The 72,089-nt window shown below is 39.2% G+C and overlaps 1 protein-coding gene and 1 pseudogene across 1 annotated transcript; one reads left to right on the top strand and one right to left on the bottom strand.

Moving 5' to 3' along the window:
* The first annotated feature begins 18,013 nt into the window (after positions 1 to 18,013).
* On the top strand, positions 18,014 to 34,764 carry Zbed2 (zinc finger BED-type containing 2). Its single transcript, XM_042676863.1, is given in 5 exon segments — positions 18,014 to 18,149; positions 18,267 to 18,332; positions 18,335 to 18,441; positions 18,444 to 18,554; positions 34,674 to 34,764. Coding segments are annotated over 5 exon segments (423 nt in total). The 3' UTR covers positions 34,677 to 34,764.
* Positions 34,765 to 35,116: 352 nt separating this feature from the next.
* Positions 35,117 to 35,604, bottom strand: LOC122105638 (annotated as a pseudogene).
* Positions 35,605 to 72,089: the final 36,485 nt, after the last annotated feature.

Below are 72,089 nucleotides of genomic sequence, written 5' to 3'. Positions count from 1 at the left end.
AGTTTCTTCCTCTGATCTTTTTTTTTTTTTTTTTTTTAATGGCATCACAGCAAGGTGCCAGTGGCTCACTGTAATCCTAGCAACTCTGGCAGTTGAGATCTGAGTATGGAGTTTCAAAACAGCCTGGGAAGGAAAGCTTATGACAGTCTTATCTCCAATAAATTAACCAGCAAAAAGGCAAAATTGGTGATGTGGCTCAAGTGGTAGAATACCAGCCTTAAGCAGAAAAAGCTTGAGGGGTAAGTTCCTGGGATTCAAGCCCCGGTACTGGCACAAAAAAGAGGAAACTACATAATTGATAAAAGATAAAAGGAAATTTTAGAGTGTTATCAAGGTCCTGCACACCTGACCTCTGCTGTGGGGACAGGAAGAAATTCCTTAGCTTTGGACCAAGTGAAGTGTGGTTTCAAGAGAATCACTTGGAACTGTTGGATTGTGTGTCTATATTTTTGTATAGTAAGGATTACTGCCTGACAGCCTAAAGAGGTAAATGTAGGCTTCCAAGGTTGGCTAGCATTACTGATGGGCATAGAGAAGAGAAAGGGAAACACCAAAAGAGAGAAACACTTCCCATAGAGAGGAAGCCAAGGGTATATATATATTTCCCAGACAAAACAGGACACTAAGAAAATCAAGGCCTTCTGCTTCAACAGTACCTGAAGGAGCTGAACTGCAGGGAGAAGTTCAGGGATTGCTGGGAGGTTGGGGGACAGAGGTGGGGGGGGTAGGCTGAAGACTAGAAGGTAGGTATGGCCTATACCAGGAAGACAACAGCCATTAGTAATAGGAGGAGATTTCTGAAAAATCTGTCCAAATATACATGAGATGGAAATGGTCCCTTTATTCCTTCAGCCAGAGTCATCTATGTCAGGTTATAACCAGGCTGTCAAGGGAGGTCTTTACTTACCACTCCCTTATTCAAAGAGGGACCCAAGACAGTAAGGAAGAGAGAAGGGGCTGGAGCCTTGCCAGAGAATCAGAAAGATGCCTCCAAATTGCATCCCTAACTTCCACAGACATAAAACACATAGCTTAACACATTCCAGGCTTATGAAGCCGAGACAGAATCATTCTTGTGTGTGAGTGGGAGAGGAGAGAAGTTCTGGACTGAATTAACTTTTGTAAGTTTTATGACATTACATTTGACAAGACTTTTTAATTATTGACATAAGTCTGTTCTTGTGGCTGAAATGGACCAGAAAACATTTATTATATGAAAATTTCCCTCCAAAGCAAGCAATTTGTCTGAAATCTCTTTCTGAGAAGAAATTATTCAATAGGGCTCATTTGAGTAAAGAATGGTGAAGTAAAAAAATAATCTTTTGCTATGTGGTCTAACTTATTTAACCAACCAAGTATGAAGGTCAAAGTGATTTGCAAGTTCAGTTAGTTTAGTCAGGTTTAGTCAGGATGAGTTATTTCAGACTTTGCCTTGTTTTTGTATACAATTGAACCTGAAGAATTAATTTGCTTTTTCAAATACCAGTGTTTCATTTGGCTTTCCAATATATCACTAAGGCATCTACCAGTGGAGCATACATTTAGACCTATCTTCCTGGGCTGAAGAACATATGGCAATTGCTCTATCAGTCCATATACAATGTGTAGAACCTTTAAAACCAGTGGTGATATTAACTAAAAATTTGCACTTAAGAGAATAAAAAGCCATCAGCTACATCTAAACACATTCAAATCAGCCCTAGCTGACACAGCAGTCAGGGTGGGGTGAACACAGATCTTTATCCTAGCAGGAAGGACACATGTGGCAGAAAGTCCTAGTCTTGTCATGAAAGCTTTTCACGTGGGAGGCTGAGCATTTGGGACAGACACTCAGACAATGACTGAATAAGTAAGAGGGATGTTCACCATGTGATCTTGATCTAAGGAGGGTTTCTAGACTCACCTGGAGGACAATGGCAGTAAGCAGGACAGAGCTCATCGTATATGTGATACGTTTTTTAGACCCAAAACTTACTAAATAAATGGATAGAAATGGATAGGTCATTGGAGAGCTTTTCCTCAGAGATACCTCATTCAAATAGAGAGGACTGATTAACATGTACCCCCAAACCAACTGATTATCAAAAAAGTCATCCTGACTTTCAGGGTGGTGGCTCTGAAGAGAGAGAGAGAGAGAGAGACAGACAGACAGACAGACAGACAGACAGAGACAGAGAGACAGAGACAGAGAGACAGAGAGAGACAGAGAGAGATAGTGAGAGAGAGAATCATTTAACAATCTTTAACATGTGTTCCAGATGAAAGTTACTGATAAACAGAGTGAACACAATTTCTTAGGACTCAAATGAGAGTATTAGAGTTTTGTATGTATTCAAATCCATAGTAAAAATTATATGAAAGTAGTGTGGAAACTATATTGGAATAGTGTGTAAGGTAGTGAATAGAAGAGGGTCCTTTCCTCTGATTTATTTCTTACAAAGGAAATGTTAGTGCCACACTCTTGGAAGTTGCATTTCTCAGGAAACACTAGTCTAGAGAAGGGGAAGGTTAATGCCGGCATCACTGTCATGTTTGACCTTTCCACAGGAGCTAGGACAGCTTCAAACACGAAGGGAGTTACTCAGTGTCTAATGACACTGATTGAGCACGAACCATTGCTGTCAGAGGCAGCTGGCCTCACAGGCTAAAATCTGACAGTCTAGGTCCCATGTAGACTGTTCCATCTTCTGCACTGAATGTGGATAAGGTATTTAACCTCTTTGTCTTCATCTATATAGTAAGGTTAATGATAGTATCTATGTCATTGTGTTGTTGTACTGGTTTAGAACAATTCAAGGCACACTGGATATTCATATAAATATTAATGTGACTGCTTGGCACTATAACACAGTCATAGCAGTGGGGAAAATATGTTACATAGTTGCTAGGAAAACACTGCAAAGCCCTTGTCAGAAAATATTCTAAAAGCCTTTTGTTTAATTCCTATATTTAGGCAGAGCTTCCCGGTGAGTCTTGGTTCACGCTATCATCTGATGAAATCCGTAAATCCACATCAGTTGGTCTTCTTGCTCCCTTTGCTGGCCTCTGTTACTTTCCAAACATAGCTTCCATTTCCTTGCCACAGTAGCTGCTTGTTGAGATTCAGATCACAGCCACAATCCATACCTAATTAATTGAAGCCCATCTTCCCCTGATTTTGCTTCATCTAGTCTCCGCTGCAGCAGAAGCCCAGCACTCATCTCCATTCCTCCTGCTTATCTTCTCTTGTCTTTCTTCCATTTGACTCATCATTTTTTCCAGACCTCTTATGCAGGTTTCCTGTTTCCACTGCCCTGCCTAGCCCTCTCTGACAGTTTTTGTTTTTCTTCTTGTAGCTTTTGGTGCTGGGAATCAAACCCAGAGATTTGTATGTGCTCTGCCACAGGACCACACACTCAGTCCTATCTATTATCTTTTGTTTTTTGAAGATTTTCATACTCACTTATGCATGATAAAGGTAGGAACTATTAGAAAACAACTGATTTTTCCTGCTGGCACTAAAAGACAGGCCTAGCACGAGCAGCACGTGGGAGAGGAGTTGCTGTCATGATCCAATCACCAGTGTTCTCACTGCTTTGCAGTATCTCTCTGGGATCCTCTCTTACCTTTAAAACACAGTGTTCTGACCTACTGCTGCTCTGGTTTGTTTGCTACTAGTCTCATTCAATAACAAGTCTCACAGATTGGTTGTCTGTCATTACTGATGCTTATTTGTACACCCCATCTAGATTTGTCGTATCCCCTCTTCAGTTCCTTCCTTTATTCTGTGACCCCTAGGTATGACCTTCTGCTTGCTCCCAAATCACTTGTGATTACCTAGGGAAGAGGACTAGAGTCAAAAGGCCCTGGCACTTGTGTCCAGAAGTAAAGGGCCAGAGAATGAGCCAGCAGCTAAGTTACTGAAGAGGGCTTAATGTAAAAATCAATGACAGCTGGTCTGAAAGTTAGGTACAGACATAAAAATAGAAGGCAAAGCCAAAGAGTCAGTGGCTTAGTGGGCTGAGAAATGGAGAGCAAGACAAGAGTCAGGCTGGATGATAAACTCTGTGCAGTAGGGGGCTCTGCCGGCCTTGTTCATCCTCTATCCCGCATCAAGACCCCTGGTATATAGCAAGCACTCGATAGTCATTTACGGAGTGAATAAATGTCTTGGACGAGAGCCATGAGCTGGACTGTTGGAACTAGTTCATAGCCAGTGAACTGGAAGGCACAGAGCTCTCTCTCCAGAGGGCAATGGGAGCTGTGGACTTGCACAGCTCCTGCCCCACCCTCATTGTGTCAGCAATCAAGCTCCAGACGGGCTTGTCGAATCTAGTCACTGAGCTTGTCAAACTCCCGTCTCTCCCTAAACAGTGCTGAAAAGGCAGCAGGGGACGCAGCAAGCTCTAATTGGCTCCGGTTGACTTGAGCAAGGCTTCCCTCGGTAATGCTTGCCGTTTGTTATGTTATAAAGTTCTCTCCCACAGTTAACAGAATATTGCTTCCGTGACCTTCCCTATTTTTTTTGTAAAGTCCTTTCCTTGAATAAAAAAGAATGACAATAATATGTTTGCAGGCAAATATGTAGCTGTTGTAATTATGACTGATTATATAGCTCATTACATCTTAGAATTTGGAGTGAAGCCAAGGCTTTTTGAAGTTGATTCACCTGACGAGTTCCTGCCAACAGATTCTGAGGCAGCAAGGTACCCTGTGACTTGACAGGTCATCGAGACTAAATATGGAGCTTTCAATCACAATTCAGCGATGAGGGCCAGAAGATAGGTTTTATTTAGATATAACCAGCTATTCATTTAACATGGGTTTTTGGACATGAAAAAGTCAGAAAATTATTCCAAGCTAGATTTGGTTTTATAAAGTGAGATACTCTTATTACACTTGAGTCTTGAGCAAAAACAGTTCTCTGGGGTAACTCTGGAAGTTTGTGATGTTATAAGATGATCTTCTATGGTTGAACGATATTACCTCAAAGATTTTGGAACTATCTATAAATATTGCTTCTCTCACCTTGGCACAATTGACATTCTGGTCTAGATAATTCCTTGTTTGGAGGGCTTTTCTGGCCGGTGTGGTACAGTGGCAGCAGTCTCAGTCTCTGCCCACTGGATGCCACTAGCACCTTTCCATCCTCATCATGACAACTCAAAATGTCTCTAGACACTGCCAAATGTCCCCTGATTGGGGACATTATCTGATTCAGAACTATGACCTAAAAGGTTCTTGTGTCTATATGTGGTAGTACCTAATTTTAAGAATGTCTTTTTTTTTTATAATGTTGCACGTATATTTTCTTTAAAAAATTTTTTTAACAGAACTTTTATAAAGTACATACAGATTAGTATAGCAGTATCTAAACATTGTTTATAAATATATATATGTATTGAGGCATATTTATTGTAAATAATATTGTTATTTCATTATTATTATTGCACTAAGGATGGAACTAGGAAAAAAAGAATGTCTTTGAGTCTCTAGAAACTTCTCAATTCCATCACCTTAGAGTGATAGTAGATTAGGTAATATTTTTTTTAATGTTGCTTACAGATAGATTTACATTTACTGTGCCTTCTTCCCCTCCTTAATGGCAGACCAATATTAGAATGTAGCCTCCTTACACACGACCAGATTTTCTCTTGCTTTGAATTTCCTCACAGAAAATTTTCCCACAGTAGGAAAGGTGGGTGGTTGGTCTTACCTAAGTACTAATGTGTGCTGATTAACATCACAGAAGCTTCAGCTGGAAAGAATCCCTGCTTTCAATCAGTACAAGCTAAACACTCCAAGGTCATATCTCCTCCTGTTTTGGACATCACTGAAAGACAGTCTTTCAGCATCTAGAAAGAAGGGTTCCCACTAAATAGTACTGTAAGATCTGCCCTGGGCCATGCAGGCCCTGTGCAGACACCTCCCTACCTCTTGGCTAAGTCTCCACCCAGTACCTGCATTACCTAGGTAACTGGCACACCTGGAAACAGTCACCTTCCCCTCCTGCTAGGTCATATCCTGGGCTGCCCGTGATCACGCCTCCCCTCTGACCACTGGAGGGTCGCAGGCCTTGAGGTCACATCCGAATCCAGTGTGGCCACACCTTTCCCCCACCTGGCCACGCCTCTTCCTTTCCCGGCCTAGGAAAGTCCTGGCCCAGAGGCGGGTAACCCTTTTGGGCCACGCTCTACACCCTGAGGTGGGGTAGGACAACAGTTCGGTAAATAAACTTCTAACTTCTTTTCCTGCCTGAAAACTGCGTTGTGATCTTTTCATCCGCTACCTAATGAAACCTACTTATTTAAAACTCCTTATAACTATGAGCTAAGAAAATATTTGATGAATGAACGATTTCACTTATTTAAAAAAATGACCAATGGCTCTTGCTATAGCTTCTAAAGGATAGTATTTAGAGTCATTACACTGGGGCTTAAGGCTTTTTTTATTTTTATTTTCTAAGCATTATCCTTCCTTCTCTTATACCTTATACCAGGAATATAGGTGGGAGAGGAGGAGGAGAAGTAGAAAGAGGAAGAGGAATAAAATAAGGAGGAGGAAAAGGAGAAGGAGGAGGAGAAGGATATGGATGGAAAGGAGGAAAGAAAAGAGGAAGAGGAAGAAGATGAGGAAAAGGAGGAAAGGGTGAAGATGATGATGATGAGGAGGAGAAGCAGAAGCAAAAGAATTATAAAATGAGAAAAAAATCAGATGAAGTGAAACTTTTGCTGGGTGATTTGCAGCATTTCTCACCTGCCATCTTTCTCATTTCCTGAGAGGTGTCTACTTCTGACAGTGCCTGCAGGCGCTGTGTGAAAGGCTACCAACTAAAGGAATTGTTTGTTCCTCCAGATTCGTTTTGTTTTATTCCATTTTCAGTTCTCATTTTCAGCGAAAATGGATAGTTTTAATTAAATAAGAAATGAAAGTCATATTTCCTATTCTACATACACTTTTCTTTTTATTAGAGAAAGTCATCATGGTGCTGGGTGATACACATAGGCCACAGTCATATTGATTTATGACTGTTGGCATCAGGGCTAGTGCCTACGAGTCACTGCCATTTCTCTACCACTGTGCCAGTAGCCTCTGCTGTGAGTGTCACCATTGGCTCTGTAAGCCACCTTGGTAAACAAATGTGAACCCAAGCAAATTTAAAATATAAAAGAATCTAACTACCTTTGGCCCACTGGATCCTTATCTGCCACCAATCTTTGAAACTGTCTCCTGAGAGCATAGTTGTGAAGGGAGACTGTCAATTTGTTAAGCTATTTAATAATAAACACAGGATTTAAATTCTCTTCCTGAATATTTGTCGGCCTCAATTTTCCCAAGACTTCAAGGGAGGAAGTTTGAAAGGGATGTTAACTTTTTGAAGTCACAAGCACAGTACTTAGTCTCAAAGGTCAAAGCTAGGAAAAAAAAGACATGAATCATTCAAGTTGTGGGATTTTTTTTTTTCCCTAGAGCCACCTGCTTGGTTAAAGGAATAACAACATGTGGAAATTAAAAAAAGAGTGGAAACACTTGTAGGAAACACATTATTGGGCGGTGAAGGATGGATACCCAGGTAGACTCTGCAATACTGAGAAGAAGCTCTTTGGGGACATCCATTGGCCCTGAAAGGATCCGAGAGCTACTTCTAATGGACCAAGTATTGCAGCAGAAAGATAAAGTATTGATTTAGTTCCTACAAAAACTTTCATTTATTCATTACCTAACAAATCAATATTGAGAGCTTGTTATGGGCAAGGCGATGAGGTCAAGAATGAGAACAGTTTGGGGGCTGCCATATAAGCTACACAGCGCAGAAAAGAATCAGCCAGGCTCTGTGTTAAGGACTACCATAATGAAAGGCAGGGTGCTCTAGGAATGTGAGAGCACCCATCAGGAGGGCTGACTAAGCTTTCTAGAGAAAGCGACATTGAACCAAGACATGGGAAAACCATGACTGAGATGAATGTTTTGATGGATTTAAAAAGTAACCAGTTTACAAAACTTACAGAGTCACAACAAGTTTATCAAGGTTAGAAGGAATGGCATGGCCAATTAATTAGATATCGTATCAATGAATTTAAGCCTTATAATATTGTTTGCCTCTTTCTAAAGTTATAGCATTGGACATACAATGCTGGGATTTGAACTCAGGGCCTTGTGCTTTTGGGGCAAGTACTCTAGAGTCATACTCCTAGTCCTTTTTGTTTCAGTTATTTTTCAGATAAGTGTTTACATCCCTCTTCTTTCCCCCAGGGCCATCCTAGACTACTGGTGCTTCGGTCTACACTTCTCAGATAGCTGAGATCACAAGGGTGAACCACCCTGCTCACTTGTTTATGCAGATGAAAGTCTTACAAATACCATGCTTGCGCTGGCTCAAACTGTGATACTCTTTATTTTTGTTGCCTAATTAGCTAGAATTTTTGACTTGAGCCACCACACTAAGTTGACATACACTTATTTTCTACAACTTGTCCTTATATATGTGTGCGGGGGGAGGGGGGTTGTGGAAATAGAGACTAGGATATGTTTTTTCACTTATATTTTACATTAATTTAAATTCCATCCACCAGCATTAAAAGTTTCCTTGAAGGTCTAAAGCAGTTTACAAATGCTAGAATGATTAATTGACTTGAGAAACATATAGGTTTTATATATATATATATATATATATATAATTTTTGATACTGAAGGATTTAAAAAATTATTATTAAGTAGTTGTACAAAGAAGTTGTGATTCCCTGGGTCAGGTTATGAATATAATGCATATGGATCAATGTCACCCTTTCCTTTGTTTTTCCCATTTCCCTGCTCCAATCTCTGAGCTGCCTCAGTCAGATAGTTCAATTTGACATAATGTACATTGAATACCATGACTGTACTTGTTTGTCTTCTCCCCCTCCCCCCATGATGTGCACTCCTATTGCCCTCTAGGATTTTTTCCTCGATACAATGCCATTGGATACATGGTCACACAACTCATGTGTTATGTCAATTACTTGAATACTTGATTACAAATTAAACAACTGGTTCAACTTACTTTAAGAGGCTAGCATACTTTATTTAAGTACTTCACTTGATAACAATAATATCAATAAACAATAATACCAATAATGTGTTTTTGTAGACATACCTATCCTTTATCCTTATTGTAGATTACATTGTTGCTGTTGGTTATAGTCAGCGTTCACTGGCTCTGATTGTACCCTGCAAATCTCTTATGCTACTAATTCCTCAGAGGGTGGAGGGCAGTTATGTGGAGAGAGTATTAGGTTAACAAAATGACCATTTTTAATCAAAATTACTTCTTTTCTTACATCCCAAATCTTATATATATGTATATGTATACATATATGTACACATTTACACACAGACAGATAGACATACACACATATCACCACCACTACTTATCAACTATCAGCTCTCCACCCTATTCCAGAACTCTTGATCTCCACAGTTCCAGTTGGAATTCCAGTTAATAAACAAAGTCTTCGTCTAGCCTGCTCACAGCCAAGACATTGCCAACCCTGGAGTGACATTTGTATTCAATTTTTAGATAAAAACCAAACCAAACATCTCCCCCTTCAGACAAACAAACTCCACAAAACTCAACTCTTGAAAAAATGCAAAAAAAATTGAAAAAGGATGACAGGGCTACACCTTTAGGCAATTTGAAGTGTAATTGGCAGGCATATTTTCTTCCACATCTTAACTAGCATCAATTAGTTGTACAAGGGGCTTAGTGAATATCTATATATGCATACAATGTACCATGATCAGCCTTACCCCCTCCATCCTCCATTGCTCTCTCATCATCCTCTCCCATCCTGAACCAATCTCACGAGCTTCGTTGTTCCATTTTCACACATGGACATAAAGTTCTTTGGCCACATTCACCCCTTCTTCATCCTCTGTCTGACCACTAGTCTAATCTGCCCCTTAGGATTTTTTGCATGTATACTAATTGTTCAAAGGAATTTTCTGCACATGCATATACAGTATTTTAATCAGATTGACCTCTTTTTCTTACTCTCAATGTCTTCAACTTTACAAAACCCTCTTATTCAACTTATTCCAATAAATTTTATTGTTTACCTTCAGTCACAGGTGTAATGTATTTCAGTTGGTGGTTTTATTTGTCTTGTTTATAGTTACTGTTGAATCATGGGTCTTCATGCTCAGATAGCTGCCTCCAGAGGCACGAGATCCATTTCTACCTGGACTCCTCCCCTTTTCTGAGCTAGAATAAGCGTCGTGAGCACTTGACCTTTCAGGGAGCTGGGTATAGTCAGAGAAGGAAGCACTTCAGAAAGTGGATAGCTCTTATTCTGCGACATTATGACTCTTGTCTGGGAACAAAAGGAAATACATATTTTCCCCTTTCTTGAACCAAGTCTCTTTCCTTCTCAGTAGTATCAGCATTTCTCCCTTGTGCTGAGATGATAGATTTTTCTTCTGTGTTTTCATCTCTGTATTCTGTCAACAATAATAGCTTGGTAAAGGAAGGGCTTTTGCAGCAGGCATCAGAAGTTTATTTCTGAGTTCATAAAGCAGTAGTGCAGTAGTGCTACCAAGACAGAAAACATGTTTGGAAGGATTTAAGAACTTGTTGCATAGTTATTGAGCTATTGTGATCCTCTGCTAGGACTATCGTAGACATATACTAATTATTACAAATGAGGGAAACAATGGAGCCCATATTTCTTTGGGTCTGGCTTACTTCACTTTATATGACATTTTCCAAGCCTTTCCATTTCCTTATTAATAGAGAGATGTCATTCTTTCTGATGGAAGCATAGAATTCCATTGTGTATATATAATACATTGTCTTGATCCATTCATCTACAGAGGGGCATCCTTCTGTCTTGTATATAAGTTTATCTGATCTGGGGAAGGGAAGGCGAATCACAGAAACAGTGGGACAAAGTAGGGACCAATGCATCAGCAATACTCACTGAACATTATGTTGGAACTTTACAACTTGGGAGGAAGGTAGTCAGGGTAGAGGGTAACACTGTCTGAAAAGAAAGGTACTCAATACCTTATTTATGTAACTGTATCCACTCTGTATATCACTTCTACAATAAAAAAGAACTCATTGCAGGCAAGCAGGATATAAGGATGATAGTGCCTTACAGAGCTTCCACTGCGCCTCCTAACTCCACAGTCATTTGCATCTCAATGGGAGCTATAATTTTAAGAAACTGAACTCTTCACGATTTATTGTTTTTAATACCTGATCATAAAAGCTAAAAACTCATTTGGCAATTTAAAATTAACCACCTGCTAAGAGCCTAAAAATTACATAAGATCAAGGGCTGCTCTATAAAATTAGAATTATGGTGTGTTTCAAGAATCAGAATCAGTTTTTCCTTATTAGCTTAAAAGCATTCATTGTTTTCTGATCTTGAAAGCAAGCACTGCGTTTTCGGGTATCAGAGTGTAGGATTGTGAGATGCCTTTCATTTTAAGGTCATGTCCTTAGATTCTGGCAACTTTATATTAAAAATTATTAATTTCATATTATTCCAAGAGGTCAACCCTACTTAATGTCCAGGGAATTAGGTCAAGTTGAGTATGACTGTTTTAGTGTAAATCTGTAAATTTATAATGATTGATTCATTGTTTAGATTTTATGGGATGATGGTACTGTTCTAGCATCAGAATGGTACCCACTCCTGGCTGATGGATGGGTTTGTGTAAAGATATATGATTCTTTCATCCAAGAATCCCAAGTCCCAAACCACTATAGCGTGAAGCATTTGGGAAGTACTCAAGATGCAAACTGTGTCCTTGGAACGAAGGAAAACTCTTCCATACATAAGTTGTTCTGTGTTTTGATGAGTATGTTATAGACTACAGGATTTCTAAAAATAGGATAATGTTTGAAGAGGTTAATAGTGACATAGACTGGGTAGTAAATACTCTGCTTAGTGAAATTTCATAATCATGACAGTTTTCTGTTTTCTTGTTTGTGCCAGTCCTGGGGTTTGAACTCAGGGTCTGGGCACTTTCCTTGAGATTCTTTTTTTTTTTTTTGGGTCCGGTCGTGGGGCCTGAACTCTGGGCCTGGGCGCTGTCCCTCAGCTCTTCAGCTCAAGGCTAGCGCTCTACCACTTGAGCTACAGCACCACTTCCGGCTTTTTTCTTTTTGCTTATGTGGTGATGAGGAATCGAACCCAGGGCCTCAGGCATGCAAGGCAAGCACTCTATCACTGAGCCACATCCCCAGCCCCTCCTTGAGATTCTTTTGCTCAAGGCTGGCACTCTACCATTTGAGCCACAGCTCCATTTCCTGACCTTTGGTAATTTATTGGAGACAAGAGTCTCATGAACTTTCTTGCCTGGGATGACTTTTTTTTTTTTTTTTGTCAGTCGTGGGGCTTGAACTCTGGGCCTGAGCACTGTCCCTCAGCTCTTCAGCTCAAGGCTAGCACTCTACTACTTGAGCTACAGTGCCACTTCCACTTTTCTGGTGGTTCATTGTAGATAAGAGTTTCATGAACTTTCTTGCCAGGGCTGGCTTTGAACCAGGATCCTCAGATCTCAGCCTCCTGAGTAACTAGGATTACAGGCATGAGCCACCAGTGCCCGGCCCGGGATGACTTTGAACAATGATCTTCAGATCTCAGCCTCCTGAGTAGCTAGGATTACAGGCATGAACCACTAGTGCCTGGCTCAAATAGTTATTTGTTTTTTCCCTTTGGTCTGAGATGGGACTGGAACTAAAACTCATTATCTGGCACATTCCACTCATTGGCAGGTGATCTACCACCTAAACCGTACCTCCAACCCCTCATGCCAGTTTTCAAGTCATGAAAGTCTTTTAGGTGTAGATATTGAGCTTGAAACTGCGTATTAAAATCATCAATATACAGTACCTATCCTTAAGGAAATCAATAAATGGTGTTTATTATATTGCATGCAGAATTCCACCATTCATAAATATTCAAGTTATATGTACTGCAAATAATTGTGTTTATATGACTTAGAAAGACCCTTAAAATCTTTAGATCTTTTAAGTCTCTGTCAATCCATCCATATTGTAGTAATTTCCTTCATTGGTAAATTAACGTTACTAGTTAATTAAGAGTTATGATAAGTAGAACTGCAACTTTTTTCCTTCTGTCAGAAATTCTTTAGGAAAGCAGGTATTATCCACTTTCATTCAGCTTGAAGAAATTCTTTTTCAAAAATTATTTTTGGTTAGGTATAGAGGTTTACACCTGTAGCCCCAGCTACTCAGAAGTTAGAAATCTGAGAGATCATAGTTTAAAGCTAGCCTGGACAAAAAGTTAAGAAGATACCATCTCAATGAAAAGAAATTATCTGTGAAATAACCTATTTCCATCTAGATTGAGTTTGACCCAGGGAAGTCTTGGCTACAAAGCAAGAATATACATCAGCAACCAGTAAATTTTGAAATGGCCTCAGCCAAGATTCTACTTTGGGCTTCCCACCTCTGAGCTATTTTGTGCATTTACTGGTTTGTTCCTGATCTGAGAAAGAAAACGTGTATCTGGCTGTCCCTCCAACAGAGTGTGCCAGAGTAGCTCCCATGGGACTTGGAAGGACTCCTTGCTTTAAGATATAGCAGAGAATGCATAATGTGTTGAATGTTGTATCCAGGGACTTTTCTTGAAAAGATCTGCAGATTCATAAGCTTTGCCATTTCAGTACCTATGAGTCATCTTTAGAAACCATTTAACCTCCACTTTTTGTAAAACCCTCAAATACTGTGTATAGTAGTGGGACATTGAACTAAACCACCAACCACCAGATGTCACATCTCTCTGGACATCTGGAAGAATTTTAGTGGTAGTTTTGAAGTTATTACTTGCTGAAATAAGTAGCTAATGTTGTTGGGTGCGGATGGGATTCTGATCTCTCACCTGCCCTCTTGTCTGTGAGCATATTGGGCACCTCAAATATGAGTGCCTTGCTTATTCATGTAATAGGAGAATATGTTTATAATAACTTGTAACAGATATTTTCAAAATTGCACTAGGTTATTATTGAAGGTGAATTATTTTTTTCTATTATCTATTTGACAATCCTAAAGATTAAACTCAGGACCTCACACTTGCTTTACTACTTGAGCTATGCCCCCAGTGAGGGTGCAGTTGTTTTTTTTTTTGTCAATTGTGGGACTTGAACTCAGGGCCTGGGTGCTGTCCCTGAGCTCTTTTGCTCACGGCTAGCACTCTACCACCTTGATCCATTGCTCCACTTCCTGTTTTTGAGTGGTTAATTGGAGATCAGAGTCTCAGGGGAACTTTTTGCCCAGGCTGGCTTCAAACCACAATCCTCAGACAAACTTCTGAGCAGCTAGGATTACAGGTGTGAGGCACTGAAGCTTGGCAATGGTATACTATTTTTTAAGTAACACTAATGAACAAAATCAACAAACTATTTATCAGTTGGTACCTACCACCATTCATCTACATGAACTTTTAATCAATTAAGATAGGTAATATAGCGTGAGTTCTGTGATATTGTTCAGATATTGTCAAGAAGATGTTGAATTTAGAGGAAAAAGTGACTCAGGAGAAGGTCTGCTCTCCAAGCAGGGAAGCTAAGATTTTTCTGGCATATGCTGTCATGGTTACCACCTATGAAACATGTTGCTTTGTGCTCTCTTTGTCTCGGTGTGTGTTGTTTTTAATCCTTCTGGTGAAGACATTGCTTGTGAAGAAGCCAGTTACTTTATATCTACCTCCTCTAGTGCCACACTCCCAATCCTGCCCAAAAGCCTCACAAAGCAGAAAGCATTAGCAATTATTTAATTTAATTTATTTATTTTTGTTGGTCATGGGGCCTGAACTCTGAGCCTGCGCGCTGTCCCTGAGCACTTCAGCTCAAGGCTAGCACTCTACCACTGGAACCACAGTGACACTTCTGGTTTTCTGAGGGGTTTATTGGAGATAAGAGTCTCATGGACTTTCCTGCCCGGGCTGGCTTTGAACCACGATCCTCAGATCTCAGCTTCCTGAGTAGCTAGAATTCCAAGCCTGAGCCACTGGTGCCTGGCTAGCAAATAATTTTAAGCAGTGGTATTAGGCAAACTGAATAGACTATATTGAAATGATAAAATATATCAGGTGCCAGTGGTTCATACCTATGAACCAAACTGTTCAGGAATCTGAGATCCAGGGGATCATGGTTTGAAGCCAGTCAGGACAGAACTTGTTTTTCCAGATAATGAGGACCCAGGCACGTGGCAGAGATGTAGAGATTATGAAATTTTAGGGACAAGAACATAGCTTAGAATAAGGCCCTGGTTCCATCCCTAGGACTGCAAAACCCAAAAAGAAATGATGTCATTTTCTTTTCTAAAAAATGCAAAGTAAAGCAAAACCATGTCTTCGTGTATATACAGTCTTATTAAATAAAGAAAAATAATTCAGTTCATTTAATCCAATAAGGTATCAAAAGCTGGTTTTTATATTCTGTTAGTTGGTCCAGAAAGGAATATAGGGCTTAGGAAATGAACTTTTTATTTTATTTTATTTTATTTTTGTGAACATACTGTACAGAGGGGTTACAATTACATGGGCAGGATAATGCGTACATTTCTTATCAAGCATTGCAGCCTTCTCCTTTGTTTACCCTTCACATCCCTTCCCAGCCTCCCCCCGCCACCCCTGCATGAACTTTTTTTTTAAGTTGGTAAAGTCACATTCAGTGCCTTTAACCATTTTCGTGATTCATTTCTTGTAACTCCAGGTAGCTCACTAAAAGATGATTTATCTTGTCTACATTGATATAGCATCTTTCCCAAGGGGCTTTTCATTTTCATCCTTGTGAAAACCTTTAGCATCTTAGTCTAAGAGGGAAACGATTTCAAAACATTCTCTGCATTTGTTTGCAAATTCATTTTATGTGGAATCTTTCCTCCACTTTGTTTCAGATGCACTGGAGCCTTCACTTTTTGTCTTCACATAGCTCGTTCTGTGACATTTCCCGCTTCCTCTATAGTTATTTCTTTTTTTGCTTCCATTGACACCTTCTTTAAAATGTTCCTGTCTCTTTTTGGTTCCCAAACTTAAATATACATATGTATGTGTGTGAGTATATCTATATGCATAAGTGGTGATCAACCCTTTATTTTTGAGAAGTAGGAGCCAAAATAGCATTTCAACTTTTCCAACTCTAGTTACATAATTAAAAAAAACATTCCATAATCATTTTCTCACTTTGCCAGGTTTCTTTGCACTTGCGGGGTTTTCTTTTGGCTTACTCGTCTCCTCTATTTGGCTACTCTATTAGCTTCATTTACAATGGCCAGTGATGTCAAAACAAAAGTCAACATCCTTGGTCTGACAACTGGGCAGAATACTTGACATCACAGGCAGTGTTGAAACATGACTTTGGGGGGATTTTTTTTTTTTTGGTCCAGTCATGAGGCTTGAACTCTGGGCCTGGGTGCTGTCTCTCAGCTCTTCAGCTCAAGGCTAGTGCTCTACCACTTGAGTCACAGCGCCACTTCTGGCTTTTTTCTTTTTTGCTTATGTGGTGCTGAAGAATTGAACCCAGGGCCTCATGCATGTAAGGCAAGCGCTCTACCACTAAGCCACCTTCCCAGCCCCAGGGGGGATTTTTTTGTCCATATTCCACCCTTACTTGTTGCCTTACATTCCTTCCTTCTTTCCTTCCTTCCTTCCTTCCTTCCCTCCTTCCTCCCTCCCTCCTTCCCTTTCTCTCTCTCTCTCTCTCTCTCTCTTTCTTTCTTTTTTCTTTCTTTCATTTCTTTCTTTCTTTTTTGAGAGGCTCCATCTGTTCATGGGGAAATACACCTGAGGCTTGACCTTCTGTTTTGCCATATAGCTTTTGCCAGAAACATCTTTATTTTGCTGGTAGAGGGGACAAGAGCAAAGGTTTGCATTTGTGTTTAAGTGCTGCAGAAAAACTTTATAGGCCCACATCCACGCATCCACTTGGACATAGTATTCTGGAAGTGGGAGGAGACTGGAACTGGAGGAGTCTGCCTTCCTTGCCTGTAAGTACCTCCTTGTGGTTAGCAGGGGAATTTCCTAGCTGGTTAAGGCTGCAAAATTTGCTAAATAAATCTTTTATCCATGTAAGAAAATGATCCAAGAAAGGAGAGAGAAAGCAGGCTGTTTTTACAATATGATGTAAATCCCCATTTATCTACCTTTAAAATAGGGTAAAAAAGTTAGACATCAGGAAGATTTTATTGGCTGTTGCCTATCGGCGATTGTGCCAGGCAAGTCAGAGTGTGACAGGCTGCATGTAAAGGACAAGCAGGCAATCTGGCATCTGTGAAGGGCGCTTCACCCCTTCTATGCATGCCAACACCTCCTGCTGCAAGCAGCTGCTCCTGCTGCTTAGATTTCTTACCATCCTAGCCTTAGAGAGACCTGTTTTGAGACAAACTGACCTCACATCAAGATCTTAATTGTCCAGATCTTAGCAGGCTTTGTAGCCTCCGGACTGCTTATTGCAAGAGCTTTTAGCAAACAAGAATATCTCTCCCACTAGCATCCTTGTGCTTGCTTTTATCTGCTCAGAACAACTCAGTGAGCCTCCAGCCTGAGGGTCCTGAACAGCCTGAACCCTGAGGCTATTCCTTCTGCCTCCAAAATTGATTTATAACCAGGAGCACACAAGCAGGGGGAATAGACAGGAAAGGAATCAAGAGGAAATTTCACATTTTTGATACCAGAAAATACTTGTTATGGACCCTTCCACTGAAGGGTCTGTAATTGTTAGATAGGGAATAGTTTTGCTGTAGGAAATAATATATTTGCCTTCGCGGGCTAATCACTAAGTATCTGGGGCATGGAAGGAATATATTCATAAGCCGTTTTGGTGGCTCTGAATTGTCCTAACTCTCCAGTGAAGCAGAAAGGTAAAGACATCACACCATGGGGGTGTTGCCACCCTTTCTCCATTACTATAAATCTTCAAGACTTATTGCAATCTCTCTCAACTGTACATGCACCTTGTGACTCAACTAAATCACGTTATACACTTCCAGGAGCAACCTCAGGACAGCTGAAGAGGAGACACAATGAGGCGGCCAGAAGATAAAGAGAAGAGAATCAGCATACAGGTGAAAGGAGACTTAAAGATGGAAGAGGAGACCACGGAGGCTGCTGCATATCTGAGTGCTCCACCCGCATGCAAGCCCACAATAAGGGAACCCAGTAAGAATATTTTCACTTGATCCCTACTCATGCTGGTACCACCCCATCCAACATACCACCTACTGCCTTTGTGTCAGGAAGGTAAGGCATGACTTAGGAAGTCAATGTGGGTAGTAGGCCCCATGGAAGCCCTGAAAACCATGCACAAAGTGGAGCTGGAGAAGAGTAGCCATGAGTGGGGCCAGTACCCATGAGCCCCTGGGCAGCTGCTCCTGCTTGTGTGGAGGGAAATTGGGGTAGACACCTGGGGACTGGGGCATGCACCCTGGCTTTGTGGGCTCAGCCAGAGGAAAAAAGAAAGTTCTCAGGAGGGAGAGGGCAGTGGGATGGCTGAAGAGAGCTGTGCAGAGGAGGGAGCAAGTCCTGGCTGAGGCAGAGAGAGCTATGCTGGAGATGAAGTGGAAGGTGAGGGCTGAGAAGGAGGCAGGCCAGCTTCGTGAGAAAGACCTGCCTTCTGCGATGGATCCCTTCCATTTTGTTTCAATTGTGCTTGGGAGAATCTATTTTGAAAATACCAACGTAGCCATTTTAGATGCAACCATTGTACTCCCAAACTGACAGGTTGAATTGCAACCGTTTTGTAAAACTACTTAAGGGTTTTAAGCAAAACAAGAAATCCATCCAAAGAGCTAGTCTTAGAATGTCTGAATGGACATGTCCCAGTGCTTATCTACAGCCTTATTGTTTGCTGACCATAAGCTAAATCTTCATAATGTACTAGCCAAAAATAAAGGGCATTCTGCCACTGTGGGTCTGTGAATTGTTTTAGGGCCAGATATACCAGCCTGTAAGCTTTATTAGCATTTGGTTTTTGGTGGAGTAGGTTCTGAGGGTTGAGACTGCACAGGGTGCTAGAATGTTCACCTTCAGAGATTCCAGTGTAACCAGCATTTACCCTGTATCCCAGTGGTGAGCTGAGATCTGGATATAAAGCTAGTGCTGAGTGGTCAAAGAAGGTCAAAGAAGTTTTAGTTAGAGTTGTCTGGATCCTTTGGATATATCACTTTCTTTTAGGTCTCAAAATTTATATCTGCTCACAGTAAAGCTGTTGCTTAGTCAGTATGCTGTGAGTTTTTCAACAATTTAATGCTTAAACAAATGAATGTGCAAATTACCACAGAAGGAAAAAACAAGTCAGATTTTTCAACTCTCTTGGGTTAAGTATTAAGGATTCAGAATATAAAATTTTATTCACAGATACTGTAAAATGGAATGTAATTTCATTTTTCAGGCCTATTAAGGGAGAAGAAGTTAAGGGGAAGAAAAAGACGATGAAGAGGCAGGGATAAGTAAGAAAAATAAAGAACAAATATAAAAGAAAAAAGAAACAAAAGAAAACAGAGAAAAAGTATGAGGATGATGAAGAGAGTTTTCTAGAAAATGTCACTACAGAAAAAGAAAACAAGGTCATGATTTGTTGGATGAGAAAAGGCCAGATAATATTTTCCTAAGATTAGGAGATGATTTTTTTTTTTTTTTGCTAGTCCTGGGGCTTGAACTCAGGGTTTAGGCACTGTCTTTGAGTTTCTTTTGCTCAAGGCTAGCACTCTACCACTTGAGCTACCGCTTCCAGCTTTTTCTGTTTATGTGGTACTGAGGAGTTGAACCCAGGGCTTCATGCATGATAGGCAAACTAAGCCACATTCCCAGCCCCAGGAGATCAATTTGAATGAGCTGAGTTGGTTATCCATTGCTCTGTGTGTGTGTGTTTTTTGTTTGCATTTAATTGTTCATGGATGGATACTTTACCCAAAAGAGAGCCTAACAGTTCCTATAGAAGAAAGAGTTTTCTGGGTTGCTAAAGATATGATTAAAATATGAATCTGGGAATCAGATCACATCAAACTGGATAGTACTGTGGTCCTGGTTCTGAAGGTGTCTTTTGTGTGAGAAAATGGCTCTAGCAGCTTTTTTTCTTTTCTTTCTTCATGAGTGGGGAATGAGAACATTGTAGGAGTAGGCTAGAGGAGACAAGAGGAAATAGAGGGAGTGCTACTTCCCTTCCCCGATCGCTCAAGTACTCTCTGAAAGCAGAGGAGCCCTGGTGTGCAAATAATTTTGCCTCCTCCATCCTCAGGTGGGCATGCTAGGCATCCCCCCTGCTGACTCATAGTGACTCAGCCAGATGTTTACACTTTCCAGCCTCCAATCTCTCATCTGTAAAATGACAGACACTTTACTTATTTCAGATGCTCATTGAAGACAACAAAAAGTTCATGTGAAAGGACCTTGAAAACTTGACAACTCACTGAAGATATGGCAATGATCACAAAACTATTAGTGGAGAATTACTAATGTTTGGCAAGATATCAAAACCCTCAGGTGACCGAAGCCCTGTAGCTGGTTATGTGAACTTCTAAAGAGATAGTTTGCTGATTTCCCAGCAAAGTTCTCTGGTTTTCTTAGTTAGCACCTAGGCAAGCACGAGTATAGAAGAGAAACGTTCATGGTACGCAACACATGAGGCTAACTGTATCTTTTTAAACAGGATTTTTGAAAGCAATTTACGGCTTTACATTTAGATTGAGCTCCCATTACTTGTAAACATGGGTGCCAGGCTTCTAAGTGATTCCTATAAGAAACAAAACCACCTGCCAAAAGCTTCAACATTAAATTATTTGTATTATTTAAACTATTAGTCCACTAAGAAACTCTGGAGATTAAATGAAGCAGAAAAATTGCTTAAATCTATTAATCTACTCAGGATTATAATAGCAGTTTAAACACACAGGTATCTAGATAATGCATAAATGCCACAACCCAAACCACTGCATAGAATCTGAGCCCTGATTTTTTTTTTTTTTTGCTGGTCGTGGGGCCTGAACTCTGGGCCTGGGCGCTGTCCTTCAGCTCTTCAGCTCAAGGCTAGTGCTCTACCACTTGAGCCACAGCGCCACTTCTGGCTTTTTTCTGCTTATGTGGTGCTGAGGGTTCGAACCCAGGGCCTCAAGCATGCAAGGCAAGCGCTCTACCACTGAGCCACCTTCCCAGCCCTTCCTTGAGCCCTGATTTATATGCAGCTGTCCAACTCAACGGCAATATTCAGCAACTGCAGGATCATGTTTTATAATGTTCTCGAGATGAGAAGTAACTAGAATAAAATTTTCTTTCACCATAAACAATAGGAAAGTTTTGATAATTAATGAGTGCTTATTGTACCAGGGATTTTGAAAAGCTTAAATGAAGTCATAAGACTATAAGGCAGCTAATTAAAAAGACAATAGCAATAACCATAACAACTATCATAGTTACTGACCACTTAATTGGTGCCATATACCAAAGTATGACTTGGTCATACTCTACTTAATTTTTTAAACAACAATGGGCAGAAACAAACCAGTTTCTGTAAGGATGTGAAGTCATTTGCTCAAGGACACAACAGCAAGAGTCAGAGCTGGGAAGTAAGTCCAAGTCACAATGACTAGAGATGCAGAGGGGCCTAGATGTTGACGTTCTTTCCATTTTCATTTTTTTCCTGCTGAGCCTGTTACTGCCAAAGCAATAGTAGAGGAGGGCTGTTTGTTTCCTCTTGTCACTCTGGAACAACAGTTTTCCCAGTGGGAAAAACGAATTCCGGAAATGGATTACCAAATCATTCAGCAAAATCCTCATATTCCAGAATTCTCACTTGTTTCTCCCAAACTTTCCCTTCAATTTCCATTAAAAGGAAATTTTAGGAATTGAAACTATTGTTTTCAGAAAATGTAAGGACTGAAATTGCAGATCACACCTTCTGAGATCCCCATTCTTTCTGTGGAATCAATTCAGCTTTCATTCCTCTCCAGCAGCAAGGAATTGGCTTAGGGACAAGGAATGAAGTCCTTCAGGGGACATGACTGGCCACTACAGGAGCTGATAAACTTTACTATATAATACCATAGATTTTCAAAGCTTTCCCATGACTCACCTCTTCCAGGTCATCCATGGCATCATTTTCCATAATCATGGGGATTCCTGGCTTAGTCTAAAGGCAAATAAAACAGTAGCACTAATGGGTAGCCGTGTGTGTGTGTGTGTGTGTGTGTGTGTGTGTGTGTGTGTGTAGAGGGTGGTAGAGGACTTGTAAGAACGAGTCTTCTTTGTTCATCACAGATTTATTTAATGCTCATTGTATGTCTGGCAGAATCTCCTTAGAAAATATACTTTTTAACTAGGAGATATATTGCACTGACTGAAGTGCCATGATTGAGAACATAGAGGATTTGAAGAGTTTGTAAGAAAAGCTCTTACACTCCCTAGAGGCTGGATATGTGTGGCATGGCAGGAGGGCAACTATGGGTACAAAGTGTGCCAGAAACACACTTGGTATCTGTTCAGTTGCTTAATATTGGAAAATGTCTGGAGATACCTCAACGATTTTGTTGTCCCGCTGTATCACAAGTGTCTCAAAGCAAAGCATTTTATGCATCTCTTTATTATCAGCATTTAATACCCAGTGCAGAGTTGCTGCTGTGTATCGTGCTAAGCTGAAGTGATTCCAAGTTCTTAGCATAGCAGACAGAGGCCCATATGCACTGGTGGGAAGAACTGGTGCCCCACCTGTCCCAGTGCTGCTGGTGACCGCTACATCTGCCTGCTGCTTATCTCTGCCTAAGACTTGCTGTGGAAGTATTTACTGGGATTGTGGGAGCAAACATAGTAGCCCAGAAGGGAAAACTGGAAGGAAATAGTGGTGACAATGGTTGGGGAATAGGTATGTTAATAACCTAGCTTTCTTGACTTTCATTTGAGATAACTGATTGTGTGATTTATGCCATTTCCTGGAGTTCCCAGTAAAATGAATCTAAGCCCACAGGGTAACAGTGGCGTCATCATCTAACTCTTTCTACACTTCCCTTTTTAGTGCTATTCTTCTGTTTTCCAAGATAAATTAATTTAACTCAAATTCTTCTTTTTAAATGTTTTTTATTGTGAAAATACTGTACAGAGGGGTTACAGTCACATGAGCAAGGTAATGAGTACATTTCCTATCCAGAATTGTTGCCTCCTCCTTCCCAACTCCTCAACTACACGCCCCCCTCCCCACCTAAATTGTAAAGTTCATTTTTCAACATAGAGGTTTTGTACAGCTCATTGCTGCTATGGGTCAATCTGTATCTCTATTTAAACATTTTGTTTTTTCCCTTCCCCTCCCATGGGGGAGGGACATACTTAACTCAAATTATTATCACCATGCTTTTCTAAAGAGGAAACAAAAACAGATACAACCTTAAACTGCTAATGGAAGAAAAGGCATTTAAGAAATCGACTACAGCAGACAAATAAAAGTAGAATGAAGGACTTGAAAGACAGCACAATTATTAAAAGTTGAAAGGGCCATGAAGAGAGACAGAGTGTTTCTGAGCCTGAGGACAATCAAATTTATAGCTTAGGAGTAGAAGAGAACAAACTAACAAATGTGACCTTGTGCCAAGAAAAGCAAATTCGCAGCAGCAATGTAAGGGCCATGCTGGAAATAGTGGAGCTAGGCGTTTCCTGGTCCCTAATGAGCTGCAAAGGAGAAGTCGGGCAATGTTGTAAGGTGTAGGAAGAATGAGTAGCATAGCCATAGGTTGATAGAACATTTGTGTATTCATCTCAAGGCTGTTTTTCTGTTTCTGACTTATGTATTATGGGGATTCTTAACAGGAAGAGATTCTTGTTATAAAGCCCAGCCTGGCCTGGAACTCACAATCCTTCTGCTTCAGTCTTCTAAGTACTAGGTACAAATCACCACCTCTAGCTATAAAGTAGGTTCTTAAAAGATTTGTATTATATGCCTGTGCTTGTGTCACTAGAAGATATACAGGTGGTGCCCATAAAAGGTCCATGGCTGCTAAAGGAAATGCAAATCAAAACAATGTTGAGATTCCATTTCAGTCCAGTTAGATTGGCCAACCTCAAGAATTCAAAGAACAAAAAATGCTGGAGGGATGTGGGGAAAAAAGGAATCCTACTACTCTGCTGGTGGGAATGTAAACGAGTACCATCATTCTGGAAGGCAGTTTGGGGGTTCTTTAAAAATAACTAAGCATAGAACTTTCCTATGGGAATCTGCCCAGATCATTACAAGTTAGGATATGGCCAAAACACTTGCACATCTATGTTCATTGCTGCACTATTCACAATAGCCAAATAATGTCATATCCTACAATTGATGAGTGGGTCAATAAAATTTGGTACAGTACTTATACACAAAGAAATTTTACACAGCCATTTAGAAAGAATAAGATTATGTCATTTGCAGGGAAATGGATGGACCTAAAACAAATCATAGTAAGTGAGATAAGCCAAGCTCAGAGAGACAAACAGTGCATGTTTTCTCTCATATGAGGATGCTAGGCCTAAAATATCATCAGACATGATAATCTATCCAGGACTCTAGGTATCCACACACAGACTACAGAAAGATACCTTTAGGGAGGAACCCAAAGGTGCAACTCCTCTGAACAGTTAGAATATTATTTATCAAAACTAATTCCAGGAAATGGAAACATTTTTTCTATGTTACTGCTGCTGTTGGTGGTGGTAGTGTTTATTTTTGCTTTTTTTTTTCTTTTAAGGGGTATAAAGAAGGAGTACAGAAAGGGAGGGGAAAAGGGAGAGCGAATGCAATTATGCTACTCAGTATACACTATGTGGAAAAAGACCTGAGTATCTTTTAGGCAGGGATGGGAGGGGGTAACTGGGGGAAAGCAAAGGAAGGGGTGACATTGTCCAAAGAAAGAAATGTACTCATTACCTGACTTATGAAATGGTCATCACTCTGTATAATATCTAAATAGCAACAATAAAGTCATATATATTTCACAAAGGTCAATGGCTGGGTGAAACTGTTCAAACACAACCTACTCAGCCCATTTAATAAATGAGAAAGCTGTTATGCACAGAAAATCCTAGGTATATATTAGGCAGGTGAAGTCTTATATTGCTAAGCATCTACTAAAACAATTTCAAAGAAGAAACAAGTAAAATGTAGATAGACAGATGCAGAATCAGGTATAGTGAGAAGAGAGAAAGGTAAAGGAATGAAAAACATTAAGGACCAACATGAAAGACTCTAATGAGACACAGAGATACAGTCATGGCTTACATGTTGATGAGGCAATTGATCATGGTATGGCACCAAAAAATCATGGTCCAATGAGGACACGGCTTGCTTAAGTTAAAATGGGCAGTTTCTTTCCATGTCTTGGATTGGTTTGAAAGGTGGAGCCAGATAAGACAGTTTCATGATTGTGCTAAGACAGTCATACCTTGGTACTGAGGGAGTGGTGCTAAAAAAGGTTGAGCTCCATTTGTTCAAGGAGATAAGTGGCAATTCACTCCCAACTATTCTGTTGTAGGTTACAGACAGAATCTAACTCCCTCTCCCCCACACGCCACACACCTGAGAGAGAGAAAAGGAAAGATAAGGCAAAATAGAAGAAGAAAGCTGTAAGCATAAAACTACAAATTAAATAAAGTACAACCATCTTCACAAACACTGGGTTTATGGTCTTCAGCAATAATACAATAATAAAATGAGTAAAACAGGATTTGTTTTGCTTGTTCTATTAGAGCAGGTATATACAATCCATCAGGCCATCTTCTTAGGGGTTTTTATTTTTATTTCTTGCAGGCTTGGGGCTTGAACTCAGGGCTTGGGTGCTGTCCCTAAGCTTTTGTGCTCAAGGTTAGTACTCTACCACTTGCACAACAGCTCCACTTTTGGCTTTTTTGTAGTTAATTGGAGAAACAGTCTCATCGGCTTTCCTGCCTAGGCTGGAAACTGTGATCCTAAGTACCTAGAATTACAGTGTGAACCACTGGTGACTGCTACCATGTTCTTAAATTTTAAGAAGTAATTTTCTCTTTGCCTCATTCTTGTTTTTAAAAAATTATTTTATTGTAAAGATGCTGTATGGGGGGAAGTTACACTTACACGAATAAGGTAATGAGTACATTTTCTGTCAAACATTCTTACCTCCTCTTTTGTTTTTCTCCTACTATCCATCCCCCACCCCCAAAGTTCATTTCCAACATAGTGTATTGTGAGTATGATTGTTGTAATGGATCATCCTGTGTCCTTGTTTCAGCATTTTGTTATTCCCCTCCCTGAATTAGAGAAATGTATATACAAGATACAGGGTAGCACAACCAAATATGGTGACAACAGGGTTATACCATAGGAGGAAGAACATACAAAAGAAACAAAAGAAAATCATATAGTACATTTAAAACAACAACAACAAAGAAAAACCTCTTGTGTCCATATCTTGGGGTTCATTTCATTTAGCATCATCTTACATGGTCATATATAGCTTTTGAGCTTTTCTGCTTGTCTGACAAGATTATCCTAGATGTATAATAATTATTGCAAATAATGGTAACCATAGGACCTATATTTCTTTGGGTCTGGCATACTTCACTTAATATGATTTTTTTCTAAGTCTTTCCATTTCCTAATAAATGGGGCAATGTCATTCTTTTTGATGGAGGCATAGAATTCATATATATATATATATATTTAATATCACATTTCCTTGATCTATTTGTCTACTGAGGGGCATCTGGGTTTGTTCCATATCTTAGTTATGGTGAATAATGCTGTTATAAACATAGTTGTTTGCCTCATTCTTGTAAACAGCTAATTTCTCATCTGCATCATTGGTTTTATCTTTGCCTTAAAAAATGACCTTTAAATAGCCGCTGTTTATACTTTCTCAAATGAAAAAAAAAACAATCCCAAAACAAGTCGTTGTACTTATTAATATTTATTTTCTCCATAGGACTGAACAGAGTGTTCACATTTTTTTCTCTTAAAATTGCCCCCCTGAAGAGTCTTTGTGTTATGAAAGAGGCTACCGTGGAGTTCACAGCTCAGCTTCAATCTCTTGAGAACCAGGTGAAAGGCATCCCTTAGGCTCCTTGGCTGGAGGGGCCAGGCAGTTTCTCACCCTAGCTGACCCTGGCAGGATCAGGGATGTTTGTGGTAGGGAGATTCCTGCAGAATTTCTCTGGGGCTGTGTTTATCACATGTTTCTTTCTCACAGTGTCCTTCTTACACCTAACACTAGCAAGCCACTAAGATAATTAGACAACCAAGCAATTAGACTTTGACAGTTATAATTAAAGAGATTTCCAGTATCCTTAGGAAACATTAAAACTGTAAACAAGATCATGGGCACCAGGCAATTGACCTATTTACAGCTGTCTGTAGGGTTTAATTTTATCGGTTGGGTAATTGATACTTGGTCTTTCTACCTTGTTCTCTCTCTCAACAAGAGTGAGGAGGACCAAGGGACTCCAGGATAGCTATGCTTAAGTAGGTGCTCTCTGGCATAAAAGTAGACTTTGTCTTACTGAAGACTAAGGCAGGAGACCTTGAAGGGAGGACAGCCAGTGGGTTAAGACAGCAAAACTCTTCTCAAAAACTTTGACTGTGGTAGAGCTACTCAAGATTGTGTCTGGCCTGACTGGAAAACAGCAAGAGAATGTCTTGTTATCATCATGGATTTGGACTGGAGAAGAGATGGAATCCACCATGACACCTAGCCAAATTCTTTCTTTAAATGACAGAGAGTTGTTGATATGATGATTTTAGGTGATTAGATCTTCCTGGGTTATCTCATGCTCCTGGTGAGGAAAATAATTGCCAATTATTGAATACCAGTTCTGTACAGGGAGTTTCACAAGCATTATTTGATGTATTTCTTGTAAAACAACGAGAAAGAATGAAGAATCAAAATTTAGAGATTTTATTAGATGTTAGAGAAAGCACCATTACATTTGATTTTTAATTAAAAATCACTTTTAGCCTCTCTGAACCCACATAGAAAGCTTATTCTTCTCACCAGATCTTCATGTCAGACCCTTTATAGGCTACATATCTGGTTTGGAGTTTGGGAAGCAGGAAGGGAGAGCTAATAGCAAATCCCAATTTTGATTTACGAAGTCCAAAAATGTTAATGCTAAGTAAAATGTGCTGAGGAGATTATGAGTTTTGTGGAGTAGAGGATCAAAACCATAGTATCTTTTCAGGAGTCCCTTAGAAAAGGTCTAATTGGACTCCTCACAGAAGAATAGGGGAAAAAAGAGATTCCTGGGACACAGGATTTAAGGAGGCAGGCATGCATTCTCTGGGGTTTACAAGTGAAAGCTTGGCACCTGTGAATGGACACCTCCTCCCATCTTATTCTTTATGTTTTCCTGATCTCTTTTTCCCCCATCTTAATGATGGTCCTCTCCCTGAAGCCTTCAGCACCTTTCAAAGAAGACACTTGGGCTGTAATTGCTAATCTGAATTTTGCAGAACAGAATTTATTTGGGGCATTTGTTGAGCTACCGGTGGTGGGTCTATGAAAAGACTTCATATTCTCACCTTATTCAGCATTTCCTTGAATAAGCTTTTTGTGGGCCACAGTGATGATCAGTCTTAGTATAGGCACTGACTAGCTTCTCAGTGAAAAGATTGTGAGAGACCAAGGGTAAAGGACTGGTTGTATCCTATATACTATTAATATAACTCAATATTCTCAACTGAATTGCTTTGAAACTGTCTGATACACAAGAAGCTCCTCTAGAGAATCTAATTCAATGTGTCTGAGCTCAAGCCTTGGCTAGGGCATTTTTCTGAAAGTCCTCAGGTATAAGTGAAGGCTGGGACCAACTGGCCTCATTCTAGACAACAGATGAATCATTGAGCACTAGAAAACAGAAGGAACTAACATGGAGAAGGGTAAAAGGAAATGCATTTGGTGTGGCTAGAGCTACAAAATAGAGAAACTGGGATTTGTAATTTAAAAAAGAAGCTAGGGCTGGGATGTAGATTACTGCAAAGTGCTTGCCTAGCAAGTGTGAAGTCCTGAGTTTGATCCCCACTACTGAAAAAAGTATAACTAAAAATGATAGATTCACAATTCTAAGTGGATTGAAGACCTCAATGTAAGGCCAGGTACCATGAAAATATTACAGGAAAGGATAAGGAAAACTCTAGGCCTTCTAGGCACAGGGAAAAACTTCCTAAGTAAAGATCCAGAATCACAATAAATCAAAGAAAGACTAGATAAATGGGATTGCATCATACTGAAAAGCTTCTGCACAGCAAAGGATATAGCTAGCAAGATATATAGAAAGCCCACAGAATGGGAGAAGATTTTTACCAGCTATACATCAGACAATGGCCTCATATCTAAAATATAGAGTTCAAAAAATTACCCCCAAAATAAATCTTCAGAACCTCAACAAACCAATTAGTAAATAGGTAAAAGAAAGACTTCTCAGAGGGAGAAGTAAGAATGGCCAATAGACACATGAAGAAATAATCAATACCTCCGGGAAAGGGGAATATATGGTTCAAAAAGAATTGTACTCACTACCTGAAAAATGTAACTGTAACCTCTCTGTATATCACCTCTACAATAACAATAAAAATGTTTTTATAAAATGATATGTTTAGAGTAGAAGAAATGGAATCCATGTAAATTCAAGTATAGGAAGACTTCTTAGTTTAATTATACTGAGAGTTCTGGGACATGCTTAGTAGAAATAATGTAACTCACAGTTCTTTAGCTGAATCTGGTTAGGATTTTTTAAATCAGTCTTATGTACATGGATTATTGTTGTATTTCCTGCAATTTATCATACCCTGCTAAATGGTACATACTTTTGTAGCTTTGTAAAGTAGGTTTTAGGGCCTGATATTGCTGTCCTAATGAAGAAAACTAGAAGATTAAAGCGTATACTCCAGAAACAGGGGCCCAATGGAAGTGTAAGTTGGTTGGTGCCAGCAAAGAACGTGGAGAGCATTTCCCTCAGCATGTAACTTGGAGACCCGTAGTTAAGGAGCTAGACTCCCTCTGCAGGCCCCTTAACACAAGACATACTTTACAGCCTCTTGCTTATACAGGAGACTATTTTTGTAAAATCTTGGAATGGAAAATTTCCTTCATTATTTGGTAGATGACTTGCCATTTAGAACATTCATGTCTGTCACTTTGCTGTGCAGTGAAGGGCACAGTTGTCACAATCTGGAAACTATTAAAGAAATTGCTTTTGTCTTTATTATGTGCCAGAGTGTGATTGGCTCCCAGGAATTTCAGCGGTAAAGATGCAACCAACAGATCACATGAACAAAACCCAACTTCTTCAACAGTTGTTTGCGTTGCTGTGACAGGAAAAGGGTTTGATCCTTCATTGGAATTCAGCAGCCAAGTGTCCCCAAACTCACACCTAAAGAAGGTCCTGAGACAAAGCAGTGCCCGCAGTTATAAATGGGCTCAGAGCAAGATCCTGCATGTGTGTAGCTGCTTGCCCAGAGCAAAACAGAGAAGTATGTATGTGGGGGGAAGATAGGAGAACTGTGGCAGTGGCTTTCTCTCTGCTACTTTTGCCATGTGAGGACACACACTCCTGCTTTTAGTATGTCAAAGCATTCAAGAAGCCACCTTGGAAACAAGGAGACCAGTCCCTAAATTGTGGCACCTTAAGTTTGAGCTCCTTATCTTTCAGAACCGTGGAACGATCCATTTTGGTTCATCATAAATCACCCAGACTTAGGCATTCTGTTTTAGTCATCCAGACCATAATGAAAAGATACACTTCAGACAAAAAAAATGAAAGCTATGTAAGAGACTAGGCTGAATTGTGTGTCTCTACCACTAATATTGAACCAAATTCAAATATTTCTGTTCTTTGCTTCATGATTTAACTGAAACATTGTGTCTCCCTTTATTTTTTCTGTACTAGAGTCCAGCCCAGGGCCTCCTGCATTTGAGGAAAGGGCTCTAATATTTGAACCACAGTCACAGCTCTTTGGTATGTATGTACATATGTATGTATGTATGCATGTATGTATGTTTGAGACAGAATATCATTAACTCTTTTTTTTTTTTGTCATTCATGGAGTTTGAACTCTGGGCCGGGGCGCTGTCCCTAAGTTCTTCAGCTCAAGGCAAGCTCTCTACCATTTGAGCCACAGCACCACTTCTAGTTTTCGGGTGGTTAATTGGAGATGAGAGTCTCATGGACTTTTCTTTCTGGACTGGCTTTGAACCGTGATCCTCAGATCTCAGCCTCCTGAGTAGCTAGGATTATAAGCATGAGCCACTGGTGCCTGGCTAAGTATCATTAACTTTATCCAAGCTGGTCTGGAACCTGCAACCCTCCTACTTTCACTTCTAGAGTAGTGAGGATCTTAGGAGTGTGCCATTAAGCTAGGTTTGTGCCCTTCCTCCTTCTTTCATGTATACTACACACTTGTATACATGCATCCCAAAGTCTGAGTTCAGTATATATCTGTTTTACTTTTTGCAACTCAGCTATTGTTAAATTTTATAGTTCAAATATAATCTCTATAGAAATTTTCTCAGGTCCACATAGTCAGAATCAGTTATTTTTTCTTTATGCTGCTATTTAAAAAAAAGTAAAAGGTGTATGTCATGGGTCCAATATAATTTTCTATCCTTATTGGACCTAACACTCAGAACATATTCACATCTGCTTACTGGATAGAACTAAAATTTATACTGTGGGAAATCAGTTTGGAATAAAAACAGTGTGAAGAATTTCCATGATGACTATTTGTGTCTTAGGACATAAAATGAGCAAGATAGCACTTGTCCAACCAGCATCTCACCTACACATTCACATAATATAATTTCTTGTCCAGCACTCTCCCATTCCCATAGATGCTCAGTTTCCATTGACAGGTTGACCTGTTGTGTTTACCTGGAGCATTGGAGTCTTTCATGACAATTCAGTGGTATGTGCACCATCTGTTTGCACCAATGCCTGTCTGTACTGGTGTCATCACAATTCTGAGATACAACTTCTCCAGTGCAAAAGATCTGTATGTAACACCATCTCACACAAGTAGGGTCCTGATGCTATTGAAAATCCTAAAAATAGCCTTTCCCACGAAAGTTGATTAGGTTTTATAAAATTTCACATTGATGAAAACATGAATTGCTTTCTGATGACCTAGATAATTTCCCTGTGTAAAATTGTTCCAAGAGTTTTAACAAAGCACTGGAGACAGGAGGCCTCTGTTGTTACAGAGTTCAGAATAGCAGGGTCTCTGCCCTCCTGAGTCAGATTCATCGCCTCTACTTCTCAGCTTTTTACTCAAAGCCATTGTTAGGATCACTGTCGCATTGTTATGATTATTATTGTTAGGTGAGTCAGAAATTAAAGCTCTGAAATATTTACGAGGGAGTTCATGTCCATCCTCAGAAGACATATAATGATTATGACATCACTTTATTTCTTAATATGAAGCTATTAGATGTTAACATATCAGATTTGCTAAATTCCATAGCCATCAACAATTGGAGTATGCACGTGTACATCAGAGGCACACAAATGGTCACATTTTGAAACAGCATGTTCAACAGGAATTTAATCAGCACATTTGCCAACACTGTTCTCTTTGTAGTTGTAGCATGTCATGACACCATCTTCATGGTGACAGCATGACTTGAGGTTGTGGAAGAAGCTGAGGATTCACCTTCTGTGAATCCTATGGGATTCAAAGATAATGTCCATATCAGCTTCCTAGTTTCGTTGAAGGACACTATTAAATAAAGGATTTCTTATCAGTGATGCAGTCTTTGACACTTAATGAGCTGCCACTCATGGCCAATCAAACAACATGAATTTAACTGTCATTAATTTAATATGAGGACAATGAATGTATCTGTGGCAAATGAGGGCAGATAAAAACTAATCAGTTAAAGTTCATTTTAAAGTTATTTGTTGAATGCCTATAATTCTGGGAACCAAACTGGATGGCTAGGAATCATTTCTAAGAGAGGCATACATGCTTTGCCATGGACAAGTTCAGATTACTGACAGAATGCTTTCCATTGGCTTAGAAAAACAAGCGACACACTCAACGGTAAGTTATGAATACTAAAAAACAACTTACTGCCAGCAAAGAAACTCACTAGAGTATAAGTTTGTTAAATCAATGTTATTTATAGGAGACTTTGGATAGTTAGAATAAGAACTTTTTATCTGTCCTATTGTAGGAAAATATGAATAAGTACAAATGCTGCATTTCCACTCCTGTCACAGGTAGTAGAGCAGGTTTCCTACCACTATAAGGTTGTCTCTACTCCTCATCTTTTTCTAACAACTGCATGATGTCACATTTATCAAGAACAGTTGACTTACATTGACGCCAGGCATAATGCATGGGAAGCTTTGAATACTGGAAGCTAGATCCCGTAAAGTCAAAAATATGGTTTGTGACAGATGACAAAGACACACTGTACATTTTAGACCAGCATGGGCAGTTATTTTAGGACATATTTTTATTTCCATGTTACTGAATATTCAGAAATGTCTAGACAGTGAAAAATTATTGGCAGGTTTTACTCTGAAGTCTTCAACCTAAGTTTATTCATTTGGATAGGACACATCCATAGAATTATTCTTTTTTCTTTTTTGTTTTTTTGGTCTGGTAGTGGGGCCTGAACTCTGGGCCTGGGTGCTGTCCCTCAGCTCTTCAGCTCAAGGCTAGCGCTCTACCACTTGAGCCACAGTGCCACTTCCAGCTTTTTTCTTTTTTCTTATGTGGTGCTGAGGAATCGAACCTAGGGCCTCAGGCATGCAAGGCAAGCGCTCTACCACTGAGCCACCTTCCCAGCCCCAGAATTGTTATTTTTTAAATTTTAGGGTTCCACTTAGTTATATGAGATATCTAGAATAGGAGGACTGTAGTTATCAAGGAGAATGGGAAGTTTCTGTCTCATGGGCACAGAGTTAATTTCAGTGGTGATAGCAGTGTTCTGAGTACACATAATACTGATAAACACTGTACTCATATTTAAATGTCACTGTACTTACAAATGTTATGTATATCTTAACGTTTAAAACATCCCAATGATTGCAGTCAGTATTAAGTTAGTGCTCACAGGGACCCACATGGATTTGTTTTCCACTTCATGCAGGCATTGCTAGAGACTGGCATTGAGTCACGAACATCTTGACTTCTCACACCAATACAACCAGGAACACAGCTGCCCACTAAATCCATTTGCAACTTCCAGACCCAAGTAGACAACATATTCCTTATGAAGGTCAGCTTCAGAGAACTTGAAACACATTAAACATAACGTACATTTTCTTTTCTTTCTACTTTTATTTTATTTCTTTTTGAGTTTTTGAAATAGGACAACCTAGGCTGGCTTCAAAGTTAGATCCTACTTTTGCCTCCTGAGTATTAGGATTGCAGGCATGCACTACCATGCCCAGCCTCTACTTTACTTCAAGCATAATCAATAGTGAACATTTTCTTTCAAAAAAATCTTCTCATATAGAATTCATTATATTGAAAACAAGTTGCTTATGGTGAGGTTTCTGATGAGCAGGATCAAGATACAGTAGCCCTAAAGGTTAAGAATTTGTATCCAGCATGCTTGAAACCTAAACATAGCACAGCTATGTCCAAAGTAGGTATGTTTTTTGCAATGTCCTTCAATCTATAAAACATTTTATTGTGAAATGATTGTGCTGACCCTACATAATTCTCCCCATACATCATTCACGTAAAGGGGCTAGTAGAAAGCATACATTATCTGTAGTATACTTAGTATGAAAAGAAGACTTCTACAACTTAATCTTAAAAAGAGTAAACTCCAAAAGCTTTTTATTGTTTTATCAACTGTACACAGATAGCCAAGTGGAGAAGTCCCCAAAGATTTTATGATCACTGGTATTTGCCCTTTGGTCCTTCATCTTCTAGGCACTTTTTTTTTTGTGATAGTAGACATTCATTCTGATGACAATGCAATCCACACATGTATAAATAAATGCAGCATTATTTATCTTCCTTCCATGTTCCTTTAAATAGAAAAAAAGTGCTAACTGTCTCTTCATGGCCTATTTTGACTCACCCATAGTTGTAAAAACAGATCATGTGTAACTTGATCTGAAATCTTTTTTGAACTTCAGTTAAAGAAATCCTGGGAAAGAAAATCTATTCCTCTGGTCGAAATCAATTGCTATTGTCGATCGTCTCCAAAAAGTGAGGAGGTAACTGGCTGGCAGGCAAGTGGGAGGGGTCTTCAGCAAACTGAGGGCATTGGGAAACTGCAGAGGCAAACCTTGTCAAGATGCCAGCTCCTTCGATTCAAGCTAGGAGAACGCTTCCCATGGCTGCTGACCTAACCATGGCCGCCTGTCCATTTCTGGCTGTCAGGATGGTTACTGTGATGGAGTCCTAGGGAATCTTCTTTTCCTCTGACTTGAACCATCCTACAGTCAGTCATGGAGACCAGACCACCCCCAATGGCAAAGCTACCTCCCAACTGGGGAGCTGGGGTTTTTAACAGCCGTCAAACTCCCTCATCATCTGTGATTCACACCCACAGGAGAATGAGAAAACCTTTGATGGCTTGGATGATGCTGCCCACCTATGATGCCTGTGTGAAGATCCCATGGCAGGCATCCACAGTTCTCCAAAGCAAGGCTCTCAGGCATACTCCTCCATCTTGACTCCAGCCACCCGGTCACAGAATTGTTTGTTTGTTCGTTTGTTTTTTATAGGTAGTGTTTAGTGTCCACAAAAGAACAAGGTAACTTGTAAGGAGAATAACCAATCACAAAGCACAGTGTTTTCCAAGCAGTGTCAGCTGCCACTTCATGAAGTGTATACGTTTTGTAAGAATTTCTAAATATTGTGTGTCCATTTTGATATCAATCAAAAAAATAATATGATAGAACAATTTTCTGGATCACTTAAATTACTGCCTTGTTATATGATTGCTGAAAAATGTGTTTTGGGTATCTTTATAATTGTATTATTCTCCTGTCAGTTGATTTAACAGCTTTAGAGGTTTAGTGTGTGTATTGGTTGACAGCTGCCTGCCCTTTTATTGGCTTACAATACAGTTAATATGACATTATTCTTTCACATTTATTATCACACTCCTGTTGAGTTTGTTATGAGACAAAACTGTTAATTACCACTAGAAAGATCTATTATTAAATCACTGGGATTTTATTTCACAATTAGATTTGAAAAAGACAAAATATGACAGGATAATGTTGCAGGCTAATGATAAAATAACAGTGCAGATAATATATATAATACATTATAAAAGAATAGGTCAAATTAAACTGTGATATGTATAAACAGAAACCTGTACGGATAAAATTTTCAATATCTCAAGTAAAGAAAAATAGTGGGTGAGTTTAGTTATCACACAGAGCATGGGAGACAAGGTAGTAAATAGCCATCATTTTATCAAAGTGATCACTGACTGAAAACTTTTAATGGGTATTTAAAATGTTAGCATGGCCTGGTAAAACATTCTATAAAAATAAAATATCAATAGTTATTTTTTCTCTAAAACTGTAAACTTTCTTAAAATGATCTAGATTTCTGGCTTTTTTTCTTAATTAGAAGGCCCAGAACTCTGTGTCTGAAGCCCTTATGGCGTTAATATAGGAGGAAAAGGGAATGTTTCTTCCATAAGGGCTTTTTCTCTCATGGACACTTTCTCCTTAGATTTTATAAGACTTGGCATTTGCATTTCCTGATCTGAAGTGATAGTGTATATTAATGTATATTGCAATGATTGTATACTAAGACGGCTCTGGGAAAAGGGGGGGTACATCTCTATGTGGATTTTAAGACAAATACTTGTGATCAGGAGCTTCAGCTGGAGACAGCTTCTCTCCAGCACACCATCCTACACTCTTCTCTCTGCAGTCATGGTTCAGTATGTAGTTTGAAATAGAAATTAACCTTTCACAACTCATTTCTAAATTAATCCGTTGCATTCAGAGCCTGCAGCCTTGCCTAGTTAGAAGAACCCTTTACATCCTCTCCTCCCTTTCCTAACCCTCCCTCAAAAACTGGCATAATGCCAACTTCCCATCCAGTATTTCTCTATTATTACTTGCTATTCATTTTACCTCATTAATATTTAAAGATCATTGCAGTTATTCACTGAAAAGGGCAGCACTTACCACCAACCATGCAAGGGTGATCTCAGAGGTGATTTCTGAGGAGCTATTTTGAAAGCATGGTATTTCCATGCCGATTAATCTTGATTTCTATTGTATGGCTGCATCTCCAGTCCTCTTGCATAACTGTAACAAAACAAAAGGCGGAAACATTCAGACCTTTGAGTGGCATATGAAGTGTCTTTTGTTGAAGAGACAAAAAGCAGCTTCAGTAGGGAGATTCATCCATCCTCGGGGTGTGCCTCTGAAGTAAAGGGGCTGAACTCCACTATAGTCTTCGTGCCTTACACAGCAAAATGGAGCCATGAACAGATCAGAGAGTGGCTTGTCTAAGAGTCCATCTCATGGTTTAACATATTCTCCTCTAGCTCCAAACTGGCACACTGATCTTCTGGTTACATTTTTTTAAAATTAGGTAGAATATAAAGTCTTATAACCTGGCTTAAATAATTTCAATAGATTGTTTTTTTAGAGCAGTGTTAGGCTCACAACAAAAATAAGCACAAAATACAGAAAGTCCCCAATGTACACACATGCCTACTTCTATATACATGTACCCTCCCTCCTATCACCACCTCATGCCTCAGTAATGCCCTTGTTTCAATTCATAAACCCACAATGACACATCATTACTATAAAACCATAGTTCCCACTGGGGACCTCTGTTAATGTACATCTGACAAATGTATAGAGCCACATATATATCCACAACTACAGTTTCATACAGCACAGTTTTACTGCTCTATGCATCCTCTGTGCTATCTCATTCAATCTTCCCTATTCCCTGGTAAATGCATTTTCTTTTACTGCCTTCACATGTGATGATCTCTTTCGAGCTTATAAACAGTCCTTCAACAGAGGAATGAAACAGAAAAATATATGAGGAAACTCTGAGTTATAAATCACTGTCATTTTAAAGCTATGATAAAACAAATAAATATAATTTTTTCCAATTGGTAAATTTATATGCATATACATACATGTATATACATGCATACATACATACATACATACATACATACACACATATTTGTGACTAAACTATGGAAACATCACGATAGTTAATAAATAGAAACAACTAAGTAATCCTAATAACCTAAAATATATTTAAAGAGGTCTATGCAGCTTACTTAGTATATACATATGCTTCTTCAAACCTTACAATCCTGATTTTGACTAATGTTATATAAATTCTCCTTAAAAAATGTTTGGCATTACAATGTTCTTAAACTATCTGTGGTTGAAAATTTTAAATATTCTCTATTATTTCATCATATATATTCAGTGTTGTTTGGTTACTGAATCATTATGTTCTTCAGTCTTAGTTTTATTTTATTGACCATTTGGATACCAAAATAAATTTCTAGAAGTATAGCTGATCGGTAATTGGCTGTGACCATTTTCAATGCTACCAATAGTACATTGGTTTTTTTAAAATGGAATATTTACTAGTTAAGGACTGCTGTCTCTAGCCTCTAGCTATTTGTTATGCTTCATCTGCCACCAGTGTTAGCTATCCTGTTTATAAGGACTCTTTCCTTCTCCTTTCCTTAATTAAAACTGAGTCTTCATAGCATCTTTTCTTATTGTTATGTTTATTAATCAAGCTCAGAAGGTAGGATCATGTCTTCCTTGCTCTCTATGGCTCTTTCAAATGCAATTATCCCTTGTATCTGCAGGGAGTTGGTTTCCGGATCTGTGGTAAGTACCCAAAAAAATCTATGGATGCTGAAGTCCCTAAGGTAAAGAGGCACACCTGTGTGTGACCTGACCATATCATACTGATATGTTTTCAATGATCTCTAGATTACTTATAACATCTAACGTAACATAAATGCCACATAGTTACTTCTTTGTGGTAATTAAAGAATCATTTATATGTTTAGTACAGATACAATTTATTCTCAAATATTCTTGATCTGTTGTTGTTATATCTATGGATACAACAACTGGTACAGCTATCATATGGAGGAAGACTGAATATAGTACTCTGACCCTATAATTAAAAAAAAAAGATACCTGTTCCTTACTATTTGAAGAATTGAACTACTATAGTATTTTCAAATTGAGTTATTTGTATAATACCATCACTATTTTAAAATCATATTTCATGCTAGTATTGCTACTTAATTTTATTCTTAAAATTATGGTATTTATTTTACTTAAATCAGAATTGATCTAGAAACTAATATCTAGGAAGCTCATAAAATACTTCAATATATGAATTATATTTTAATGCACATTTTCCAAATACATGTGTATTACATTTTTGAAGTGTTTTACGTTCTTGGACACTGATGGTACATGTGGTGTAACTTACTGGATATAGCTTAAAATCCCCTATAAAAACAGGAAAGACTAAACCCAAACCACATAAACTATATTTGCAAGAACACTTAATAACAATATTCCTGAATTAATAGAGAGTCACAAAACCTATAGACTACTGTGTTATTGCAAACTGTGCCCTTGGACTGTAGAATCAGCCAGGTTCCCAGTGGCAAGTAACCATTGGAAAGACAGTCAGACTCATCTGAGAGCAACAGTGGAAGTGGAAAAGAGAGGCTGGCAAGTATGAAATCACTGGTCTCCAACAAGAAATAGGAAAAGGACTCAGTTCTGGAGCAGAAGGAGCATGTCAGGATATCGCCTAAGCAAAGGACAAATCCCTAGGATCAAATTCAAGTTAAATGTGACAAGTCTAATAGAAGTCAAAGATGCCACTTAGATCAGAGTGGGGAACAAAGGCGACAGGAAGTACACTCAGAAAGGCCAATGGCAGAGTGTTTATCTAGAAAGAAACAGAAGAGGGGGCTCTAGATACACTAAAGACTGAAGAAAAGCCAGGCTTTCCCATCCTTTCACAGGTAAGAATAATGATGCTTTGACTTACGCCTAAGCAATAGAAAAGGAATGTAGTAGATTCACCAGAAAGTTACCATGAGAAGAAATAGTCTAGAGAACAAAATGACATCCCTACAACAAACAGAACATGTTAGCAAGATGTATCCACTAAACAAAAAAATAGAGCCTACTTATTCAAAGAGAAAAATAGATACGATCTGTGCAAAAAATGGATTTAAAAAATCTGTTGGGAGGAAATAAAGAGTATGAAAGATAGGTGACAGAATTTAGGGAACAAAAATCACTCCTCAAGTAAAGATAAAAGTTAAAAAAAACCCCAGAAAACCAGCACAAATCTGAATGCATTAAAATAAATGTTTAAAAATGCACTGAGAAAAATGTTTAAAAAATTAAGAGATATTAAAGGAAAATGAGCTGAAAAGATAAGAAAATAATATGTAGAACAAAAGGCACTGAGGAAAAACATAGAAGCATAGAACAGAAAACAATAATTCCAGAGAAGTTTCTTAAAACAAAAAAATTAGAAAATGCATATGAAAAGATGATGTTAAAAGGGATGGACAACATTATGTACATTCCAATGAAAATATTAAATAAAATCAAGTCAAAAAAGCAAAACAGATAGCTGTTCATTTTCTCATAGCAATTTCAGGTCAGAAAATCATGTCACTAAAAGTTAATAAGTACATTTACTATATTCACAGAAAGAACATGAAGGCCAAAGACTTTAAGTCTAAGAAAAAAATTAAAATATATTAAATAGAAAGCTGCAGAAAAATTTTAGAGTCCTACAAAGACTCTGGGAAATATTGCTTCTAAGGATTTTCCAATAGAATTTGTTCTAGACTGTGCAGACATTTACATAAAGGTTAGTGATATGTGTTACTGGCCTATTTACATTTAGCAATTAGAATAAATGATTGTTACAAGGAAGGGAATAGTAATGAACAAACACTATGGAGAGACCCATGGCGTAAATGTCTACATCTCAATTTCAAGTTAAACTCCAATGAATGTTCAACATGAACCAAAAATGCAAATATTTTACCCCAGGAGCTCATTTCCCCTCTATCCATAAGAGCTATTTCAAACTTTGAATCTCATTTTCTGAAATCTCTTTCCTCCCTCTAGCTGAAAGTGATTTTGCTACTTAAATTAGAAGAGTAAGACATCACTTTTCCTATCACATGCTTTTTATCTTGGTTTCCCTTTCTCTTTTATGATAAAAATGTGGATTAAAAAATCAAGTATAGTCCTACTACTTCTGTTATAGATCTCATTAACCCCATCTTCTCAGAAATCTTGTTCTATTTTTTTTCTGTGATATAGTTTATTTGGTATGTATATATGTATGTATGTATGTCTTGTTTTTGTGCTATTCTTAGGGCTTGAACTTGGGGCCTGGGCATTCTCTCTAAGCTTTACTGCTCAAGGCTAGTATTCTACCACTTGAGTCATAACTCCATTTTTTTTTGGTGGTTAATTGGAGATAAGAGTCTCATGATCTTTCCTGCCTGGGCTGGCTTTGAACCTTGATTTTCAGATCTTAGCTTCCTCAGTAGCAAGGATTTTACAAGGGTGAACCACTGATGCCAGACTTAGTACAGTTTATTTTTCAACTGTTTTCTGTCCATGGGCTTTAAAGCAAAAGCATGTGCCCTACTTTAATTTAAATCACCAATACCACAATACAAACAAAAATTTTCCTGTGAACACTCAGACACTTCTTGTTACTGCTGACCCATTGCTAGGAAGCTTTACCAAGATCAGCTATTCTCATTTCCTTCCCTCCTATTCATGTCTGATCTTCTAGTCTGATGTGTTTCCATTCCATGCTCCCCGCACCAGGTCCTGGTTAGTGGTCATGTTCCTAAATGCAAGTCAATAGCCACTATCTTCTAAGAAACATCAGTGTTTAGTGTTTCTGCTCTTATACAATTCTCTTCCTAGGTTGCCATGACTGAGTTCTCTTGCCTTTGTAGTTACTCTTCTCTATGCTTTGAAAATACCTTTCTCCCCTCACCATCACAGACTATGTCAAAGTACCATATTGCTTTACAATCACTCATTTTCTTTCCCCAGATAATTTCTTTTACTCCCAGAATTCTATTCAGCAGCCACACTCAGATGCCTTATTTTCAGTTGTTTACTTATTATTACCTGTATGCCTCAATCTTGCACCTAATTCAGCATATAGAAGGGCAAACTTGAAATATCTCTCCCCTATTACAATTGCTTCCAATAAAAACTCCTAATGTATATTGTAATTTGAGAATTTAAAAACCATATTGTATATCTTAATAGCTACCCATTTTCAAATGCACTAAAATCTTACATTCCAAAGTATTCTAGGACCGAGTAGCATTCAATTTTAGGAACTGCAGATTAAAGTAATCCAAAATTTAACTCAGAATACTGCGTTAGAGTAATTAAAACAAACAAACAAACACCTAACTACTCACCTAAGAAACGATTCAGCTGTCAAGTGAAAGTGAGACAGAAACAAACGCTGAAATATTTATTATAGTTCGGTCTCAGCACACTAAATGAGGCACACAAGGATGAGGCAGTGTGAAAAGAATCACTTCTCAGCTAAACCCTGGTGGGACCTGAAACTGGATTTAGATGCACATTATTCTGAACAGACAAGGGAGACTTAGATGAAAGGAGAAAGGAAACAGGAAGGGGTAATTAATCCAACTACCTCTGGTGCTTCAACATGTTCATATTTAGATTCTTATATACCACTTCAATTTGCATTTGTTTATGTACTTCATAAGTGTGTGCACTTCAAGTATGTGCTGTGCTTCCCAACTAGCTTGTAAACCTGGATATCTCATAGGAGCATAGGAGGGACGTAGAGCAAGAGGAGAGACAGTAATAGAAAACTAAAAAAGAAAAAATGAAAAAACGATTACCTGCCATTGGGTGGGGCATTGCCAGGACTCTGGAGAGCAACTGCCTCTTCAGAGTAAAGTACTCCAGCACTCTAATAGGCATTTTCGCCATTCGCTTTGGGGTGAATATGTTCAGCCCTTTCTAGTTTGCTTCCTCTCCCTCCCTGCCCTCTGCCACCCCATGTTGTGCCACTCAAAGACACACTACCAGAACAATTCTTTAACACTGTCATTGGACATTGTTCTTCAGCCGATCCAGTGCATCATATGCGAAGTTACAATAAGATTGGAAAATACCCAGCCATGAAGACTATAGCTTCAGCTCTGACTCTCCAGATATGAACGGTTTTTAGTAGGCACAAATGTGTCCTTTTATTTTAAGAAATATATTTTCCTTGCTCTTGTATCTCTGTTGTCTTCTGTTTTCTAAAGCATGTATAAACACTTCAGCAGGCCAGAGGAGGGACAGTGGTAGTTTGGTAGACAGAGCAATGGCAAGTCAGGTTGTCATTTCTGGATGGACTAAGATGTGGTTGATAGGCCTGCAGTGGTACAATCTACTGGAGAGGCAGAAGCACACACACTCACATGACTGAAGCGACAGCCAAGATCTACTTGCTAATGTACTTGCTAATGTAGAACAGATATCCTACTGAGTTCTAAATTATGCCAATATAAAAAGAAATATTAAAGAAAGCTGCCATTTACCAAACGATAGTAAGCGCCTAGTGCAGATTATTTTCATTTAATCACCATAATTATTGTACCCAGGAAGAAACAACTGTAATCATCTGAATTTGTTACATAATTTAACTTGGCTATGATGTGTTACGCTGTAAATGACATAGCCAATTCAGGATACCCGAGTTACAACTATTTAGAACTTGGAATGTTGCTCGATATAGTTCATCCGTTTCTCTTTATTTCAACCCCTTCCCACCTGCCTTATCCCCAGTTAAAGTTTTGTGTTGCTTTGTTTCCTGGGAAAACACGAGGGTACAGGGCACTGGGCGGTAGCAGACAGTGGGATCCTGTGTTACAGATGTACATCAGTGTAAGAATTAGAAAAAGAGAGATAGTAATAAATCCCACACTTGTCCCAGGTAACTCCATGCCTCCTTTAGCATGGTTTACCTGCATTAATTTTTGTTATTTTCTCATATTACCAGACCATTTCCCCCCCCCCCCTTACTTCCCCTTCCAACCCACACCCACCCTCCATGAGTTAAAAACATTCAATTTCCAGTGCACTTTCCATTTGCTGACTTTCATTTTCATTCTTTTCCATTAGCAGAAATGAAAATCATTTACTTTGGGACCAGGTAATTTAGGACAGGTATTATTATGATTTTTCCAAATGGATTCAGAAAATGTACATGAGAGGCCCCCAAGTCAAATTCATTTCTAGTCAGAAAGAGGGTAGGGCACAGACCTAGGACCTTTACCTCAAACAGCAGACCCTGAAGCAGATTTGGTGTACCTTAGGCATTTTCAGGAGCCTCCTTAGTCACTTTCCCTGGCCTGTGCTAAATATATCCTAGGATACTTTCATATCCTATTGACTGGCACTGCCAGATAGCTGTTCATGACAGTAATCCACCATCCCCTTCAGTCTTTTCCTTATATGTCCACTGTATGCTTCAGTTAAATCTGTGTTCTTTGTTCTTGTTTTTGCCTTATCCATGTGTAATTTAACCTTCTTTCAATCTGGACAGAAATGCCAGCCTTCCTTATTCTGACTTGTTTACATTCCCTCCTCGTATTCACTTTTACACTTCCTTATCCTGAAGCCAGTATCATCTCTTTATAACACAAGTACAATCAAGTGATAAATGTCATGTCATTCTCCTGTTGGAAACAACTTCAATCTTCTATAGCTTTTAGATAAAATTACAGCCTTGAATGTGGCTGGTACGTTCTGGCATGATCTGGTTCTCACCATTTCCATCTTCATCCATTTAATTACTGGAGTTCCATGCTATTTTCTTATTTCCTTGAACTCTGCAGAGCCCTCTGCACACCAGTCGCCCTTCTCCGAATCACTCACAACCCATGCTCCTCATAAATGGTGTCAATATTCATTGTTTCTAAGGTTTCAGATCAGGTGTTCCTCTCTAGGAGAAATGAGGTGCTTCTATCATGACTCTTTCACAGGACTGTGATAGTTCTTATCATTAACACTAATCACTATAACCACATTGTACTTTTATGTGCAATTATTTTATTACTTTCTACCACTTTCTGCTAAATCCATGCCTACCGAGAACAAGATTGATGAACAACGCATATTTGTTAAATGAAGGACAGTTGGATAAAAGCAAGTGTTTCCTTTCCTCCATTGCTCACACTTTCCAGTTATCTGACATAAAAAGTTGTAGATTTTAGTTGAAATGATTCTGGGTATACCATAAAGCTGCACTCATACTTACCATTGAATAAGGAGCACACATTTCTTAAGCAGAATCCACTTTGTACCATTTCCAGGTGTTCTGATAGAAGCCGCCAATGACTCTCAAGGACTCCCCCGGGCACAGTGAAAGCTGTGTTGGTGTAATTGAGGGCAATCAGGTTGCCTTATCAGTGCCCTTGGACCACTGTGTCTGTACCAAAAAGGCTTTTGTCTGGGTCTGGCAGGTCAGGTTGACATCAGAGCCAGGTACAGCATACTCATCTTCTCTTTCACCAAATTTTCCTCCCATACTCCTTAAAAGGAAAGTGGGTGTTGCATCAAACTGCCTAATTCACATGAGTAAGTATTCATTGAAACCCTTGAGCATGCCAGGTGTGGTGAGGCGTCTGTTACAGCTGCTTGTAAGATGGACAACTGCAAGTTCAAAATGCTAGAAAGATACATCTCAACCAGTAAGCCGGGTGTAGTGGTGCTTTGTATCTGTAATCTTGGCCACGTGGCAAGAATAGTTAGAAAGACTGTGGCACAAACACGGAACTTTATATAAAAATAATAAAAATGTTAAAAAAAAAAAAAAGGATTCAGGATTGGCTGTAAAGGCAGAGCACCTGCCTAACAAGCAGGGCGACCTGAGCTCAAACCCTAATATTGCAAAAAACAAACTAAAAACAACAAATCACTTCGTTTAAATAAGGAAGCAACCATGGAAATTTCATTCTGGTTGTTAAGGGACAGAAAAGAGCTTATGCGTACGTGTGTGTGTGTGTGTGTGTGTGTGTGTGTGTGTGTGTGTGTGTGTGTGAAAGAGAGATGGAGACAGAGAGAGGCATGTAGAGAAAATGACTGACATTTGCATACTTCTCTGTTGGTTGATCCAAAAAATAACAATTTAAGATCTGTGACTACCTGTGAATAAAATTAAGCCTATTTAAAAACTGAATTGTACCAGTAAAAGTGTGAAAGCTATTCTTACATTAAATATAGTTGGTCATTTGGAGCTCTAAATCAACAGTTGCATATTACACACCAGACAGGCTTTCTGAAACTACAAAGTAACTCACATTGGTATGCAGCAGTTTTTCAGAGGCTTTGTCAATGCATGTAATCTGTTAAATTATCCCATTCTGGTAGTGTGACAAGGTTAACCCTCTTTATCAAGAAGGTATTTGAAGCACCAAGAAAAGAAGTGGTATGCTCAGTCATTCCCCTGCCCGAGAACAAGGACAGAAATCCAGTTGTCCAGAATCACTGGACTCTATAACCTTCATAATGCCAATTGCTTCCCAAATGCAGTCAGGCTGAACAGGGTAAAGAATCAGCCATCTCTAAGGTGAGGATGGAAAGGACTTTCCTCTCCACCTAGTCAGGACTTCTGGGGTTGGAAGAGGTGAGGAGAGAAAGACACAAATAAAAGTTCCAAAGAGCATCCCCTTCTAACCAATACACCCACTGCTAGGCATAAGAGAAGATTTTGATTCCCATCAGCATGGACTACATGGTACAGGGCCCTTAAAATAAGCTGTGATGTGCATTTAGATATGTGAGTTTCGGTTTTAGAATACTTGGAATACTGTTATAGAAATGCTATTATTATGACACGTCCCACTGAAGCTCACAAAGGGAAAAGATAAAACGATGACAAGTCACCAAGAAAATACAAGGCCCTCAAAGGCACTTGACGAATGGGGATCACTGCGCTGTCATAGATGCAAAAAGTTGTGGTAGACAGAGGTTAGTACAGCTAAGTGCAACTCCCTGTGAGCTACTCTTTAATAAAATGCCTCTGATCGTATCTATGGCGTCACATACTAGTGATGTTTTCTTTGATTTCAAATTTCTTAAAATCCTTATAGTGCTACTTGAAAAGCACAGTTGATTCTTATGGAACTCAGGCGTACTACAATGAAATCTTTGTACTATGGAAACCAAAATGAATCTTTCTTCTTTCTATTTGTAAATAGACCCTTTACACTTTGGTCTTCCTTGACCCAAGGATTCTGCGTGTCACTCCCATAGACATATCTACATAGAACTAAGTAAAAAATACCCTTAGATTTGAAGGAGAAATGCTTAAGATAGCTGAAAGAAAAAGGAGTAATCGAGAGTAGAGTCCAACTGAGCAAGGATCTCCAGTCATGGGTAAGGCTTTGTGCTAGTGCTCACTTTCTGGAGTTGTCTATCACCTGAGGGTATTTCCTTTCTAAGAAGCACAATAAACCCCCATGTTACTCCAGAGATCCTCTTATGAGAGAATCAGGTGAGAATATCTCAGAAGCAGTGGCTCAACTGACACATTTCCTTCTTGTATGTAGTGTTCATTAGTAATTTTTCTAAACTCTAGTGTGTCTTTGATAGCTGTCACATAACTACATAATTGAAAACTATAGCAACAATTTAGCCTTTGGTAATCAATTTCAGTAGCAGTCATGAGGCATTTAAAATAAGCAGAGCCTCTTTCAAAGTAGTTGATCGGACAAGAGAGGAGAAATGGAAGTCTTACCCTTGACAAATTATATCTGGATGATGGAATAGACAACACAGTATGTCCATTTCTTCCTCATTCTTTCTTGAAGAGCTTATGCCAGCAATTCTTCAATGATTGCGGAAACCAATTGACATCATAAAGTAAACTCCAGTCAAACTCATATCAAAACCCCCAAATCTACCATAATTCTGATCTGTTTGTCATTTAGTAAGCACCCAGGAAATGAAACATTGACAGGGTGGTTCAGAGCGAAGCACAGCTTTCAACAGCACAATGTTGAAATTGTTCTCTGAAATCCTGTGAATCATGTTCTTTAAAAGATGTTTCCTTATCCAAAGACTTGTTCCTTCAGGATCTCTTTGTCAGTCAAGTTGCTTCTAAAATCCAAACAAAGGAAATCATGCAGAGAAGTTACCAATGTGCTTTTTGTGTGTGTGGATTTCTCCAAGAACATAGTCATTGAACAAATATGAGCTGGTTTTTCTACTCAGTCTTAAGATACATTTTGCTATCAGACATGCTCCAGGGTGAAAGAACAAATAATTAATACATTTAATTTTAGTACATTCTTAAAAGAGACAGGGGGTGAGATCAGCTCTGAGATGAAATGTTACTGTCTCTGCTCTTGCAAGGAAGGTAATACTTCCTAGGTAGAAAAAGGAGAGCTTTCCCAGCCCTTGTCTAGGATAGGTGGGAGTCAGATAGAGATGTCTCACAATAGCATGGCTGGAATCTTTTTTGTTGATAGCAGAAGAGCTCAGCAGTGTCTAGGGGAGGGAGAGAAAGAGAGAGGAGAGAGGCAAAGAGGAAAGGAGAGAGATAGGAAAGAGAGAAGACAAAAAGACAGGGAGACAAACACAGTCAAAAGAGAAAAAGAAATAGAGAAAGAGAGGCAGAAAGGGACTCAGATAAAAAGATTCAGAGAGAGAGGCTGAGACTGAGGAAGACACTAAGGAAGATGGAGGCAGACACATAGACAGAGAGGGAGACAGATCACAACCAGAGTCTGTCTAGCCACCAGGCCTCTTCCCTCTACTGAGCTGCTGCTGCTATTTAAGAGCATACTGAAAACCCAGCATGGGTGGCTCATGCCTGTAATCCTAGCTACTGAGGAGGCTGAGATCTGAGGATCGTGGTTCAAAGCCAGACCGGGCAAGAAAGTTTGTGAGGTTCTTGTTTCCAGTAAACCACCAGAAAACCGAAGTGGCACTGTGGCTCAAGAGGTAGAGCGCTACCCTTGAGCTGAAGAGCTGAGGAACAATGCCCAGGCCCAGAATTCAAGTCCCACAACCTACCACCACCACCACCACCAACAACAACAAAAAGAGTATGCTGAGTTTGGGACACAAAGACTATCCTTGCTAGAGATGATTTAGCAGTCAGTTGGGGGTAATTTTGGCTACTATCATGCATTTATTGATTTCTCCTTTATGAAGGACTTGATGGGAATATGAATGGTGGTAAGCCATAAGGGATCACACTTGCCACTCAGAGATCATAATTGAGCAAAGAGAAAAGAGATTAGCATGTGGCAAATCAAAGGCTGAGGTCTTCCTGGAGTCCAGGCTGCCACTAGGGTGATCACTACCAATACTTGCTATGATAATCTTCATCCTTACTCATTACTACTCACCTACTGATGTTTCCTGCAAAGGTCAGAAGGTGGGATTAATTATTGCCTAGCCCAGGGCTCCTCAAACCTTTATTCCTGTCCCTCCCAACTCCCCTCACACAGGTTGCTGGGGATGTCAGGAAATATTGACAATGATTTATTTCCAGAAAGGGTTGGGGATCTCAAAGTCCTTAACTAAAGGGTTAAGAAGTGCAATAATTGTTGCTCTGGAGTCTTTATCTTGTCCTATCACTGGAAATTCTGGTAAACCAAAGTGAGGGAATATAGCAGTAAACCAGGCCAGGAGATGTCTGTAGATTTAGTGTCTCTTATACATTAAGACACATTACAGGCCTGGAAAAGGGATCTGTTCCCTTACAAAATCCCATTTGCCATAGTAAGAGAAATGTGCCTGGGTAGAAAACTTATAAAGACACAAACTTACTGAATTTTTAAAGGGCATTTACCTTTATTTAGAAGTTTCCTATTTCTTATTGCATTAAAATGAAGTAACTTCACAAAAATCAGACAAAGGAGCACCCCATAAAAGGGAAACTGCCATTTCCTAGACACTGAAAGAATTCTTGCCTCTCATCAGACTAGGTTGTTGGAGAAATTCAATGACTATTCTGCAAAGCTCCTTCTAGTTGTTTTTCAGGTTCTTGATTCATGGTTTTATACACACACACACACACACTTCTGTGGCCTGAAGACATCTCATTAGATTAATTTCTTCTTGGGAATCCACCTAAGTTCTGAGAGAAGAAAAATTTCAGGTGGCCACAGAATATTAATTGAATGCATCTGGTATGCTGCTGTTGCAAACCCCAGGCGGCAGCTCCTTTGTGGCTGAGCACATCAGCAGGTGGCAGCAACAACCTGCAGACCAGCCTGCTGTCCCGCAGGATGGGTTGGGCCCCTACTGCTTTCCAATCCTGGCAGTATTTTCTAAAGGCCCTTTCAGCGTGGGGATAAGCAATCTCTGTACTTAAAAATAACTGTTCTATGGAAGTCATGTCAATCTTTCCTATTATCCTCCTACCCACCAAATCCCAGTTGCACAGTGTTTCTTCGGCCTTATATTATAGTCTCCTGCAAATAAAAGGCAAAGAGAAGCAGTCAGTTTCACACGCAAAAGACAAGGTTGAACTTCTTGAACTTCAGAGGTAAATTCAATTATTTACAAAAGAAAGCAGGAATACACATTATTTCTGCTAGAGGCGAGCCATGATTGTGTGTGTTGAACAAACTTTTACATGCTCTACCTAAATGCATTCAATGAGAAAAGGACATTTATTTTTCAGAAATAAAAAGTTGAATAAAAGTAAACCAGGTGCGTGCGTGTGTGTGTGTGTGTGTGTGTGTGTGTGTGTGTGTGTGTGTGTTTCTTTGTAGTTAACTCAAATATTATTGATTTGTCTTGGATTTTTTCTTTATTTAAATGAAGAACTGAATCTGTGGAAGGTTATACTTTTGTAAATCATTCCCAGAATGCTTAGAAAAGATGTTGCTCAAGGTTTCAATGAATTAAAATTTTTATGTCACTTTAAAAATGATTTCTGAAAAGATATAAGTCTGAGTGATTTTAAAACTGAAAAGCAAAACAGGGTCTTTGCTAGCAAGGCATTGGACATTTAGCTTGGAAGAGCATCCTTGCATTCCACAGCATTGCCCAAGAGAAAAGGAGGAGTCACTCTAGAGATGGAGAATGCCAGGATCATCTGAAGTATAGAATCTGAACTTGGTCTTATGGACATGAACCTGGTAAAAACCATAAGGGAAGTCATTCTGGGTAGAGGGAATAAGAAGAGCTAAGACTTGAGAGTGTTGGAGTTAAGGTGGATTTAATGTATACGCTGTTTGGGGAAGGGGCAGAAACTATATTAAAAAACAAAGCTGTTCAAGAGGTGAGCTTAGATGAACGAGAGCCCCCAATTCTAGGCTAAGGACAACAGCTTATATCTTCATGTCAAAGAACATTCCTGTCTTTTTTTTTTTTTCAGCATCAGAGTAACATAACATGACTTTAGCATAAACATTTTAAATAGATGTACTGGATATGGAAGTTGAATGAAACAAAGGCAGAAGGTTTGTAAAAAGTTTCATGTTTTGCCAGACATTGAGAATAAAATCCTGCAGAGTAGCAGTGGCTATGACAAATATGACAGGAATTACTGAGAATGAGGGTACAAGGCCTGGTGTCTATGCAGACATAGAAGCAAAACCTGCTCTGGGGTTGATTTCTTTCATACTTCTGAATTAGAGGAAGGGGAAACATAGCAGAACTGAATTCCCACTGGAGTGTCCTTCCACACTGGAGAACAGTTGTCAAGGGACCAATGGAATTAGGAGAGAAGTGGAAGAACAAGAGGACACAGCTCCTCTTTTTAATTTTCACTTGAATGTTGTGAGGCAGGCAGATGACTCTGTAATAGCATCTAAATCATTAGCTTTTCAGCACATGGATCTGTTTTACTATCATTCTTTATACCCTATTCAATTCAGTCCATAAAGGCTAATTTTAGTTTAATATTTTTTTAGTTACATCAACTTGAGCTCATTATGAGAACATTTAACAGATAACAAAGGAAAAATAGCTGTTAGAATTCTAACTATTCAAAGACTACTAAGACCTATAGTTTGTATATTTTGGCAATTTTCTTGTAAATATGTACTTAGAAAGAAAATTGATTTCTACTACATGTGTGTTAACCTGAACTTTTTTCCTTTATAATAGACTGCAAACATAGGTTGATGTTCTAAAATAGACATCTACGTTGCAGCTTGTTGTGTAATATTTCATTGTACGGATGTATAGAAAAGTAACTTTAAGAAAGCTGAAACTTCAACCTATTTTAATTTGAGAAATAGCATTGCAACATTCCATCAAGCAATTACAATGACAAACTGAGTTAGAGAGAAAGAGAGAGGAGAGGAGAGGAGAAGAGAAGAGAGGAGAGGCAAGGAAAAGAAGAGAGGGAAGGGAGGGGAAAGAGAGAAAAGAGGGAGGGAGAGGATTGATTGGTAGTTTGATTTAGCCAGAGCCCTAATATTGTAATGTTGATTCAATACTAACATAATAATGTTACCATGTTCAGAATTATTCCTAAGAATCCATGAATACTTGTATTTAACATTTTACATGCTACCAAGTACCAAGTTTCCAAGCATCAAAGTGTATTTTAAATGTCTTTGACAGCCAGGCACCCGTGGCTCAAACCTGTAATCCTATTTGGGAGCTACTTTAGAGGCTAAGATGTGAAGATCCCGGTTCTATGCCAGCCCAGGCAGGAAAGTCTATGAGTCTCTTATTTCCCATTAAATCACAGAGAAAGCTGGAAGTGGCACTGTTGCTCAATTGACAAGATGCTAGCCTTGAGCAAAAAGAGTTTGGGGAAAGTGCCCAAGCCCCAGGACCTGCAAACAACATAAAATTATTTTACATTTAGTGGGGAAAGAATGTCTTGAAACCCTGGGATGTGTTGCAACTTATTATAAAGTTGAAAAATACATAGTATGGAACAACTTTAAGAACGTTTGTAGTCTGACACAATAATATTTTAACTGTGTTATATTTTTATTACATTGTATTTCTCAACTTAGCGAAACAGTTAGTGAAGCCTATCAAAGACAGTTCCTGACCTTTTGTCAGTAACCTCTACCCTCTCATCCCCTTTTCTCCTCTCTTTTAAAAGTAGTGCTGAAGAGATTGAAAATCATGAAAGTGTCTCTCTCTTTGAAAATCAAGTTGAAGTAATAAAGAGTGTATCAGTGGGGGGGGGTGAGGAGGAAGAGGAAAAGGGAGGAAGGGAAGGAAGGGAGATGGAAAGAAGGTAGCTAAGGAGGGAGGACAGTAAAGACAGAAAGAGGCAGAGAGAATGTGTGCTTAATATTTACTGTTTCGGTAACACTGTAGCTCAACAAGACCTCAATTAAATATTATTATTATTATTATTATTGAACTTGAAATCAGGACAAACAGCATTTCTTGGACAATAAGAGTTTAACCAAATTGTTTTCTTGGAAGAGGAGAGATTATTGTGGAAGAGTAGTGGTTATAGGAAGAAGCAATGAACAGAATAGAAATGAAGCATTCTCATTGAACATCATTGAAAACATGTTCTTTATACCTCTGCTTCTATGCAAACCTAGTAGTGAGCATTCCTTTCTTTCATATTTGAGGCTCTTATAGAAACAAGTGACACTGTTCTTAGTCTCCAGAGTAGACCATAAGAATAGAGGACAAGGGGCACAGTTGTATAGAAAAACATACTCCCAGCCAGGCAATGGAGGTTTATACCTGTAACCCTAGCCACTGAGGAAGCTGAGATCTGAGAATTTCAGTTTAAAGACAGCTCCAGCAGGAAAGTCCATGAGATTCTTATCTCCAATTAACTAATAAAAAGCCAGAAGTGGAGCTGTGGCTCAAGCGTTAGGTTGCTAGCCTTGAGCAAAAGAAGCTCAGGGGCAGTGCCCAAGCCCTGAGTTCAAGCCCTAAGACCAGCACGCACACACACACACACACACACACACACACACACACACACACACACACACACACACACACACACACACACACACACACACACACACCAAACCAAACCAAACAGAAAACCCATCTTCCATCCTCCAGAAAGAAGTGTAGCTTCTTAAAGATATGCCTTTTTTGTATGAAGGAGCCAAAAGCAGAGGCACGAACATGTTTGCACAGAGAGGATATCTACTTCCTGCCACAATCCACTAAACACTGAAGCTGGGAATAGACGGAGGATATCAACTAGAAGAGACAGTGCCTTTTGTTTTACACAGGAAGAGACCAAGGCTCTGAAAAGTCAAAGTGACTTGCCTAAGATCAAAGGCTGGCTAGAAAGAATCCCACACAACTTGTTAAACTGTCTTATTTTGCATGGTTGAGTGATTTATTAGACTGTAAAAACTGTATTCAACAACTAGGACCTTTCTATAAATCAAAATGAAAGTTGTCTTTGTGTCTTGATAAATAAATCTAGAAAAATACTTTTATTTTTATGCCATTTATCTCAATGAACTGTCACCTATATGTCTCAGAGTAAACAACAATTTATTAATATATGTTCATTTAGATATGTACACAATACATATATATGTATAAAAACACACTATGTATATTTGTTTTAGAGTCCAGTTTTGAAAAGTTTCACTTTGCAGATTTGTCTGTTTTCTTGCTTGCTTTTAAATTTAATTGTCTAGAGGGAATTTTGGCTAACTCTGGGTGAAACCAGGCGTGCTATTTTTTAATTGAAAATATTGAATTAGCATCTTCCCATGTTAGATAACTCAGTGTCAATTATATCTTATTTTCTTTATTATTATGTAATTTTCCCTTTAGTTTGGCTCTGAAAACAAACTATATTTACATTTCCAAATGCTCTTCCTTCTCTTTGTAGCTTCTCTTTCCTGATACACACAACCGATGGCTTAATGGAGAAGCCACTCAGCATCTAGATAAAAAGGTTGAAATTAAGCCTGGAGCTGGTGGCTCTTGCCTGTAATCTTAGCTACTCTGGAGGCTGAGGTCTGAGGCTCACAGTTCAAGGCCAACCTTGGCAGATAAAACAGAAAGACTTTTTATCTCCAATTAACCAGCAAAAGCTGGAAATGGAGGAGTGCTTCAAGTGGTCGAGCATTATGCTTGAGTGAAAAGCGGAAAAAGCTAAGGATAGTGTAAGGCCTATTGCTTGTTTTTTAAAAAAAGGAAGTCAAAAATTTAAAAGAGTTAGACAATGACAGAAACAAGTGAACATTTGGAAAGTCAATGTATAGAGAGCCCTCTTTAGTAAGCTGAAGATCTTCCAATATTTTTTCTTTCTAAAATCAAATTGTACCTTGCTGCTTTTGAGAGAATCTATACCACATCAGCTTCACACTTTAAACATAGCTATAAAACCTGGAACCTCAGGAGAATCAAGCTCCGGTATGTTATAAATGAAGAGGGAGAGGATTTTGAAGTCAGTTATTTATATAAAAAAATTCATCTGCAGTGTTTGGCTTTACCTTGGACTTTTTTTCTATAAAGATACAAATATTAACCATATTACAAGCACTGCCACTTGGTTGACCATGAGTGAAGGACAGAACTGGGCTGAAATGTGGGTGTTGAGCACTGACTGAGCTAACGCCCAACACCACCATTCACTGCACAATTCCCCTCAGAATTCAAATGTGAAAGCTGGTGAAATGAAATGTCAAAGAACATGTCTCAGGACCCTGACCATTACAAGTGGATAACAAACCTCAGACAGCTCTGTGTGTTTCCAGGCTCCTCTTTGCACACTTCTAGAACACACATTAGCCTGACCACAGTGGATGAGGCCCTGCATGCACTACTGGACCTTGGTCCTTCTCTCCCCTCCTCTACAATCGTACATTCTCTTTCCATTCTGTCCTGTTCACCCAGCCCCAGGACCTTTGCTTTTGATCTCCTTGGAATACTCCTTTACAGGCTTGTTAAGTGACTAGATTCTCAAGTTGTTCAAAGGTCATCACCTCTCCTGACATCCATGACTGTCTAAAGAAGCCCTACCATGAGTCTCTGTGACACTAACAGGTGCATTCTTTCAGTGTTTGACACTGAACATATGTTGCTATATCAAGAATATATATTGAGAATATATGTCGCTAATTTTCTTGATGTAACTTAGTAAGACAAGAGCATTGTATATAAGTCACCTCTTCTGCCTGGACATGCCTTCTCTTGTCTTCTTTCTTCCTTCCTTCCTTCCTTCCTTCCTTCCTTCCTTCCTTCCTTCCTTCCTTCCTTCCTTCCTTCCTTCCTTCCTTCCTTCCTTTCTTCCTTCCTTCTTTCTTTCCTTCTTTCTTTCTTTTTTTTGTCAATTATGGGTCTTGAACTCAGGGCCTGGACATTGTCCCTGACTTTGAGCCACAGTTCCACTTCCAGATCTTTGGTGGCTAATTGGAAATAAGAGTCTCATGGATTTTCCTGCCTGTGGTTGGCTTTGAACTGAGATCCTCCAATCTCAGCTTCCTGAGTAGTTAGGATTATAGGTATGAGCCATTAGAGACCAGCTTGACCTGTTCCTACAGACAGGAGAAAAACAAACCAAGTGTTTCCTACCCTCTTGCAAAGTCACACATAATTGGCATCTAATATTAGATGTCTGGGTCCTTTTGTTTTCCCCACTCACCAAGCAATTTTTCAGTTCTTCAGTGGACAAGAAGCTCTCCTATAATTTAACTCAGCATGGTCACTATTCATCTGGAGACAGCATCGGTCCTACAGGTGAAGGGCTCAGGCTCACAACACGCCTCCCTCCTACGAGCTCTGGATACCAGTCAAAGTCTGAGATTGTGACCTGTGTTTCAAACACCTGCTTGTAAATCAGAATTCTCACTCCCCTTTTAATGCTAGAGAAGCTCACAGAACTTAGGGAAATACTTCACTTACATTTACACACTTATTAAAAAGGACAGTACATAGAATTACAATGAACTGCCAAATGAAAACTACATATGTATATATGTGTATGTATATGTATATCTATCTTCATGGCAAGATGGTAGGGATGGATCACAGAGCTTCCATGTCCTGTCTAGGTATGTCCCCCCCCACCCCTTCCCCTACCCCTTCATCAAGGCACTTTCAGATTAGCAATCCAGAATTTCCATGAACCCAGTCCTTTTGGCTTGTCCCCGGAAACTTCATTATGTGTGCATTGGCCAATAGTGATCAACTCAGCCTTAGCCCCCTTTCTCTTACCTGGAGTTTGGTATGTGAGCCTGAAAGTTCCAACCCTCTAATTGGATGGTTAGGTCACCCAGCAATTGGCCCTCATCTTGGACTTTCTAGGAGCTCAGTCCTCAGTCATCTCAGCACATATACCCACACCCCGTGACAAGACATATCATGGGTTTTAGGAGATGTATTGGAAGGGAGGGGACAGGGTTCATATATATGTGTGTGTATATATACATGCATACATTCATACACACATATACACATAAGCATATATACACAAATATACACATAGGTACATATATACACATAGATATGTACATAGATATACACACATATATCTTCTTATATCATATGATCTCATCCATTTTTTCATTCCAGTTGTGAAGGGTAACTGGCTGCTTGATTTTAAAACCTGGATATTTAGCTGGCTTGAATAGCCCTCATTATCTGATTCAAGTCTCTGATTATGCAAGACCTTATTCTACTTGTTCAAGTGCATATGTACGTAACTCTGGACATGCAACGAATTTAACATCCTATGGAAGAATCCTTTTGACCACCTGGGTGCAAGAAATCTCACCTATTACTCTGAAGTGCCATGAGGGACCAGGACATAGTTGGATATACAGCAAGCTGCCTGATATTACTGGCTTTACCTCCTTCTCTGCAACTTCAAGCAGGACCCAGGCTGCACTGTGGGGGAAATGCATATTAAAGCTGCCATTTAACTGCTCTGACTCCAGTGCCTTAAATGTATTGGGTACACAATAGATATTACATAAATATTTTTGACAAAACTCTAATACTATTTCCCACAATACAATGAATATACTCATTTTACAAAGTCCATAGCATTGAGATAAGAAAATCCAAATGAGTTCTCATAATAAGGTATCTCCTTTATTTTGCTTATCTTCTCAACAAATACTAGACTCCCCTACCTGTAAGGCACTAGACTTGCTCTAGAGAGGACATTCAGGTGAAATATATCTTTCCTGCCTTGATATTATTTCAGTGTTTCCAAGGAGATTGGTGCCTACTGAAGGAAGAATGAACGAGCAGACTGATTCCCCCCACTGACCCATTGATCTGCCACCAATAAGACCAAGAAAGCAGCAGTTCATAAAAAAAAAACATGTGGTATACCTTGAGCGAGTGAATATAAACTTTCAATTATTTTTTATAATGTTTCCAGGTTCTCAAGTCAACCATATAAAAGATAGAAATCTTTGCTACATTAGCTAAAGAATTTAACCCTAATGCTTAAAAAAGATAGAAACTAACTTCTCAACCAATGTCAAGATGCATTTTCTCTGAAAGCAGAGTTAAAAGGTCACATGCCATCTTGTGGGAAGTTGTGTGCATGTATATGTATGTGTGTGTCATATTAAAAAAAAATCAGAAAAATCACAATGTAGCTTTTCTTGTCATCTGTGGGCTTAAGAGTTACTATAGTGATTTCTCCCAGGGAGCTGGAATATCCTAAAATTGATAATCCATTCTGGTCCCAGAAGAAAACAGAAGCATACTCCAGAATGGTAATTGAGTAGTGTTCAATTTATGTAGAAAACTGCAGCAAGGTTTTATGGAAGCATTAAGGAATAGCATAGTTCTGAGGGGTTAGACACATGGAGAAACCAGTTCTTCCCCTAGGCTGAGGGCACTTAGAGGAGGCTCTGGAGAGAGTAGCTGTACAGAGAGAGGTACTCCTGACAGGAAATGTGGCCTTTGGATAAGGTCTGATGAGTACAACAAAGTGTTGACAAACCCCCAGGGACGAATCATGGAGCAAAATATCTTGACATCTTTCTTGACCTTTCTAGAAAAGCAGAGCTAGAAAAAAATTATGTTAGGTGAAATAAATGAGGCTCAGAGCGACAAACAGCCATCATTCATACATGGGCACAATAATGTAGCAAGTAAGAAAAAGTAATAAAATCCCTTATGCAAGAATTATATGCAGTTAGTGCATTCGTTTTCCAGGACTGCTGTCACAAATTATGTACCACCAGTTTGGTGCCCTTAAATAATAGAAATTCTCCTTTTCATGATTAGCGTAAGAAATCCAAAATTCTGGTGGATTGTGCTCATCGTCACCCTGGGAAAACAATCTGTCCCTTGGCTCTTTCAACTTGTGGAGTCTGTCATGACCTCTCCAATGCTGCTTCGGCCTTTATGTGCCCCCTTCCTGCTCTCACTGCTATCTCTTCTATTACTTCAACTACATTGGTCTTTGAATTTAGTGTAAGTACTGCCGAAGCAAACACGTGGCCATGGAATTTAGGACCTACTCTAGGATAGTCTTATCTTAACTTGATTACATTTTCAGAGACTTCTTTTTCAAATTAAATTAGATTTTTCATGTATTGGGACTTGCATATATCTTTGAAGGGCCAAGTGTTAATGATATCTTTCTGTCACTCTGACAAAATCCATGACATAAACAACATAAAGGAATTTGGCTCACAGGTTCAGAATTTCAGTCTACCATCCAAGGCTCCATTGATGCTTGACTTAAGGTAAGGCAGAATATCATGGTGGTGAAAGTATGTGGTTAGGAACCTTAGATAAGGAAGGACCCAGGTATCACCTTCAAAGTCATGCCCATAATGATCTACTTTCTACAACTAAGTCCCACCTCCAAAAGTTTCCACCACTTCCCCAAATGGTGCCACTAGCCGGGACAAAACACTCATCACATGAGCTTATGGAGAACATTTCATATTCCAAATATAATGTTCTGTTCCTGGACTCCAAGCCACATGGTCCTATCATAATGCAAAATACATTTAGTCTATTCCCAAGAGTCTCCAAAGCCCAGATCCAACATTGTTGAAATATCAGTCAAAAGTCTCAGTACTCAAGATATTGTACCTGGTGGGACTCCCAGTAGGCTTCCTGTATTCTGATCTCTGATGTTGTTTTTCAGGGACCTTGATCTAAGATATGTATCTTAGGGAGAGAATTTTTGGCATACTACCCTTCCAAGGGTCTGAGAGAGAAATGAAGTTCTTACCTTTGTTTTGTGGACTCCTTCCCCCCTATTAACCCTCTATTTAAAAGATGAGGTAAAGCCAGACACTGATGTCTCATACTTATAATCCTAGCTACTCAGGAGGCTGAAATCTGAGGATTTTTTTTTATGTGATTTGAAGCCAGCCTGAGTAGTAAAGTCAAAAGACTGTTATCTCCAATTAACTATTGGAAAGCCAGAAGTGGAACTGTGACTCAAACGGTAGAGTGGCTCAGTGGTAGAGTGTTTGCCTTGCATGCACAAGGCCATGGGCTTGATTCCTCAGCACCACAGAAGCAAAAAAAGCCAGAAGTGGTGCTGTGGCTCAAGTGGTAGAGTGCTAGCCTTGAGCTGAAGAGCTCAGGGACAGAGCTCAGGTCCAGAGTTCAAGCCACACAACTGACCAAAAAAACAAAAAAACATTGGGACTGGGGGGGGGGGGGAGGGGGGAGGGGGGAGGCTGGGAAGGGATGTGAAGGGTAAACAAAGGAATACTTGGTAAGAAATGTACGCATTATCCTGCCCATGTAATTGTAACCCCTCTGTACAGTATGTTCACAAATAAAATAAAATATTAAAAAAAAAAACAAAAAACAAAAACAAAAACTAAAGTACAGCACCCAAGCCCCAGCTCACACCCAAGTACCAGGAAACCAAACCAAACCAAATCAGACAGACAAACACCATAAGGTAAAAGTTTAATGCAAAGAATAAAAGAACTTTTCAAAATAATATTTTTCAAAATTATATCTAAGGTAAGTAGATGGTTAAAAGCTCAGTAAAATAAATTAAAATATCAAATTATGTTATAGTTGAGAATATATTTCAACATGTATATTAATTTGCACATAGAAATCACAGATACTCATAAGGTATAATGTGATATGACTGTATGTATACTTAAGGTGTAATGATCAAATCAGTGATTGGCATGCATATTACTTCACACATAGATCATTTCTTTTTAGTGAGAGAATTCAAATAATTCTCTGCTAGCTGTTTTTAAACATTCAATAGAATGTTTTCAGCCATAGTTGTCCTACTGTGTTATAGAACATCAGAAGTTTTTTTAACCCAACTGTAACTTGCTTCCCATTAATCATACTCTCTTCATTCATGCCAAGAATAAACAGAAAATAAAATCAAGGCACTCTAAATCTTGAAGAAAACTAAGGAAAAAAGAAAGAAAAAGTAAATGATGAAGTAAAAGGAAAATGGACTAAGACAAAATGAATCCATAACAATCCTAAGGTGGACAAGTTTCCCACAGTCCTTAGTGACAGTGAAAACTTGCACGGTGCATTCTATGTCCTCTGTGGTTTACACCTACAGCTGGCCGTGCTTCAGAAACTTTTTCTCACCACTGATCACTGAGTAGAGAAGGTGAGAGGGAACTTGTTCTGGTCCTGTCACCTCATGTCTGCACCCCCCCCCATGAAAGTATTTGGTAGAAATGTACCCAGGATCATAAAAATCTGAAATGATTTGTGAAAACCACACCTCACTGGATGCACAGATACCTGTACAATTTTATTTTATTTTGGTTTGTTGTGGGGCTTGAACTCTGGGCCTAAGTGCTGTCCCTGAGCTCTTCAGCTCAAGGCTAGTGCCCTACCACTTCAGCCACAGCACCACTTCCAGTTTTCTGGTGGTTAATTGAAGAGTCTTATGGACTTGCCTGTCCAGGCTGGCTTTGTACCTGTGCAATTTTAACATAGGCTATTATTATCAAGGAAGGCAAGGAATTATAGATCTCAGGACCTGGGGTCAATATGTTTTACTTCAGTTCCTGGTTCTGCCATTTCTTCACTAATTCTTCCCAGGCACTATGTTCTCCCATCTGTAAAATGGGATATATATGGAGCCATGCAAAGCACCCAATGCCATCAAAGCCAGCTGCAAAACTAGCTATTATCAGCACGTGATTTTATTTTATTTTATTTTGGTTTGTCGTGGGCTTGAACTCTGGGCCTGGGCACTGTCCCCTCAACTCTTCAGCTCAAAGCAAATGCTCTACCACTTGAGCCACAGCACCACTTCCTGTTTCCTGGTGGTTTCTTGGAAGTAAGAGTCTCACGGACTTTCCTGCCAGGGCTGACTTTGAACTGTAGTCCTCAGATCTCAGCTTCCTGAGTAGCTAGGATTATAGGCATGAGCCACCAGTGCCCAGCCAAAGGACTGTTTTTTTGGAAATATTTTTTATTGTAAAGATACTGTACAGAGGGGTTACATTTACATGAGTAAGGTAATGAGTACATTTCCTATTGAATGTTGTTACCCCAAGGACTTTTTTTTTTAGTTTTCTTTATGATAATTATTTTTGCCAAAAGGTCAGCTCAAATTTATTGCTTAACTCTTTTCTTTGATGAAAACAAATTCAAATCAACCTTTTTCTTCTTGCTTCAACTATATAGATTCAAAAGATCTGTAGAACCTCTACAACTTAAAGGGGAGAGGAGTGACAGGGAGGGAAGCCAATGTTGACAAGAAATGTACTCATTCCCTTACTTACATAACTGCAACCCTCTGTACATCACCCTTAGAATAAAAATTTAAAAAATACAACAAAAAAGATCTGCAGAAAAGTGCCATGTTCTGGTAAGTACCCTTCTCATCTGATCTGTTTTGAATTGTGAATAGAGACAATGACTTATGAAGCAAAAGGTGGTCAAAAAAAAAGGGATTTTCAGCTGAGGATTTGAGTTCAGAGCATGAATAATTTAGAGAACCTACCATTTGTCCTGAGACAAACTTTAATGAGATAGGAAAAGTAGGAGAGAGTATTTTAATGTCATCTGTTTAAGCAATGTTTGTCATAGAACATGGTTTAGAGCTTAGGGTTTGGGAAAAAACAAACCTTAATATACAGTTGGGGAATCTTCTAGCCATTAAATAAGACAGGTTAAATAACTTTGAGGGTTAATTTTCTTAAATAGAAAACAGTAATAATGGTAATACTTATCCTTCAACATTGCTGAAAATATTGAATGATGTTCCTTATGTGAAAGCATATTATGCAACTCTGTCCCATAGTCTAGCTAATGAAGCCTCACAGTATAGCCAATGCTTACCAAAGTGAAAAATAAAAGAATGAAGAAATTTCTAGTTGTACCTCTTCCCTAAATCTGTGATGTTGGACAGATAGGTCATATAAATTTTCTGGGCTTGCATTTTCTCATTAATAAAAGAGTAAACTGTTATGATTGTACAAATAAAAATAGCTCTCTAGTTCATTGATTCAAGATGGGTTTAATGGTAACCATTAACTGACTTTATCTGCCATGAAGATATAAAATGTGATCTCTATTAAATATATAGAAGATGATAGGGCATGTAAAACAAAAGAAATTTACAGTAAACAATATGGATGAATATCTTAGTCCCAGCAGTTGTAACCTATAATCCTCTAATGCTCTTTTCTTCTTGAACTAAGAAGGATTTTTTCCTCTGATCCTTAAAAATCAATGCTGCAGTAAATTAATCATAGTCTGCTATAGTGATTGGACTAATGGAAGATCATGCTAGGATATACATAAAAGCCTAAAAAGCCACATAATATACAGAGTACTCAATAAAAAGGGATGGTGTTCAACATTTAAGATTGAATTAATAAATATAATCTGCTTTTAAAAATATCTGCTAGAAGTGAAGAAACTGAGATTTCAGATTTTTCTGTTCTTTTGTCTTTTGTACAAGGCAATTTTGTTCAAATCAAACTTAACTTTGATTTAAAATATTCCGTGGAAGACACAGGAAGTTAAGCAATTCACCTGCTCCTATTCCTTCTTAGATGGATGATGATTCTAAGGTAGGCAAGAAGGATGTCTTATGCTTACACCAAATTCATTCATGAGTTAAATTAGCCCCAGATCATTCAACAATTGTATATTTTAGGACAAGCTTAAGAACATTAATTGAGCTTCCACTGGATAGAAAGCAGGACAGCTAAGAAACTCACACTCTACTAGTGCAATTTAAAATGTTTGGCATGAGAACTCAGGGAATGGTGAGTCAATAAGTACTCAGTGCTTGCCATAATACTCATGTTTCATGTTCCTTAGAGAGCAGGTGACAAAATGGGAATAATGTGAAATGAATCTATTTTTATTCGATTGGGTCCACAGTCTCATATTGGGCTTGGATATTGGATTTCCTGTTAGCTTCATGTATTGTCTTCTTATTGTTTTCAAGGGAGCCAGCAGTAGGGATAAGAGTGTGGGTGTGTATGAGGGGGGCATGAGACATCTTAAATGGATGACACAATTTCCCTGGGCTTAGCTGCCATTGGAATTCTCTAAGCAAGTTAGTGTGTATAGGTCAATGATGCCTGGAAGCTTGGCAGGCATGATCCCTGTATAGAATAATGTAATCATGAAAGAAGGTGGGGATACATGATAAATATTCCTATAGATAAATCTCACTCAGGGGCTTTTGATCACCTATTTGGCTGAGGAACTTTGAGTAATTTTGTTTTCCAGCTGAGAAAGATTCAAAGGCTCTTTCTGCACACATTTCCTCTCTCATTTCCTCCAAGTGACTACTTACTTGCCTCTTACATTTCCCTTAAACTTAATTGGAGAGGATTCTTCTTCCTCACGTTAAATTTGATATATACTTCCTCCAAGTCTGGTGGTCCATCTGTCTGGCTCAAGGCTTCAATATGAATAAACAAGAAAGCATCCTGTTCAATCTGAACCATTTATTAATGTGGCTTTTCTTCTTGTAAGTTCTGAAGTTTGCTGATAGATTAATGATCAGAATACTTCTTATTACCTAAAATAACAAAAGGTAATATCTGACAAAAGCACTGAGAAAAGTGTAGACTCTCTAAAATCAAAAGAAAAGCTGGAAATTAGTAAAGATTTGTTTAAAAAAAAAAAACCCCAGAAGCAACTGGGCCTGAAAGGGTAGAGGGCTCCACACTGCTTAACCTATCAGTGAAGAGGGTGAGGCTAATAATTCCAAAAAGAGAGAAAAATCCACAAGCCAAGTATCTGGAAGATTAAAATCACTGAGAGCCAGAGAATAGATGGAAGGTTCAGACAGTGGTATTTCCTCTAAGACAGAAGACGAAGACAAATTATGGCAAATTTAGAGCCCAAGAAGGTTTTTAAAAGGTTTTGATTTGAGCCCCAACAATGTCTGAGGATAGAAATTGAAGTTATTTGTAAAAACCAGGGAGAACAGAGCCCGCAGGAAAGAGTAATAGAGTTTTGGACAGAAGATTGAGAGGATGGTGACAAGAGGGTAAAGAAAATAAAGAAGATTGCTGAACAGTAGTGAGGAGGTGGTGGTGATAGCAGCTTGGCTTTGGGCTGGAATCAGGGTTGGGGAGAGATGGTGTGAGGGAGGAAGACAGAAGGTTTTCTGGAGGCTGCAGCTTGGCTTGGTGGTAAAGTCAGTAGGTTGGGGGACGTAGGTACAAAGATGAGGGAAAGGCATTAGCTGACAAGGGGATCTAAAGAGAGAAATGGAAGCTGAGAATGTGGCTAGAGTGGGGAGACAGGAAGGGCTGGAGGGGACAAGAGAGGCAAGAAAGTCAAGCCAAGTCAAGCTTCCATTGATGCTCAAGTGCTGTTTATCCTCAGTTAACAATTTTGGCCACACTACTTCACCAGTTTTTTTTTTTTTTAAATGGGACACTTGTGTAACACCCATTTAAATTCCAGCTATTCCTTTACCCATCTTCTTGTCCCAGCTAACCCCAGCACAGACTTTGTTAGAGGGTAATGGTTTATGCTGTAGCCTTCGTGACTGAATGGGAAAAAGAACAGTGTCAGAACCTAGACAGAACCCTGCCAACCACAGTCCAGGAGGGAGGGATGACTCTTAGAGGATACAGACTACCAGAGAATAAGCCGACCTGTGGGCCACGTCTGTCATATTGAATCTTACAAGTATCTGACCTTGAGAGAAAGACAATTAGGAAATTCTGTGCCACTCTGACCCAGGGCCATGTTAACACTCAATTAGGATCCCAGAATCTGTGAGATGGAAATTGCCTTCTTCACGAGGACAGTCCTCTATATCCAAATACAAATGGTGCCAACCCTCAGTCCTCTCTTTGTCTTGGGAGAGTTGCCAACTTTTACCCCCAGGAGGTCTTTATTTTCTTTCAAGAGACCAAAAAAAATCAATCACTTCATTCCTGGTGAGGTTAAGGTAGAAGATTAGAATGGATTAGTGTTGGTTATAAACACAATCCCTTCTGCTGTGCTTCCTAGGGATCAACAGAAGCTTATCAGATCCCTCATTAAAACAATTATTTTTACAAGCCAGTGATATAATATTTCCTTCCTTGACCAGACCCAAGTCTCCAATGAACCCAGATCAGGGAAGAAAACAAATGGTTCTATCTATCTATCTATCCATCTATCTACCTATCTATCTATCTATCTATCTATCTATCTATCTATCTATCTATCTATCTATCTATCTATCTATCTATCTATCTATGTCTTTCTCTTCATATCTCTCTCTCCCTTTCTCTATCCTTTTTCCTCTCCCCCACTATGCATTTGATAGAGCAAAAGACTGGCAAAGATTATAGACTTTTAGAATGGACCAATCTAAGTATTAATATTAGATCTCCATTTTCTGAACTAGAGGAAGTGAGAGCAATGATGATGTGGTAAAGGTGAAAGGAAGTAGAATGTTGAGCAAATGATGGGATGCTAAGGGTCAGGGTGGCAGTTGAGGCTGGCATGTACTGTTGGTACCTCCTCCCTACCACAAGGAAATGTGTAGTTTGGTGCTGGCCTCTACACAGTGCCCATCTGGCTCTTTTGCCAGAGTACATGTCATATGGGCCATTTCTATTATTCAAAAGAATGGCCAAGTGTTCACAGGCGTGTTGTGAAGTATTTGCCAGGTGCCAAGTGTGAACTGGTGTTTGACAAGCTAAAGTTCCTACTGTGCGACCTCAGGGACATCTCAAGCTGTTTCTTTGTCTCTTATGAATGTTAATTAGTCAGGAAAGTCCTAGTGTAATTCTTTTTCTGACGTTTAAAGTCCTCATAACAAGGCTTCATTTTAAGGAATCTTTCATTAAATGGGAACAAATTTTGGTTGAAATTAATACAGTGTCAAAATTGTTATTTTAATCATACAAGACAACAAGAAAATGTAAAGTTTTGAGAGCCTGTGCTAGATAATCTGATGTCCTAGGAAATATTTTTAAAAAATTTAATTACCACATGTGTTGTTATTTCCTTTCCATCCAATGGTGTCTATAATGTTTGTCTTGGGATTTTTACTTGGGATTTTTTTGCTGGCATTTACATGATTAAAAACACAGTGTTACTGGCGTTGATAGCTCAGGCATATAACCCAGCTACTCAGGAGGTGCAGATCTGAGGATCTGAAGCCAGCCAGGGAAAGATAAATCCATGAGAATCTTTTTTTCCACTATTTTTAATTTATTGTAAAGATGATGTACAGAGGAGTTACAGTTATATAAGAAAGGTAATGAATATGCTTCTTTTTGAACAGTGTCACCTCCTTTCCTCATTTTCTCCCAGTTTCCCCCCCTCCACAAGTTGTATATTCATTTTCAACATAGTGTCTAGTGAGTATCACTGCTGAATTAATTCATACTTTGTCCCACCATTATTATTTTTCTTTGTCAGTTGCAGGGCTTGAACTCTGGGCCTGGGTGCTGTCCCTCAGCTCTTCAGCTCAAGGCTAGCTCTCCACCACTTGAGCCACAGTGCCACTCCTGTTTTTCTGATGGCTTATTGGAGATAAGAGTTTTGTGGACTTTCCTGCCCGGCTTTAAACCATGATCCTCAGATCTCAGCCTCCTGAGTAGCTAGGATTACAGGTGTGAGCCATTAGTGCCTGGCAATCCCACCATTTTTTAAAATCTCAAACTAACAAGCAAAATATTAAAAGTGGAGTTGCAGTTCAAGTGGAAGAACACTGGCTTGAATGAAAAAGCTAAGAGATAGTCCATTAGTTCAGGGGCACACACACACACACACACACATACATACACACACATGCACATGTATGCACATACACACACACATGAACCCAAACAATAACAACAACAGCAACAATGAACAGCATTGATTTTGACCTGTTTAGCTGTATTTTGTTGTTATTTTTCTTCAAGAAACAAGAATTGGTGAAAGCTAAGAGAGGACAAGAATATTCATTTGCTAACTCAATGAGAAACTGAGTTGTTACTGAATGTAGAGGAAAGCAGGAAATGAAGGACAAACAGCAAAGCTCCCACATGGCACACAGAGGTATTCCCAATCAAAGAAGACCAGTCAGATAATTTACAGGGAAAACTTTCCTCACAGGGTTATAACTATGTCTGAGATGTTGAGAATCACAAAACCTGATTATGATGCCCTAGTGCTACCATTTTACCAGTTCTGTGAACTCAGGCAAGTTATTTTACTCTTTAGATCTCCTTTTGTATTTGAAATGAGATTTTTCAGTCTTCTTAACTGGAATAATAGTTTCTTGGGTTTTGGAGGGGATATGTTTATTCATAAAAAGATAGGCAGTTAACACAATGCAGAGTGGGAAGTCAAATAAATATTTGACTATTTTCTTCTGCCCCATCTTTAATAAAGGAGGACTAAAGACACCACATTGCTACCCACTTATGTTATAGGGAGAGGCATCCATTTAAGTCTTTTGGTAACACTTTCCAAAGCACTATCAATCACATAGTGTCCTGATGAAAAGTGCTCTGCCCTTGAGAATCTTCTAGTCCATTTTCTTGATTGTATAGACAAGGGAAATGATGCAAAGGAGCTAGGTAAAACCCCCAGTGACACAATAGCATTGCCAGGACTTGAAACTAGGTTTACTGTTTGTGTCCAGCACTTTCTCAGACTCCCCATGCTGACTCTGTTGTTGTTGAACCAATGAAGTGCATGTAGTCAGGGTGCCTGGGAAACCTGGAGAATCAGAACGGACAGGTTTTCAGTTGGTTCGATAGCCCGAGCCAGTGGCTAAACCTAGCAAGTACACTAAATCACAATGAGGAAAGAACACTCAATCTGATTGACAGATAAATACCTCTAGGAACGTATGAGTGCACTAAGAGCTAGTCTTGAAGCTAACCCAGATCTGGTCTGGTGCACTTATCCATATGGCTCACAGTGGTCTGATAGCTGTGTCCTAAATAGCTCTACTGGAGAGTGGCTAGTGAGAGTCTAGACATAGCAAATGGGACCAAAATAGACTTGGGGGACTTCCAGATTCAGCATATACCACCATCTCTTCCCCAGATTAGGCTTGCTTTCAAAATTTTAAAACACTTCAGGGAATATTCGTCCAGTCCCAGTGATGGACTATATGAGATTTTGATTGAGGTCATTTGGAACAATGGTTTTCAGAGGCCAGGCTGAAAACTGCTGCTAAGCCAGCTGGTTGTCTATCGAGGAGGCCATTTGGAATGAGAACTTTCAGAAATGGAGACTCACTGCAGGCCCCACTCCTGGAGATCCAAATTTGTCAGCCTATAGAGAGGTTGATGCATCTCCATTTTTCAAGAGCATCTCAGATTCTTTAATCTGCAACCATCATATTAACTTGAGGAGTGAGGGATGAAAAAGAAATAGAGGGCCTTGTACAAATGGCAGGTGAGAGGGATCCAAAGCTAAGAGCCTCTCCTTAGGGAACAGATTTCATGATTTGAAAGAGCTTGATTACTGTCCTTACCTTATTCTACTCTAGCATAGGCTCCTCTTCCCTACACAGTCAAAATTAATTGCTCTTTCACCAGAATCCTAGTGTGTACCTTCAGTATATTTCTCTCCAGCAATTGTCTGTCTCCTTTAGTAGAAGTATTCACCTTGACCGAGAATCATCTCTGCCTGGCTTTAAGAGAAAAGAACAGAAGTCATTTATTTCTCTTGGAAATTAGTAAGTAGACTCAATCCTTCATCTCAGTTTCTATGAGATAAAAATCCTAACCTGATGAGTGACATAAACACCCACAGTGTCATTTCAGAAGATGGGCTCTGTGGCTCCTGAGCCTCCTACCTGGCTTCTATGATCTCAGAGTGGCTCAGACAAGGGCTATTAAATGCCAGCTGTTGATCTGGGAAGCAAAATAAGGTTAAAAACTGGTGATCCCACAAGCCTATATTAAACCATCTCCTACATCCCCCAAGACATGTTGGAAAATATAATCTTTGGAAGAAGATTCATTTTCCATTGCTCTGACTTAATTTGGATTAAGTCAGAATAAAGAAATGTCAGCTGGGCGCTGGTGGCTCATACCTGTAATCCTAGCTACTCAGGAGGCTGAGATCTGAGGATTGCAATTCAAAGCCAGCCTGGGCAGGAAAGTCCGTGAGACTCTTATCTCCAATAAACCACTAGAAAATTGGAAGTGATGCTGTGGCTCAAGTGGTAGAGCGCTCGCCTTGAGCTGAAGAGCTGAGCGACAGTGCGCAGGTCCAGAGTTCAAGCCCCATGACTGACTGAAAAAAAAAAAAAAAGAAATGTCAGAATAAAGAAACAATGCAAGTGGAACCTCATCTTGGCAACCAAAGAATTCAAGTGTATGAGTCGTAGTTACAATGGCCCAAGAAATAATTCTGCTTTTTATTGGGAAGGAGAAAAGCAGAGATATAACATGAACATAAACTCCATTCCCGCTTAGCTGAGGCTCAGGCAAGATTGGAGAACCCTAGGCAGATTGAGGAATAGATTTACCAGAAGATTATGGGACTAGAAGTGATCCTGGTAAGCATTCATCTCAGGAGAGGAGAAAGATAGTTGGCCTTGGATGTGTAGTGGTATCTGCTTTAGGCATTCTGAATGTACCTGGGCATTTCTCCTTCATGTTTATCTTCTGATCTAGTGCTAACAAACTTATGCTCTGGTCTGTGGACAAAAGACAGTAGTGTGGGAATACAGTGTTCATGCATAACTTTTGAGATGTGTAAGTATTGTATGTAAAGCTGCACCTGGCTCTGGTTGAAATGAAAGAACATCATTCAAAGAGACAAATTTAGTCTATAGCTACAATAAAAAAAAACCCTCGTTTGTTCTCAATTCGTAGCTTTCCTCTGATTCCTGAAAGCATCTTCATCTTGCAGCTTCTACATTGCTTTGCTTCAGCATCCTGGGCCACCAGCTCCTCACATCACATATGATATGTCTCATGTTCTCCGTGAAGACCCTCATTTTGTCATTCTATTTCTCCTCTCCAGGATGTGGATTTTTTTTGATGGCTTTACTACATGCATCCTTTAGATTTTTGTCCATTATCTCTTCAGAAAAGAGGGAGACAAAGATTGCGTGTGTGTGTGTGTGTGTGTGTGTGTGAGAGAGAGAGAGAGAGAGAAAGAGAGAGAGAGAGAGAGAGAGAGGAGGTGGAGAGAGGGGAGGAGAACTGAACCAAGGCCTCCTATTAGGTAACCATTTTATCTTACCACAACTCTTTCCACAGAACTGGAGAGTTAGGGATCCAAATAGTCTCTTGTGAATATCTCAGTACAAGAAGAATACAAGAAACAGAGAAAGGGTCTTTATACAGGTTCCACATAGCACTATATAACTTTGGACAGGGCGTAGAAAGATCCCATACAAAAAACACGCCAAGTGCCGGTGATGGCAGCTGGAGTAAGTCGCAGGGATGTGTTGAGAGGACAGTGGCATGTCGTAACGGAGGCCCATATCAGCACTCTGAAAGATACTACCGAGGAGAATCAAAGGTCACGCTGAGTGGCAACATCAGTCCTTTGTGAGATGGAGGAGATACCATGAACGCAGTGAAAAGGTGTGGCTGTGGGCCCTGCTGGCAGAAGCAGAGTTCCTCCACATGGTCTCCATGTACTGCAGGCCTCGGGAGAAGACATCTTTGAGTGGACATGGGACAGAAACCTAAGAAAACCTTTTCTTTGATGCCAGTACAGGAGCTTGAATTCACTTCACTGTCCCTTAATTTTGTTCGCTCAAGGCTGGTGCTGTACAACAACTCCATTTCTGACTTTCTGGTAATTAACCTGAGA

Source organism: Dipodomys spectabilis, unplaced genomic scaffold (assembly GCF_019054845.1).
Source record: "Dipodomys spectabilis isolate Male_0828 unplaced genomic scaffold, ASM1905484v1 ptg000032l, whole genome shotgun sequence".
NCBI lineage: Eukaryota > Metazoa > Chordata > Mammalia > Rodentia > Heteromyidae > Dipodomys > Dipodomys spectabilis.
This window is presented reverse-complemented; position numbering and strand designations above follow the sequence as displayed.